At 45.8% G+C, this 72,089-nt stretch overlaps 1 protein-coding gene across 1 annotated transcript; it reads right to left on the reverse strand.

Annotated features, from left to right (window-relative positions):
* Nucleotides 1-17,406: 17,406 nt before the first annotated feature.
* FAM174B (family with sequence similarity 174 member B) lies at nt 17,407-50,310 on the reverse strand. The gene is made up of 3 exons (XM_065411503.1): nt 50,015-50,310; nt 31,350-31,481; nt 17,407-22,205 (listed from the first exon to the last, which is right to left on the reverse strand). Exons 1-3 carry the CDS (start codon nt 50,308-50,310, stop codon nt 22,202-22,204), a joined length of 432 nt encoding a protein of 143 aa, XP_065267575.1. The 3' UTR covers nt 17,407-22,201.
* Between the last annotated feature and the right edge of the window lie 21,779 nt (nt 50,311-72,089).

Genomic DNA, 72,089 nt, shown 5'->3' on the forward strand with positions numbered 1-72,089 from the left:
TCATGAAGTGAAGGGTCTGAAATGAAGGGTAATAGTGGTGAGATGGCCGCAGCTGCCAAGTGCTGATGCCAGGTAGCTTCTACATGGGGTGAAAGATGGAGAAACAATGGTGTGAAAAGGCAAGGAGAGAGCAGGGGCTGACAAGTCTTGTCAGAGACACCTGCTGCTTTCCTAACAAGAGCCTTTTAATTGCTTCCAGCCCCTCATGCTCCCTGGACCAATATGAACCTTTGCTTTGCGTTTCCAACACTAAGTTTTGTTTGCTGCTGTTGACTCAGTCCCCTGACTCCCACGTTTCTGGTGAAACTGTGTCAACAATGGAGCCAGTGATCCAGAACACCCACTGCACCGAGCCCAAGCGGAGCAAAAGAATGGCTGGGACCTGCACAAAGAGAGCAGCGTCTAGGATTTTAAGGTGTGACATGTAGCTCACGGGAGCAAAAGGCTAAAGAAAGTCAAGGCGATTTAAAATATCACTATATGCCATCAATAGGAAACTGTAGATCCGAACGAAAAGAACATTCTCTGATTGCAAAAGAGCCAGGCACTTGGAGTTGATACTCTTATGTAACTGTTCTGTCTTTGCATCCCTTTCCAAAAAATATGAATAAAATGAACCACTGTTCTGACCGCATCAAGGGTCAGATTGAAACTTTCTCCACAACCAGATGTCACCATTCTCTGTGTCATCAGAGCCTCAGTGATTTGAACTAACGACTGGGAAACTCGTTGCCAGTTATTCGACACTGTACGTTGCTGAGCAGTATGCAATACACAATAATAAATAAACCACAAGACCAGAAGGGTTGATGTTTCACAGCATTGCCAAAGTGGACTTGGGCCATTTGTTTTGACAGCCGTCATTTTAATTATTTATTATAATATTTCATAATGCACTGAGAAAAAAAAATCATGAAGTCTTGGACTGGTCTCATCTCATTAATAAGTAGTCTTGGCAGAATTCAATTTTTTTATAATTTCAACATAATATCAATGTTTATTTAAGCATTTTTTTTTCCAATTTTTCTCTTTTCACTGTTGCACAAAATTAAGGTGTTAAAGGGTTGTTGTTGTTTTTCTCAATTGATTTAAATTTTCATAGTTGTGGGAAATTTATGGAGGGGACCAGCAGTGCAGGATAGGGATGAGTCAATAATTATCAAAATATATAAAAGTAAACAGCCTTAAACCAAACTCTCCTAAGTTCTCAAGCAGCATTTCCCTTACTTTGCCTATCTGTACATTTCAATTATGGACAGAAATATGGTTTCACCAGTTTGTGTGTACACAGTGAAATTGATATTTACAAATGCTTGCTGAGAAAAATCAAATCCTTCCAAGCCTACTCGTAAGCCATGGGTGAGGAGCGGGGAGACAGTTTGAGATTCACACAAAAGAATGACAGTCTGCATTAGCAAGCATCTACCACACATGCACTATAAGAAAATCTGTATCCTCCTATGAACCCAGCCAGTAGTCATTAGGTTGCATAGTTTGGCCACTCAGAACTTCAGGGCAACAGTGGAGACCTTACTGCTCAAAGAGCCACTCAAGAGACAGGAGTTGTTAGCAGTACACAGCATGTGAGCGGTTCCAATTCTGCCCAGTAGAGGGCTGTGCAACACCTACTCTGGCCAGTAGAGCTCCTCAAAAATCAGAATTGCCATCCTGCAGGAAAATCTGATATTTCAACATGCGTTTTCAGGACAAAATTGGCTTTTTCATCCAACAGGAAATTCTGCTATCTTAACCTCTCTTTTCATCCTGAATCAGGACAAAAATATCAATTTTTCATACAACAGAAAGTTCCAGAAATGTCAGAATGCTTTATTTTGGCTAGGTTTGACACTAATTTATGTCCCTTTGAGTTGGTGTGATGCCTCATGGGATTAGTAGTTCAGCTGCCTCATGTTCCCATTCTCCTCTATTGGCCAGGTTCCCCAGCTGGACTACATCTCCCAGGATACACTGTGGTCATGTGACTTCCATGATGCACTACTGGGGTTCAACGCCCCAAAAAAGCCAGGCTGCAGCATGGGCACATGGCATCTTGGCTGAACACACCTGAAACAAAACATTTAAATTTGAGTCAACGTGACTTGAAACAAAATATTTTTATTTTCTTGATGGAAAGTTGGAAAATTTTGGCAAAAAAGAAGTTTTCTTGCAGACAATGTCAATTTTGCAAAAACTGCATTTTTCCATAGAAAAAAAATGTGATGGAAAATTCCTGACTACCTCTATTAGCTGTCCTTAAATACACATCATGTAACCTTGGGCAGATAACATCTCAGTGCTGCTGTTCCACTATCTGTTAAATGGGGATAGTGTGATGCTTGTCTATCTTTTTAAAGCACTTGGAACCAATGGCTGGAAAGCACTAAATGAGAGCTAGCTATTATTTTTTTATACATAATTGTCCCAGAATCTTGCAGTTCCTCTTGTGGCATTAAAGATGCACTCTAATTGAGATCTGATTAAATCAGTGCTTATCAAGAAGACTGTACCATAGACACGGTGATAATCACATTAGTATTAATCTGCAGGAATTCATCATTTTAAAACTGATCTTAATCAATGACCATGGAAGCTCCACTTAAAAATGCCGGGAGCTGGGACTTCACCCATGATCAGCAAGAGAGGAGGCATTTGCAAAGTAAATAAATAACCCAGGCAGGGGATAAATCACTTGCAGGTTGTGTTTGTTTCGGTCTGGTGTTTTAACAGAATAGCTGGACTAGATTTCACAAATATTAATACAAACCTGTAGTATAGGAGTCATTAAGGCAGGGGGCCTGGGCTGATGCTTAGTCTAGTAATTATTCTGCCTACGGTGATTGTCCTTTTATAGTTTCAACTGCATGCATTAGTCTTCCCTTCTTTGCCTACAGACACTGGTGTGTAGAATCCAGGCTGAAAAATAGCACCTGAGTTCCACCCCAGAAATGACTGCATTTCAATGGCCAGTAAAGTGATCCCTGTACAGGATGGACTGATTCTCTATTGCCCTTCCCTTGCCTGGTCATTTACATCAGTGCAAAAATGCCAGCCCATCAGAATGGTTGCATTTGACACTGTCAAGGCTGTATCCCTACTTTGAACTTTAGGGTACAAATGTAGGGGCCTGCATGAAGACTTCTAAGCTTAACTACCAGCTTAGTTCTGGTCCGCTGCCACCATCCCAAAGCTAATTCCCTTTCCTGGGTAGCCTTGAGAGACCTTCACCAATTCCCTGGTGAATACAGATCCAAACTCCTTGGATCTTAAACAAGGAGAAATTGACCCTTCCCCCCTCCTTCCTTTCACCAACTCCTGGTGAATACAGATCCAAACCCCCTTTGGATCTTAAAAACAAGGAGAAATCAATCAGGTTCTTAAAAAGAAGGCTTTTAATTAAAGAAAAAGGTAAAAATCATCTCTGTAAAATCAGTATGGAAAATAACTTTACAGGGTAATCAAACTTAAAGAGCTTAGAGGAACCCCCTCTGTCTTAGGTTCAAAGTATAGCAAACAAAGATAAGCACTCTAGTAAAAGGTACATTTACAAGTTGAGAAAACAAAGTAAATCTAAGACGCCTTGCCTGGCTTTTACTTACAATTTTGAAAATAAGAGAGACTTGTTTAGAAAGATGGGGAGAACCTGGATTGATGTCTGGTCCCTCTCAGTCCCAAGAGCGAACAACCCCTTAAACAAAGGACACACACAAAAGCCTTTCCCCCCCCAAGATTTGAAAGTATCTTGTCCCCTTATTGGTCCTTGGGGTCAGGTGTCAGCCAGGTTACCCGAGCTTCTTAACCCTTTACAGGTAAAAGGATTTGGAGTCTCTGGCTAGGAGGGATTTTAGTACTGTACACAGGAGAGCTGTTACCCTTCCCTTTATAGTTATGACAGACACCCATTGTGTTCTTGTGTAAATGACTTCACAAGATGCAGGGCAGAGGGGATTCAGGCCCAAACTCTACAAAGCACTTTACACTAAGACAGGAGTACAAAATGGGATTGAATTATTATTATTACTAGTCACTCAGATAACATCAGTGGAGGCAACTGGAGTTTTTAAACAATGGTTCCCCCTTATAACCTCGGCAACTGCAAACTTTAAAGAGACCCCACAAGAGACTACGCGGTTACCCTGAAGCAGCAGCAGCATCGGCAGCGGTTGGAAATTTTAAATGGATGCTAATTGCACAGGTCTACGACAAAGCAGTACATGTCCTGATATTAAACCTGTGTGCAGCTTGAAAACAGAGAGTTAATAATCTCACCCTGAACTCACTCTCCAAATTGCTGTAAACTTGCCCCATAAAGAGATGCTCACTCTGGGCATTGGCACCTTCAGGAGCAAAGCCTGAACGGGGCCATGTACAGAGCTTCTTGAATTGAGTGGCTGTCCTGCAGCTGCAGACCTAACTCATGGACCTCTGTGTGAATGGCAGAAGCACTGAGCTTAAAGCTAAGTGTAGCAGTCAGCAGAAGCTAGGCAGCACTGCCAGATCTCGCCCTTTTTTTTGTGAGTCTCCTGCTCTTCGATGTTTTTTTCCCTACAGCCCCAGCTACTGGAGTCAAGTGATTATGAGAGAATCTCAGGTTTCTTTGAAGTAGGTGTCTCGCCCTCATGGCTGTAGAGAAGTTTGAAAACGTGAACCCTCCCCCGCCCCCCCATGCATTTTTTTTAAAACCTGTTGATTTTTAAGGCAATCTCATGATCTTCGAATACTTGGGGCTGGCAATGCTGAGGAGGAGGGTTGCTGCAGAGGTGTGCTGTGCAAAGGAATTGCAGTGCGATACTGGCAAGACCCAGGCATGATACTGTCTCCTTTTCAACTCCTCACCCACACAGGACATCCTCCACTACCTCTGTGCATTCACACACAACTGGGGGGGAGGGTAGAGGAGCTACAGAACTGCAGCATGAGAAATTCATCATTTTTCATTAGCCAGTTAAACACATCCCAATATGCCCACTAAGCCATACCTTTAAGACTGATTTCCTCCATTCCCATCCCTGCTTAGGGACATTAGCAGAAGAGTCTCAGAGCACGACAATTGCTACATTAGCCTGCAGTCCCAAACCTGGGAAATGTAGGTCACTGATCTTAGAGGTGGCCTAGTTTCACAGCCCCAAATAGAAACACTTTCCCAGATCGAGGTTTTCTAGGTCCAAAAATAATTTGAAGCACACGCTTGAAAGTTTCAGCTTGCCTTTATATTCAAATAGATGGATGTGACGATCTCCTTAACAAGACACTGTACGGTCCAGACATTTCTATAAAGCGCTGTGTGCTTACACATTACTTTGATAGACACAAACACGAGCTTGATCTATAGATATGAGATACGCACAGGGAGTTTTATTTGCACGTGCATATTTTTTCATAATAAAATAGGGATAGAATTGAAATGCTACAGTTGAAGGATTTTTATAACTAGTGCTGGCCCTTTCTAAAAGTAGCCCAGTCTGAGGGCATGGACAAGGGCAGGGCAGATGGGTGACACCATCACGGCAGCTCGGTAATGCCAATAGCTCGGGTTTCCTGGAGTGCCTTCTTGGCAGCAATGGAGTATTCTGTGAGCTCAGGAATCAGACACACAAACGCAGCTCCCTGGCATGGGGAAAGACCCAGCTCCATGCTTCGGACCAATTGGCAGTCGTGGAAGGGATAGCGATCTGGCTACTGGTGCATCAATCTAGAAGAAGCGTGAGCACGCTGAGGTGCTAGTATAGGAGGCTCCAGGGGTGACATTCTGGTTCCATCAAAGTCAATGGGAGTTTTGCATTGGACTTCAATGGAGTGAGGCTTTCACTTGGCATTGGGGCAGAGGGCGGGCAGGCTGGTTTCCTTGAAGAATGTGAAATGCAGACAGTGCTTGCTATGCCACGCCACTTTGTCCTCCTGCCACCCACGATGCCAGCCACACTGCTCCCTTCAGTCTGTCCTCCACCTCTGGTCTTCACACCTTCCTCCAGGCCACCCCGACTCCCGGAATCGCTTTTTGTTCTTCAGAACGGTTCAAACAGGCAGCCTGGAACCCAATCACAGTCAAACACCTTCGAGAAGAGAGCCCAAGTCTCCAGCCCCTCTCAGAATTAGCAGGGTGTCTGAAATGACACTAGTACATTGATCATAAACATCACTGCCCAGGAGTTAAGCAGAAAGGAGTTGAAGACAAAGAGGAAAAAATATTCTGTACCTTCAAACAGCACGATCAGAGAAGAAATGGAGAAGCCACATCCCTTTGGATTGAATTTTACGCAAATATTCCGAGTGCTCAGATACCATGGTGATGGGCACACAGCAGATCAGAGCAGCCAGATCAGGTCATCCATCTTGTTAAGTTACTCTTCTAGAGCCATGCTATGCTCAAAACCAGGGCTTCTAAAATTCTCCTCTGAGCATTTGGCTGTGTAGCAGGAGATAGCAAAGCCTCAGGGACAGGCTGCTGAAGTCAGTATTATTCCTGCTTGCACAGTTGGGCGAAATCAAAATGACACGAGCTCTGTCCAGACCAGTGATTCAGGACTGAGGATTCAAAAGAGAGAAATCACATCATGGATCAAGCCATGCACGCTTGTTGGGGAGGTCTCCTCCCAACGCAGAGTTCTTTCCTCTTTCTACAAGTTGTAATTAGCTCCATCTTTGTCAGCTGAAGGAAAATGGTTCAATCCAGCTTCAGTTTGCCTTGGTGAAGAATGCTCTTAGTGAACCAGTCTGGCCTAAGAGTCCAGGTCACTCTTTAGGGGTCAGACTTGGACAGACAGAAGTGTCTTGACATGGCAGCTAGCTTGAAATTCTGCACAGCTTCTCCCACGACACAGACCCACTTTTGGTCCCATATTGTCTGTTTATGTAGGTCACTGCAGGAACCATGTCCTAACAGATCGTGAAATATCACTTGAGCCTCTTGTCTGATGTAAAAGAGGGTTTCCTCACCTCCTACAGCTCCAGGCTGCTGCTGCTAGATCTAGTTCTTCTCAGTGAGTCCACTTCCCCCAAAGCAACTGTAAAACAATGACTTTGCAGTGAAAAGCCCATGCTGCAGAACTCTGCAGAAGGTCACAGAACTTTACATGAACCCCTCTTCCTGGTGGGGAAGGAAGTTGATCCATCACTGTCTATGTAGCCCACAAAATAGGTCCATGAGCCTCCTGTCTGATCTGTTCAGGGAAGACCTCATTATGCAGTCCCGTTTTTGGAGGCCTGATGCCAGTTATATATATATATTTTTTTTTTTTTTTAAGTCAGCTGGAGCATGTTGTATAAGCTCTCGGTCTCTAAGGTTCTTATATGGTCCCTATTACAACACTGAGCATCTTCACTACAATTACCTTCACAACATCCCTAGTCAGTAGGCAAGTGCTATCCCTGGTTTACGCATGGGAAACAGAGAGGCTAACTGACTTGCCCAAGGTCCCCCAGGAAATCTGTGACAGAGCTAGGAACTGAGTCTGGAGCCGGAGTGCTCGATTGCTAGACCATCCTTCCTACAGTTACCAGCCTGGTGTCTGTTTATAGTTTCTTGTGTACAGCTGTATGAAAAAAGACTAGATCATGTTTTATCCAGGCATAGAAAATACAGACCCAGGGCCTTGATGTCACAAATCAGTGGAATAACTCCACATTTACACCAGCATAGCAAAGCAGGATCTGGCCCATTGATTTTTATTCCCACTCAGGCAAACAGGGAAAAGCAATTAGCACAGTAAGGATGAAGAACACCTTGTGCATCTTAAGGATTCGTTGGCCAGAAATTAATAGAATGTTAAATCTAACATCCCCACACATCCCATCTGCTCGCTCAGCAGCACCTCAGCTAGACTGACTGTTTCTGGCAAACGTTCCACCAAGAAGCAGACTTATTTCACCCAGGCACAGCTAGTATGCACTGCCTTTCAGACAAATCCAGACCTCACTAGATCTAACTGCTGTGCAAACACCTACGTTTACTCAAACGAAGTGCCCGTTGAAATAACATGTCTTCTGGTCGCCCATATTTGATAACTCGTCAGCAGGGAGTTTAACCAACAGGTGCATGTATCTTCCATAGCTGAGGTTCTCAAACTGGGGGGAATTGCACAGAATATATTCTGCAGGGGGAGTGAGAATCTTTAGGGGAAAAAAACTTACTGTGAACATTTTACCCACAGCAATGAATAACCAGCAAAGCTGATTCCTCCAGACATTTCAGGTCTTCGGATGGTGCTGTGCTTTTGACTCTAGATGGCGCTGTGAATATTGACAGATTCCTGTTAAACTTACATAGCATTATACAAAGTCGTTGGCATCACTGGGCAGGTCTACACTACGGGGTTAAGTCAACCTAAATTATGCAACTCCAGCTACGTGAATAACGTTATTCACGTAGCTGGAGTCGACGTACCTTAGGTCGACTTATTGTGGTGTCTACACCGCACTGAGTCGATGGGAGAAACTCTCCCATCAACTTACCTTACGCTTCTCGTTCCGGTGGAGTATCGGAGTCGACAGAGTGATCGGCAGTCGATTTAGCGGGTCTTCACTAGACCCGCTAAATCGACCCCCTGTGGATCGATTGCTGCAGCATCGATCCACGGGAGGTGGGGATAAGCCCTGTACCTTCATCTGTTTGCTACAATGCAGTGTGCACGTTGGTTTGTAAGCATCAACCACAACCACAGTTTTGTTTTTGCTCTTATTACAATGGATCATTGATTCATTCATGTAACAGAAAATGAAAAACCTCAAGTGAAAAACAAAGAAGCTGAAACGGAGTCTAGTGACACACCACCGCCGGTGGGAGATATTGAGAAGCAAGCTACACAAACAGTGAAGTGTGGTACAGATAAGGCAGTGATGCAGCATAATGTCAAATGGAGGAAATAGCAAGAGGAAGACATACAATATGGCTTCACTATTTGAGGACTGAAAATGTGGAGCAACCACTGAGTTTTATGCTCAGAAAGGCTTGCACAAGATAGCTTAATATATAGTGAGAGTTGCAAGTTGTTTTTTTTTAAATCGGCATAGGTACTTGTGCGGTGGGGAAAGGCATAAACTACTCCAGACACAAAGAAGGGGGGTGCGATCCAAGAAGCTTGAGAACCAGTGTTCTCTTGGTGTAGCTGGTTTAATGTACTGTACTGGTTTATACATATGGTGGCCAGATCTGAACTGATCTTATGTGGAAGGAACTCCTACTACAGCACTGGGCAGCAGGATAAACTCTTACATTCAGATTATTCCCCATATATCCAATGTTTCATCTTGATCCCCGTGAGGATTGCTTGTATCAAAACACAGCATTGCATGCTAGGAACTGTCATCTCAACAGTTTCCCCCTCTATGTTAAAGACAAGGGCCGCTTCCACTTGCTTCCTTCTATTCAAACTTAATAGAGCTCTCTACACCTGGATGAGTGGCCAATGTACTCCTTTGCCGGGCAAAGGTTTGGTGCCCCAGGTTTAAATGCTTTAGTGCAAATACACAGCCTGGCCACTAGAGGGGGGCAAAGGGCCACACTGTGTGAAACAGCGTTACACCCCCACCAAAGTCCCAGGATCAATCTCCTGGGACATTGAGTTCTATAGTTAACTTCTCATGTATTTTTTAAAACATCACATACATCCTTGCAAGAAGCTGTTTCCCCCACCCCCTTTTCCTTTCACACTAATGAGTTATTCTCATTGATTCCTTTGTCACGCCAGCTCTAGTTTCAGACTCTGACATGAATGTTTCATTTTGAAAGGCTGGTATCACGTGGCAGGATTATAAACTTACCCCTGAAATGCTCCATTAATAAATAATAATAGTTTTTATAAATATGCAACATAGACTATTAGTCAATTCCACAAATTCTTAGCTGCGGCAGCATAAAAGTACACCCTGCAGCTTTTATACATATAAGAAGAAATGAAAATAAATTCAGATTGTCTTTATAGCTCACAAATAACGAATGCTGAATAATTTACTTTGGATAGTGGGTATGTTAAGAGCAAACCATTTGTTTCTTTAAACATGAACAAACAATGGGCAGTAAATATGTGATTTAAATATATTACACGTCCATACAGGGACAACATTGTTGACTTGAACAGGTCAGCAAATAGCAGCTGTTTAGTGCCAACCGCGCCAATTCCTTCAGTAGCTTGAGTGTTACTAATTATCATTTTATTTAAACCCAGCAGGGTTTGGGAGTGCTAATCCTACTACAATATATTTGGCTTTCAACTGTAGGAGAGCAGGCTGGAATCCAGAATGAAATTCTGGTTTTCGGGAAACAGTAAGTTTAAAATAAAATGAATTTTTGTAGGGCACCAAAATAAAAAGGAAAACAAAATCAGAAAATGCCAATGTTTTGACATTTTCAAAATAACATTGGAATGTTACGTTTGAGCAAAACTTTTTTTTTTTTATTGCAGCGAGGAAAACACCAAAAATCAATCTTGACCAGAAGTGGATGTTTGTGGGGGGACGGGGAGAATTTAGGATTTTTCTGGGCCACCAAAAAAACATCCCACAATATTTTTTCGGGTTCAGCAAGGAGCCACAAGGCACAGAGCAAACAGGCATGCCCTGGGCAAATGGGTGAGGTACAGATTTGTGCAAAACAGCCTCAATACAGGTCTCAGAATGTGCCATCTTACATCTTGGATCAAGAGAGGGCAGTGCATGCTGGGATATGTAGTCTCAGCATGCCGGACCTCCATATTCAGTAGCAGGACATCTGGAATATACTTTTGATCTAATATTTGGGATAGTTTGAGCTTGGGCAATTGGAAATTTCACCTGTACCATGGGCTGACAATTGCTTCCTGCGATTCCAGGCTAGGCGTTCTGCTCCTGTTGGGATGAGGGATTTGGTTTGATGGGCAGACTCCAGAGGCTAATGGAGCTTGGGCATTCCCCGAAAGCTCTGGTAGCGAATAATGCTTTTCTGACAAGCCCAATCTGTCAATGGTTTAGTAGGACCTTGTAACAATCTTTTGGTTCTCAACTATCAAAGAAATGGGCCCTAGACCTCCTTTGCACCAGCCTTGTCCACACAGCTGAGGCTAGTTCATGGGTGATCCCATAACAACTGGAGGGAAGATAGTGCGAGTGCTGGTGACAGAAGTTTCATCACAAGTTGACTGACGGCATTAGAGAGTCTCTTACACGGTGTCTGGGAGCGGGGCAGGGATGGGGGTGGGCAAGGAAGAGGGACATGCTTCAGGACATGCTGAATGGCCGTCCTCATTGGTAAAGCTTTTCCATCATAACCAACAGGATTGAGTCCTTCATACAGAAGGCTCTGCTTGGGTTGTGTAACCACGGAAGGGACAATAGTGAAAAAAATCATTAAATCCTCTACACACCCTCTATGCCATTCTAATTCACCTGGGAAGCCCTTGGATACTATGGGGAGTGATCCATCTCTTCAATGGTACACAAAACAGTCAAGAGAAATACCAATCATTTCTGACACTGCCCAAAGGGCACCGCTGTGACAGACTCTTGCAGGCACATGCCAGCAGAAAGGAAGTAGGAAGATGTCAAATGTTGTCAACCTGATCTAAACCTTTACAAATCCAGGGCAAATGATGAGAAATGTGGTGTCTTTTTTTTTTTTTTTTAAAGCTTTTCATCAACTAAATGTATCTGTCAGGGAAGCAGACTGCTGGAGAAGAGGCCACATACAATAAAAAATTATTTATTCCAGGAAGCAGGGGCAGCCCATGAACTCAGTGGCAAAGGCTGCAAGGGCACTGACTGAGAAAGCTAAGATGGATGAAGCATTTTCCACTTGTCATCAGCACAGTGATTATTTTAGGTTGATACAAGATTCAGGGTTGATATGAGATACACAAGCAAACGTATGCCCCTTGTCTCCTCCCACAGCCCGAAGAGATGCCTGCTCTTTACATGCAAGTTTCAGCTCAAAGATTTAACGTGATCCAGGCATAAGACTAGGAGCTGAGTGAAAAAGATTCCATTCCTGCCTCGATCACGGACTTCTTATGACCTTAGGCCAGTCACTGTCATCGCTGTGCCATCTATAAAATGGGAATACTGCCATCATTATTATTTCAGCTACAAATTACTGGGCTTGGTGCAGGCATCTAGATGGTCACAATGGCCCTTCTAGCTTTAAAAATCTATGAACAACAACGTGGTTCTGAGTGGAAGGTAGTTGATGAACAATAACTTTAGGACTGTGTAATTGTATAAATTGAAGTTACATAATACAAACCAAGAAGGGTCAGAAAGGTGCTCAGATAGGACAGTGGTGGGGTCCATAGACGTAGAATATGTAGAAGCAAGACTAACAGAGTTTGAAACATGGACTGTTGTAGGTGGAAATGGAGCTCTAACAATAGGTCATCTAGTCTATTTCCCATCCTGTGGTTGAAGTTCTGAGATACACATAACAGGAATTTTGTGGTAGGGTGAGGAGTAAGAATCTGCCGCTTAGATTCTCGGATGCTTTGTGGTGTTTCCTCTAAAAAGGCAGTAACTAGGACAGAACTGGAACATTAACGGTTTGCTTGTGTTCTCCTGTTAGAGTAACACAGTTTAACTCCTTCAGGGTTAGCCTTCCACTACACCAGGAAAGTCATAGAAACATAGGACTGAAGGGATCCTAATAGGTCACCCAGTCCAGTCCCTTGCACTGAGGCAGGACTAAGTGTTATCTAAAGTCACCATCCCTGACAGGTGCTTGTCCTGGCCAAAGTTTGCAGATGATACCAAGCTAGGAGGGGTTCGGCCAATGATGAAGTAGATCCCTGGATTGGGTGAGGGGATCATGAGCCACAGCACTCAACAGAGCCTCATGCGACATATTTAAGTCCTCCAAAGTCGTCCAGCAAACAGGAAAGAGGAGTTAGAGCTCACGTAAACAACTAGAAAACCACACACACACACACACACAAAAGCAGGACAGAAAAAGCCTAGAGACCAACCTAACACATCATAAGCAATAAAGGACCTTATCTATTTTTTACTTTGCCTTTCAGCTTTAAAAACAACTACTTCGGGAAAACTAAGTGGCAAATATAAGCAGCAAAAGCATGTTTATCAGAAACAAGCAACATTATTAAGCACGTTCAGCTCACTTAGTTAGCCGTGAACGAGCAGTCACTGGGAAACTGAGCCCTTATGAAATACAGCCGAACAACTGCAGGGGGAGAACATTCATGCTAGAAATGAGAGGTAGAAGAGACCTCTTGTATCAGGTCATTCAGTCCATCCCCCTGCCAAGTCACTGTTATACTTTTAACTTTACTAATCCGACTGAGCTACCAGTGTTCTAAGCAAATTAGGGTTTCCACTATTTTCCTTGGAAACAGTTTCATACTCTAATAGATCTCACGATCAGGAATGAGTCAGATGTTCAATAGTCAACCCTTTTTAAGAAGGGCATCACAAACCACTGCCATCCAAGTGTTGTACCTATTGCTGTTCCAAGCAATCACTACGATCACCAGCACTGTACGAGAGAAACATTTTTATTTTTATTTTTCAGTTTGTTCACTTTGCAGCTAAGTCAGCTTCGGCAATGCAAGCCCTGTCCCAGGCACTGCACAAGTGTGGTGACCAGCTCCAGCAGCAGAGCTGAAACTGAAAAGGCAGCAGGCAGAGAGACATGCACATTGAGAAAGGGAGAGGGACCTAAGTGTGTTTGACTTTACCCTCAGCACCACGCAAAAGCCTTCTAAACATCAGAGGAGAAAAGTTATTTTTAAAACATCTAAACAAAAAGGCAGGACAAGCTCCGTCAGAAAACTTAGTTTTTAATCATTAATCAAACAAATTGGTAATACCCGTTCACATTTATCCCATTACTCCTGCTTATACACCCTAAATAAGTCGAGCTGCCTCCATGGTTTTGTATTTGTAGAGTTTGTAGAGTTCCATTTGTAGAGTTCAGATATTTGTGGTGTTTGTAGAGTTCCATTTGTAGAGTTCAGATATTTGTGGTGTTATGCCTGCCTTCCCTTCCCACCTACAGCCACAGCCTTGAGAGTCTCTTTGCCCAGCTATATGTTTTAAGCTCTTAGTCTTTCCTCCCACACCACTTTCTCCAGGTCCATGATCATTTTAGCTTCTCTTCTCCAAGCTCCTTCCCATTTCTCCTCATCTTTCTAATGAGAAGTTGCCTGGAAATGAATTCAATATTCACAAGTCTATCCAGAACCAGTATTAGCTGCCTGCTCTCATGACATGGTCCCTTCATGTCTGCAGCCCAAAACTGGGAGAGAGATACTCCCAGCTCTGCACCGTGCTCTCCGGAAAGCTACAAACTGCATGAAAATATTCAAACAACAATTCTGTGTCTTGCTGCTTCTGTCACAAACCTCTAGGCTTCATGCCCTGCTCCACCAGAAGGGAGTTAAATACCTTAGGAAAAGTAAAACAAGATGGCCTTCACTTTGCTGGGGCTTCAAGTCCCCACAAAGAGCTGCACAACAGCTGATCTGTTGTGGTTGGTGGCTGAAGCCTGATCCTATTTTAATAGGCTTATTATGAATCAGGATGTTTATTCACTTTGCAGGCAGCAGGACATGATTTAAGAGACACCAACTGGACAGCAGCTGCCCTTTGACTGCAGCACAGAACTACCTTTAGACTACTACTGCAATTGTTATCAAGTGAGAAATGAAGATGTCAAGACGAAGACAATCTGGTGCAACAGGGAGAGGCAGCGAACTGGCTCATACAAGGGATGATGCATACAATAATTCTTTGGTTGGCAGGCTCTCTCCACCCTGCTCCAGGGTCTAGAAAGGTAAAAGACTATACCTGAAATAAGAGTTGTATGAGAAGAGTACTGGCCCATGAAGAGCCTAGGCAGACTATCGCCTCCATGATAGTAGCATCGAAAGAAAACATATCTGACACAAAACACTTAAGTGGTCTTGAACCACAGCTTTGTTAGCCAGCATAACAAGGATACTTTGCACTGCCAGTAGGGTGACCAGATAGTAAGTATGAAAAATGGGGATGGGGGTGGGGGGTAATAGGCACCTATATAAGACAAAGCCCCAAATATCAGGACTGTCCCTATAAAATCGGGACATCTGGTCACCCTAACTGCCAGAGTGACTTGCACCTGAGCACTTCAAGAACACCCAACCCAGTCGTGTTAAGTAGGCCAGATCCTGGCTTTACATATGGGAAACCTGTGGCATAGAGTTAAGAGAGTACCCTGAAAGCTGCTGGCAATTAGGTTGGTCAGCATCCCTCTCAGGGAAACCACAGGCTGCTGTGCTCCCAGTGGGGGGGGGGGGGGGAAGGCCCAGCTCAAAGGGTTTCAAAGGCACAAAAGCTTGGAAGCTTGGGGTAGCCAGGTATGCAGGTTCCATGGTAGCGAATGTGGGTTCAGTGAGCTGGAAAATGTTCATTGTATTGACTAGGAGCTGAAGAAAACTCAATGACTCTTGTCTGCATGATCCCAGGCTGTTGAGCTGAGTTGTGGTGAGGATCGAGCTGGATTGTGTTGATTCATTTTCCTCCCTGAGACAGCCGGTCACTGCACCATGATGCCTGCGTTGCCCTCCCTGTATCTCAGTCTATTTTGGACCCCCTGGACAAAGGGGCTTGCACATTAGATTCTGGCAGTCATCATTATTGGGGGACAAAGCAAGATTCCCCTTTATATTGACTGAACTTCACCAGTGACACCTTCTCTCTCAAGAACATAATAGTGGCCACACTGGGTCAGACCAAAGGTCCATCTAGCCCAGTATCATGTCTTCTGACACTGGCCAATGCCAAGTGCCCCAGAGGGAATGAACAGAACAGGTAATCATCAAGTGATCCATTCTGTCACCCATTCCCAACTTCTGGCAAACAGAGGCTAGGGACACCATCCCCGCCCATCCTGGCTAATAGCTATTGATGGACCTATCCTCCATGAACTTATCTAGTTCTTTTTTGAACCCTGTTATAGCCTTGGCCTTCACATCCTCTGGCAAGGAGTTCCACAGGTTGACTGTGCGTTGTGTGAAAAAATTATTCCTTTTGTTTATTTTAAACCTGCTGCCTATTAATTTCATTTGGTGGCCCCTAGTTCTTGTGTTATGAGTAAATAACACTTCCTTATTTACGTTCTCCACACCAGTCATGATTTTATAGACCTCTATCATATCCCCCCTTAGTCGTCTCTTTTTCAAGCTGAAAAGTCCCAGTCTTATTATTCTCTCCTCATACAGCAGCTGTTCCATACCCCTAATCATTTTTGTTGCCCTTTTCTGAACCTTTTCCAATTCCAATATATCTTTTTTGAGATGGGGCAACCACATTTGCACGCAGTATTCAAGATGTGGGTGAACCATGGATTTATATAGAGGCAATATATTTTCTGTTTTATTATCTATCCCTTTCTTAATGATTCCCACCATTCTGTTCGCTTTTTTGACTGCCGCTGCACATTGAGTGGATGTTTTCAGAGAAATATCCACAATGACTCCAAGATCTCTCTCGAGTGGTAACAGCTAATTTAGACCCCATCTTTTTACATGTATAGTTGGGATTATGTTTTCCAATGCGCATTACTTTGCATTTATCAACGTTGAATTTCATCTGCCATTTTGTTACCCAGTTTTGAGAGAGCCTTTTGTAGATCTTCAGTCTGCCTGGGACTTATCTATCTTGAATAGTTTTGTATCATCTGCAAATGTTGCCACCTCACTATTTACCCTTTTCCCCCAGGTAATTTATGAATGTTAAATAGGACTGGGCCCAGTACAGACTCCTGGGGGACACCACTATTTACCTCTCCTTTCTGAAAACTGACCATTTATTCCTACTCTTTGTTTCCTATCTTTTAACCAGTTACCAATCCATGAGAGGACCTTCCCTCTTATCCCATGACATCTTACTTTGTTTAAGAGCCTTTGGTGAGGGACCTTGTCCAAGTCTTTCTAAAAATCTAAGTACACTATATCCACTGGATGCCCCTTATTCACATGCTTGTTGACCCCCCTCAAAGAATTCTAGTAGATGGGGGAGACATGATTTCCCTTTACATAAACCACGTTGACTATTCCCCAACAAATTATGTTCATCTATGTGTCTGACAATTTTGTTCTTTACTATCATTTCAACCAGTTTGCCCGGTACTGAAGTCAGGCTTGCCTGTAATTGCCAGGATCACCTCTGGAGCCCTTTTTAAAAATTGTCGTCACATTAGCTATCCTCCAGTCATTTGGTATAGAAGCTGATTTAAATGATAGGTTACAGACTACAGTTAGTAGTCCAGCAATTTCACATTTGAGTTCCTTCAGAACTCTTAGGTGAAAACCATCTGGTCCTGGTGACTTATTACTGTTTAGTTTATCAAGAAAGGCCTATCGCCCCTTCCCAAACAGAACTCTCGGGGGTGGATTTACAAGAACATGTTTAATGGCGACAGTTCCTATTGTAACATGAGATGTCCATCCAAACTTGCATTACCATTTTTTTTTTAATGGACGCTTATAGTCACAAGGGCAAATTCTAAATCAACATTTTCATCAATGGCCTGGTGACTGCACAAACAGGAATGCGTGGTTCTTACAAAATCACAAACGAAAACAGCAGAAGCAGAAACTGAAAAGAGAAATCTTAATTAAGTCCACAATGAAATTACATCATCAACAGTAATTTAGAGGGTACTTACAAAAGTGGCTATCCAAATACACTCCAGCTTGTGTGCTCATTTACTGACATTAAGTCAGTTTGTGCTTGGAATAAAGTCTGATGTATGCAACTTTGTTTATAAGCTAGAAAGGATTATAAAAAGGGTTTGCAATCATTTCAGCCTTTTGCTGAAAAAGTCACATCCAGTTCCAACTTACTCCTTCTGGTGAGACGGACCTCGTCCCCTGATCCGCTTGCTGAGAGGGCCATATAGGCATGTAATTCTACACAAGTGATTCCTCTCTCTCAGAAGAGCAGACATGGCAGACCCAGAGGGAGAAAAGAGCTGGGGATAGCCTTTGATCAGCTGAGCATTGTGGGTTCTCAAATGGAACCTCCCCAAAAAGAATTATGGTCAGCAGAGTAGAGAGACTGTAATTTGTCACAAGTAGGATATTTCTCTGTGTTGTGGCATGTTCCAGTAAAAATGACTTTAGTTTACTTGCTCTCTATTGGTTTGATTAAACTGGTACTTAAATTTAACTTACTACTCAGCAAAATACTTTAACATGAATGTTATACTATAGTGTTTCTCCATTTTCTATAAAATAAAAATGGGCCTTTAAAAAACACTCTCTGCCAAAGCAAGTTTAAGATTATGCAACACAAAGAGCAGCAAACATTGAAACAGGTTACAATCACAACCAGACTGGAACTCTACAGTATAAGACACACAGAACATGTATTACTTCAATATAGTGGTTAATGGCTAGCCATTCTTCAACAGAAACCTAAAATTAGATATTCCAAAATCATTTAAGCTATGTTGTAACTAATTACCACCTATAAAAAAATATTCATATATATATATACACTATAGAGATGAGTTACACCAAGTGCTCTTAAAGTCTTAACTGAAATAAACCTATAGATATATTTAGCTAGACAAACATCTGAAATCACATATAGTGACCTTTAGATAAGAGGTAAATATCGTCCCATGTTTACAATAGCAATTTAACATCAGGCAAGCATTTAGGTTCATTGACATGACCTTGAATGACACTAGTAAAGGTGCCCTGATTGCCTTCATCAGGCACCCCATTTCTCCCCCGGCCTCCAACACCATTAGAGAGAGAGAGAGAGAGAGAGAGAGAGAGTGTGTGTGTGTGTGTGTGTGTGTGTGTATATATAAAATACACACACACACACACACACACCCCACAGATGGGTTTTACCAAAGGAGCCCAAGGGAGTTAGTTGCCCTAATTCCAAAGAGAGTTGGGCATCTACATCCTTGGTGCCTTTGGGGGGCAGGAAGGGGGAGAGAAAAATCACACTGTTCCCCACCAAAAGGTTCACTGGAGGACTACAGAAACAATCTTGGTTGTTAGCCATAGGCATGTCGGGCAGACTGCCTCTGACCTACTTAAACTCAGCAGTGCTCATAGGGCCTGACAAATCCCAGAGACAGACTCCCACTGACTTCAGCAAGAGTTAGCTCAGACCATCTGAAAGACCAGGTAAACTGAAACTGGCCTTATTTCCTCCTCTCTCTACATCTGCAGAACCTTGATCTGGTCTTCAGCAGTAAAAAGTGCCCTCGGTCCCAGAAAAGGTTCAGGATACTCCAGACAAGCCATGTCAGACCAAGGACATGTCCTCTGGAGCTCCAGATGCTCTCCATAAATTCTCCTCTGAAAGGGATGTACAAACACAATGCCATGATGGCTCTTTCACTGAGAGAGTAGCCATGCCACCCTCTTTCCCCCTTCAGCAACAAGGTAATCGATGCTTTAACCCATCCTTCTACCCAGTATTGCCATTTTTCACTTCAGGACTCAACCTGTCCAAGAACTTCCCATAACTCAGCTCTTCTTCGTAGTGCTTCACCAACTCCAAAGGGACATCACATTGCCTATTGAGAGCCATCTAGTCCATTTCTGTAATATGCTGTCTTGAAAGTGTTCCCAAGCCATAGTGTGTCATCCTAGCCTATGGGCCTCTTGCAGTTCCTGCAATCCAGAGCTCAGTGTGCTTGGACCTACCCTAATCAATTTCTCCACCTTTTACCTCTTAGCTGACACATTAAATATTACTCAATAACAGCACCATGGCGTGACTTGAATTTACTCCATGATAAAAGGATAATAACAGTAGATTGATATTGCCTGCATGTCTAATATTAGTTCTGCTGTGGGAACTTTCCCACATGGGTCAGCTGTAAAGCCTTTGCTGAATACTCTCTTGGTAGAGTTCAGATGAAAGCACAATTGCACCAAAGAATTTTCCACCACCACCTTTTATTGACTTCCAATTGCCTTGGCTCCCTCTTTTAATGCACGATACTATTCGCCACATTGCTCTGTACAGAATGGGATTCTCTCCCAAAGTGCATTAACCGTCTGAAAAGTGACAGCAGAAATCCCATCAGGAGGTTCCTTTGCATTCTCTGTGTCTCCCAGAGCAAATGTGCTCCAAGTCAACAGAGGCCAGTTTTGCTAACTGCCAGTGCTGGAAACTCCACCTGGGATCTGAAAACGCAGCTGGGTTCTGCCCATCATGTTGTCACTAGCAATAACAATTCCACCCTTGGAACTCAAGTTTAGCCAAGGATTCATAAAGCAGAATGGAATCCAGTTCCCTCTTCCAGAGCTGTGTAAGCTCTGCGTAGTCAATATGAATACAAATGCACAGGCCAATAAAGCAAGCAGATATGAAATCAGACACACGGGAAGTAGATCTGTTGAGTATGAAGGTGAACATTTTACTCTGTCACTTTTCTGACCATTGCTACACTTTCAAGAGGAAACATGGAGCGGCAAAACACTCTGATTTAGCAGATGGTGAGGGGAAAGGAATTTAGAATGCTGCGGCTACATCAGTCAAGGACTCAGAGGGACACCACCAAACTGCACTGTATGCTCGTTAGAAGACAGCAACAATTTTGCTTGTGTCAATGCAAGCGGCTATTGCAGAACACGGAGGCCTTCTTGCGAAGAGCCAAAGTGGAGTGAAGAGTGCAGTATCTATGCCAGGCTGATTCAGGGTGCAAGCTCCGAACAAGTGAGAGTAGTATAACCTACTGTCATGATAACAAATCAAGAACTTCAGAATGCATTATCATGGGCAGCCTTTGAGCAGTCATTACAGAGAGGCAGCTTTGCAACAGACTCTTAGCAGTCACAACCCACCAAGCAAATGTTGGTACATTCCCAAAACAGGAGGTAATTTTAACATCATAAAGGCAAGAGAGGCTCCAGATGGGTTAAAATCCCAAAATAAAAGGGTATTTGACATAAATATTGGTAGAACGCACAATAACAGAGTCAATATGTCAAGCAAAGCTCATCAGAACTGCAGCTGCTTTTCAGAAACACCATAAAACAGAGCAACTATACTAATAACTTTGAACTCAACAGAGCTTTCAAAGAATGGCACCGAATTTATGCACAGAACTCATAGGCTATGGATCTTAATCAGCCTAGATTACAGATATTCTAGTTTTTTAAAAATAGCCATCCCACAGCTCTACCCTCCACCATGTAAAGCACTGCAGATAGCAAGGGGAAAAACATATCTTAGTGTAATATAGGATTTGGCAGCCAGCCGGGGGTGGCGGGGGGGATTTCCAGTTTGGTGCAGATAGGATTCTTTGCATGAGTGTTTCCAAGCGGGGGCAGGGAGAACCAGTGTTCTCTTCCTGCAATTTAACAACTGTATATCAGATCTTTTGTAAAAAGATTGATTAAAAATGTGATTAGCAGAAGAGTTACAGCAAGGAGAGGACACAAGATAGCAAAAAATGTAGTGTCTTACTTCCTATGAAGGGCGGGGAATTACAAAAATAGATATCTATTTCCTCTAATCCAAGATTCCTGTAGTACAGTATTTGCCTAGTTTTTCTGCTTCCCTATGGTCTCATGTTATTTAAGTAAGTCTGACCAGCGCTCTATTGGAAAATGAGTACATCATTATAGGAGGGTTTAGTGCAATTGTTAAAAATCAGTAGCAAGTCATTACAATTTTTTACAACAGTCACAAAATAAAAAAAAAATAATAAAGAACCCAACACCACACACACTAACATTTCAGCACAGTTTCAGCCACCAGCCTTCATAGAGATGGGCAAGTATTTCTCTAGGCCCAGGATCATACAATTCCAAGTCTTTAAAACACAAGATCTGTTTAACAGAGACCAAAAGTATCGGATTCAGCTTTTAGAGAAGAAAGTCTTTTGGGGTCTGATTTTGGGGGGTTTTCCCTCCTTTTACAAAATGTATTTGGACCAGTGAGTGCTGAAAGTCTATACACAGTGCTGTATTCACCCCATATGCTTTAGCAACCCCACAGCCTCTTCAAGCAACAGAGCAGAGTCTACGAGGAGGATCTCAGGTCATTCTACTGTGGAAGTTTGGAAACTAGGAGTTTAATAGTGATATTTTGGGCAGAGAATCAAACACCCCGCTGCTGTGTGCTGTATAAATAACATCACGGCGGAGGCAATGTTTGTTTTGGTTTCAATATTGCAGAGATGAAAGCTTCTCCTTCACAGTTAAGGCTTCAGCAGGGCTCTCGACAGCTGACTTCTCACAGGGAACCAGCGATCCATGGAACAGCTTTACCTGGCAAGGAAGAGAGACAGGGAAAAGAATTAGTACTGCCAGAGAAACTGTGTTATTAAATAGATCATATGCAACTATGGGAATTTACGTACAAGGGGGAAAACAAAAACCAACGATACTATCCACCACTGGGTTCCTCAAGCAGGGGTTGATTTCTGTGGTGATTTTGGTCACGGACTTGATTTTCTGCATGTGGAAATTAGCCAGAGCAGTCTGAGCAACAGGCAAAGCTCAGGGATAAGAATTAAGTCAATCACAGCCACAGTCCAAAACAGAGAGGGCTGCTCTCCTGGAATGAGCACCCCTCCGAGAAAGGAAGTTTTCCCCGAGCAACCGGTTCACCTGGGGTCCTTCTGCATGCTACCCAGACCGTTTTCTTCTTGGAGCCCTCATTGCCCCTCCCTCCAGCACGCACTCACAAGGTAAAAAAAGGGAAGAGATGCAGCTGCCTCAGCAGGGGTTGTTACAGCAGACAAGAGTCAGGAGAACTTTTAGGTACAACTGCAGCACTTATGCATATTGAGCCAAGGAGCCTCCGTGCTCAGCACTGATTTTTACAGCATATCTAGCCCAATGGGGAAAGAACACAGGCTTCAAAAATGCCTTTTGGCCCCTTGGTGCCGGCAATCCACAGCAGCACCTGGCCAGGAAACCCTTAAGAGCGGCACCAACGCTCCAGGCAATTTGTTGTATTTATAGTAAGCGACTGAATGAGTTACTGTGATTTTCACCCCTTCACATGAGAATAAATGATACCCTCCGTTTATACAGAACCTTTACCCACTTTGCCTCCTGGAAAAAAAAAACCCAACGACATTTAAACAGCCTAGCATTCACCTAGCATCATTCAAAAAAGGCCTCCGGCTTTCACTTGCAAGAAATCTGTTATAGCCACTCTCCGGAGACCAAACACCTTGCTGTAACAAGCACACAGTACAGCGCTCCAGTCTAGGCTGAACATGCAATTTAAGCTCTGGCAGGGATATATTCTGTGGAGAGCGATTAATAGAATATATTCTACATTACTTACTGATAAGGCGGCCCCATACCTCTCAGCCACAGCAAGGCCTCTGGGCCCTAGAATTTTGATGCAGATGTTTTAAATTGCCTCATGAAAGGAACATTTTGCAGAGGGTGGTAAGTCCAGGCTTCCTAATGTGGCACCAACCTTTTTAGCACCAAGTCCTACACGCTCCCCGAGACCAAGGTGCAGGTTGTACTAGACACCTTAACCTATGCTTCACCTATCCAGTGAAGCAGCCTGTGCTTACACTATTGCGCTCTGGTTGAAGCTAGTTATGCTGACAGTTGAACAAAAGCCCCTCTCACTCACTGTAGCACCCCAGATATGTAACTGCAACATTATCACCAAGCAACACTTTGGAAGATACCACATTTCTAAAACGCCTCTCATTTTCACTGCTGCTGTTAAAAGGAAAAATGAGCATCTATACTGAAAAACTGAAGAATATCAGCTAATTTTAGGAGAGGGGTGGAGGGTTTGATCAGACCCAGGAAATGTTTGTAGTTTTAAGTATTTATTTTGGGAATCTCAGATACCTGGCTTCAAAATTCCATCTCTGGCTTTTGCATTCTGCCTCTTCAAGTCCCCTTCCATCCCTCCCATTATTCTATCCTGGGTTCTTATATGGCGCCCATCACTGTGGGATCCAAGCACCTTGCAGTGATGATAGTTCCAGCTGGACAAGTTTCACCAATGGAAGTAATGTATGGCTACAATGCTCTACCCTAGAAGCAGCTGCATTTCAACATGGACCGAAGGATTCACCAAACATCCCAACTCTGAGGTGCTTTGGGATCCTTCAGAACATGAGGTGCAGTATTTGTTCAGTAATTTTTTTTTTTTTTTTTTTTTTAAAGTGTTCTGGTGAAGCTGACATGAAATTCCCCCACTGGATTAGAGGACAATTAATGATCTTAATAACCCAACATTTTTAATTCCCTTTGCAGAAACAATTCTTTTTGTTAGCGTTTTAATTGACTTTTTCTCTAGTTACGCTGCTAGACAAGGAAAGGGAGCTCTGCGCTAGAGTCTGGAAGCGTTTGTACGTTGCCTATCATCTCTACTTCACTGCTCTACTCTTGGCTATGAGGAGTGCACAAAAGTTACTGAACAAAGGGTTTCACAAATGGGGGCCAAATCCTAGTGGAAGACTATGAAAGTTTCCACTCCCTGTGTTGGTGGGAAGTGCTAAATTCGCAAAAAAGAGTGGGAGGTTTAAATGAGAGTATAATTTTTTTTAAAAGGCGGAAAATAGATGGGTCCAGAGATGGTGGGAACCCAGTCTTCCACTCCCACCACTGCAAAGGTGCACCTTAATGCAACCCCAACAATGCCACGGCCCGAGTTTCACTGGTATTACCTGTCCTGGTCACTTAATAGGTTTATCCATTAGTTTTATCATGGTGGCTTACACACACACACACACACACCTGACACCTGTCCACCAGGAAGCAAACCAACAAATTAATTTCACACAGGCCACAGAGCTATTAAATGGTGATAACTTTTGGTCATTAGCAGCATGGGCTGGATTTGAATCAGTGATCATGAAACAAAAGGCTCCATATTCATTATCCATCCTCTCAGACCTGCCAGCCAATTCTTGAATTTTTAGCGTAATATTTTTTTATTAAAAAAAATATACAAAAACACAACTCCAGATTAGTAATTGTTTCCATGAGGCTTTCAAGCATGTGTTATTTCCCAAGTGGTTTTGCATCTCTGCTTTATGGCAGCCTGTGTATTACACTTTTCAGACTATTGTCACACGGAAGCTGTGCTTTCTGGATTAGAGAAGATGTTTACAGAACCACTTCCCCGCTCCTGATACTGAAGGAGAATCTAATCCAATAAATGTACGCTTCTGTCTTTGTCACAGGCAGCCAGTGGCTTTAGCAGGCACAGACAAGACAGCCACAGACCGGATTCTGTTTGGTTAAGGTTTTTAGTGGTCTAATTAGCCAGCTATGCAGCTGAAAGGTGGTTATTGTTCACTGTTGCACAGCCTGATGGAGGTGGATTTTACCAACACATCCGTTGTGGCAAGATGTTAAAGATGCAGGGGAATCCTAAAGTAACTTTCAGACAGCAGCCCAATTTACACCATCTGCCACTTCTCAATGGCATGTGCAGGGCTAGAAACCACTGCCCCTGGGGACAAAGCATAAAAAACGAAGAAAATGAACTGCATGAAAACAATCAGACTTATATGCCACTTCTCCCCTGCTGCTGATTCTACACAGCTAAGCAGCAATTAGCTTGCAGTTAGAATGCTGTTTGCATGGGGGGGAGGGGAGAACAATCTCAATTATGCTCCAAAATATGGAAGCAAGTGAAGAAGAGATGTAAAAACAGATCTTGCCTACATGTTAAATACAGATTTAGTCTATGAACTCAAAATATGAGGCTAGTTATTTAGGGCTTCCGAACATCAGGTAAATCAGAAGAGTAATTTCATATTAACACACAGCACGAATGCCATTAAGGTTGTTAACAAGAAGAGTGCCAGGACTCACTCAGAAAGATATTCCAAGCCAGCTGGAGAGATCTGCCCAGTTGCCATCTTAATGAGACCACCAGATATTTGAAAGTTATGGTCTTGCTTTGGCACATCCCAGTAACATGTAGGGATACCAGCAGTATACCTTGCTGGTACATACAAGCCAATATGCCATTCTGTATTACTGCCTGTTAAACAAGTTCTCTCTCCTTTTGCATTCCGACCCTTTGTGCAGGGATTTCTGTCTATGCGAAGTGCTTTGGACTCCTCCTCAATCACGGGCGGCTCCAGGCACCGGTCATTCTGCCTTCGGCGGCATGCCTGCAGGAGGTCCGCTGGTCCCGCGGTTTCGGCAGCAATTCGGCGGCAGGTACGCTGAAGGCGCGGGACCGGCGGACCTCCCGCAGGCATGTCGCCAAAGGCTGCCTGACTGCCGTGCTTGGGGCAGCAAAATACATAGAGCCGGCCCTGTCCTCAATGGACGTACTAAAGAAAAGCAAGGTCAAATGAATCAGACATTCCTCTCTCCTTTTCCAATGTACACGGTCAGGCCTCTGCAGTTCAACATCCTGGATGTAAGTGTGAATCGAGGAAGCTACCAGACAGATAATTTCATATGCTGCTTTGAAGCCAGAAGGGATTTTTGGAGGTTGTAGGTTTGTGGGCTACCTCTGTGAGAAGGTTACTGGTGACCAGAGAACCTAGTTTTCCATGATAAAAAAACCAAAATTCTCCAATGAAAAAACAAACAAAATTTCGTGTTGTTCCGCAATTAAAATGAAACATTGAACTTTAGTTTCCCGAGGCACAATATATATAGGTATCAGTTGAACACAATGTTTTACTGATATTCAGCAGAACCCCATTTATCCAAGCCTGCATTATCCAGTTCTCCGTATTAAGCAAACCACCAGCTGCCCACCCAAGTCCCAGCCGCTGTCAGCCCCAGGCGGTGGTGGTTCGGTTCATATGGAGATCTGGATAATGGAGGCTCCTTGGATAAACAGGAGTCTACTGTATATGTTATTTTTTTCAAAAAATGTAAAAACTAAAGATTCTCTGTAAAAACACAAATTCTGTGTTTTTCCGTGGCAAATGGATTTCTAGGCTCCCTGGTGATGACAGAACATTACCGGGTTTCTCCTTCCCGCGTGGGATTTCACTATAGCAGAGGGTGACAATATGGCAAGGCCTGCATTAGAGAACCGAACCACTGGCAGTTCAACCAGTAGAACGGCATCAGTGTAAATATCATCCGTGCAGCAGGCACACATTAGCCACCTCTGTGTGCTAGAGACCAGTGCACGGCAGAGCAGTAAATAGCATACCCTTTGCACCACTGAGGCAATTACAGCAGCGATTCCCATCAAGAATGGCACTGCCGCAGTTGAAGACCATATGGTGGCTAGCCTTGCTTGAAGCTATTCTAGTCCAAATGGTGGCATGCTCGCCCACACACTGTTGGGACTGCTTGTGTCTGGATAGGTGGTGTGTCATAGGATGCAAGGGGAAGGCAACCAGTGATCAGTAGGCCAAGAGTCTTTACTGCAGACAAGGCCAACATCTCCCCAGGTGCTAAAGACTGTATGAGAAGGGAGGAAGCTATCCAGAAAAGGAAATGCTTCATGATAAGACAATCAGAGACTAGTGGAGTAAAGCTGTAGCACTGCCATGGCGGATGCTGAAAGGCACTCTCCCGTCAGCACTCAATTTATTTAAAAATATTAGAACAATAATAAAAAGGAGAGGAGCACGTATCTTCCTGCCCATGGAACGCACTTGTCATGTGACGTTATCTGCCAGTCCTCAACCCCGCTCATGGTGGCTCATTATTTCTCGATTCCATTAGCTAATGAGCTGAAACAGCAGTCTCATCCCTTTCCTAGTTCATCAGCCCTGAAGACAAGGCTGCAACTTCACTTAACATGTCAGTGTTATAGCATCTGCAAGATTGTTTTGGAGGTGGGGAGAAAAAATAAAGCCTTGCTAAAGCAGCAGTTAATGAAGCCTCATTACACACCATACATTCTGGCTAAATATTCAGAACAGCCTCTTTATTTGTGTAACAATAGTAATACACAGGAAGCATCAAAGTATAGTTGTCCAATTTGTGCAAGATAAGTAAGTGTCAGATCTCCATTTCAGTCTGTTCCTGGCATGCACGTCAGTTATAGTCTGCACTTTAGGCAGCAAACAGCACAAGGCAACCGTTCACTGAAGGAACAAGGTGCTGGACATGGCACTTGGAATTCCAAGAGTAGCTGCATTAGTGACATCTTCTAACTGGAATCACTGAGGTAGGGCACTCAGCCAGCTCTTTCTGGAGATCCATCCCCATTTCTCCTTCCTTTGCTAATGAAGCATGGTTAACTGGGGAAAGGTTCTTTTCAGACAATGGATCCTGTTGAGGAATCCTTCCCCTTCACGGTGGGACAGGTGCTGAAACACCCAAGATAAACCCAGTGCTTCAAAAAGAAACCTCTTTGTGACTTTAGTGCTGGTGAAAAAGTAGAAACTGTTTTGAGAGGAGATGCAATCTTTGATGAGGGTCTAACACAGATCAGAGCAGTCTGCTAGGCAGAGCACGATCTAAACACGCACAATTCCGAGACCTTGTTACTTTTTATAGTATTCAAATCCTCAGAGAACCTCTCCCCATCTCAATTCTGCTAGGGGACTGATGTTAACTCCCCATAAGGTAGGGCTGTACTGCTGGAGAACCGGACCCACATCCCTGAAGTAGCAAAGCGTTTTGAAAATGCAGAATTTGATATCTGTTGTACTAGAATTTCCACAAGACCAAAGAAAAAGAATGCTGAGGTACAGGATGGTGAACAAAACCTATGGTCGCTGTATCACGTAGGTGGTATTACCGTAAGTACCACACAAAGTGGAGGGGTGTGTGTATGTGTATATGTATTTGACTAGTGAAGGCCCATTTGCACTTGTAAGGGATCCCAAGAAGATTGAGTTCATTTCTGCGAAAGCAGCAGTACAACACGCTCTGGAGAAGAAAAATAATAGTAGAAAACATGGCTACGACTCGCAAGTCAGATTGTTTCCAATGGGCTTGCCTAATGTTTTATTACTGGATGCATTTTCCCACAGCACTACCATTTCCTGAGATTTTTCTCTTCACTGTGCTAGGAAAAAATGTCTCCAACCTTGCCCCAAAATGCCTGCAAAGGACGTTCTCCGGAACTCATCAAGGAGGGTGGAGAAGCAGTAGAAGCGGTCAGAGCAGAAGTAGGTCAAGTTCAGACAGTTCCACTTCCAATTCAGGCTCAAGCAATTCCAATGCATAATCCAACCCTCAAGGCTGCCCAAGAGGCAGAGCAACATGCCGTCTATATTATTTATTAAGCACCAACAGTATGCTCAGTGCTGCAGAATTCACTGGAAAGCTGCAAAACCAGCGCATCTCAGGGGAGATTTGAAGGGTGACAAGGAGGTGGTTTGGCAGAATTACACCCAGGTGTAAAGCCTACCCGCTGACTGGAACAATGCCCTGCACTTCTAAGGCACCCTTTGCCTGATCATTTGAAGCCACTTTTCCAAGCAGTTAGCACTACATGTCCTTGAAGGGTAGGCAATCACCCCCATTTTACATGAAGGTAAATTGAGGCAGAGAGGCGCCCAGGATCACGCAGCAAGTTAGCAGCAGAGCCAGAAACAGAAGTCAAAATTTTCCCCGTGCAAAACTTCACCTAATTCTCTTATATACGAACATTATCCAGGTGTCAATCTAAGGCCTGAATGGTACAAGAGGGGAAAAAAGGCATATCTTCCAGCCTTGAGTAACTCGAACTTGTACACTTATATTAAAGAAGTCCTGAATGCTGCTTTTTTACTTTAATCATCATGGCCTTGCTGTTACCTTGTGCTTCCCTGTCTGTCTGTTGTATCCACCTATTGTCTTTCCTCAGATGGTTAGACTGTAGATTCTGGGGGAGGGACCATCTTTGAGGGGTGTGCATACGCACAGTACCTAGTACAACAGGACTTGATCTCCAACTGGGGTCTTCAGGCACAACTGCAATACAAACATTGTAACAGAGCTCTAACTCTAAGGCACTGGTTTTACCTCCAACAATACTGTATTTCTCATTTTAAGTATCCAAAAACCATTCTACTTCACTGACCCTGCATGCCCCTCAAAGGTTGTGTTAACAGCAAGCAGGTCATTGTTGTCCTGATCTAGTGTCTGTTTGTGCTACACCGCTCACAACTGCATTGGTGAAAGCCCGGTAGGAGTGGCAACAGTAGCTCTCTCCAAGAGACCAGCCAATGATTAATCGGGGATGAGCACCAGTACAGATAGTCTGTATGGAGCTCCGACAGCTGGCCAAGAAAAGAGTCAGGGGAAGAAGAAACTATTCTGGTTTGGGGGCTATTTATTTACAAATCTCAAAACGACTGACTCACCATCATTCTTCGCCAGCTCCCTAACCCCAACGAACTCTTTTAGGGAGAGATGTATTTCGTTATTTTGAAAATTACCAAAGCAAAACACAGCACCATATGCTTAAGTGCCCACTAAGTGCCCCTTGGAATGAACGCGCTGCTTCCCCCATCTTCAGAACTAGGAGTGTGTGGGTGGGCATTTGTGCATGGGGAGGACATGAGCAAGTCTCTGACAAGCTCCTAATTATGTGTTGCCTGGATTCAGATGCAGCCTTATCATTAGCAGAGCTTTTCCTAGCCGAAGCGCCACGGATCTTGGGCTGTCTTTGTTTGGATAAGAAACATGACTCTTGTGCTGTCACCACTCTGAGGCAAATAAAAAGAAGAGATTCAAATACACTGACGTCATAAATCAGAGAGTCCGAGAGCCCGCCTGCACTGAGAGGCTGCTATAAATTCTCCAACAGGACAGGCACTGAAAACTTTGGGCTGTCAAACACTTAAAAAAAAAAAAAAAATTGGTAATGATTTTATGCTACTGAGTGGGGCCTGATTGACAGTGCTGGCGACTGAAGCCCTCTGTTTATCACAGAACAGATTCTGCAAAGCAAGCTTCCCCAACACCAAGTCCCGCCAGCGTGCCTCAGACCCAGAGATGCCCAAATCAAGAGACCATTAGTGAAAGCTTGTCAACTTTCCACAGCCACGTGGGGAAAGAGAAGCAGCTCTAGACTGGTAGGGCCTGACCCTACCCAGATTGTTTATGAAGAGCACCAGATGTGAGCTAAGCGCTTGTACACACAAATACGAGTATAGGAAGAATGCAACTTCCCCAATCAGCTACAACATACAGAGGAAGGATGAGGGATGGGATGCAACAAGCAGCAAAGGATTGAGCAGGGAAGTTCAGCCCATTAACCTTTGTCAGTTCTAGACAGTTTTTTGTTTGGGCACATCTCTTCTGTTGGCACTTCACTGCAGGGAGGACTAGGGCTTTTAGGCTTGTTGGAAATTGCATGCTTTAAGGAGGAGCAGACTGGGTTTCAGGTGCAGGGACCATGGACAAGAGTGGTGGAGCTTTTGTGGATTGAAGGGAAGAACAGAGAAGGAGCTTAGCCTTGACAAGGCATTGTGAGCGTGCAGGAAGGAAGAGCCGTCCACCCAGCTAACAGAACCCAGGAGGCAGCCTTTAACCAAGACCCACCCATGTCAATACCTGTATTTCACATCAAACACTGTCGAGTCTTCATCATCATCCTCATCTTCGTTCAGAGGGGCCATTTCTACTCGCTCAGCCGGGGTCGTGATTATGTCGTACTTCCGTGTCTTCTTAATCCTCTTGCCAGACCTGAAACAAAGAAAAGGGGGGGTTCACTCTGAAAGTGTTCCCTAGAGGAAGGGCTGGGCTGTTACACACCTGTTTTATATACAGCCCAGACTGCTGAGACCTACCCTGACGCAAAGTCTGTGGAGCCAGTCCCTCCTCCTCTCCACCACTTGTACCCATCACTGAAGAGCTCAATTTCCTGTCAGCTGTAATCCAGATCAGTGTCAGTCTTTTAGTTTCTGAGGCACAGCCACTGATCCTTTGGTGTGCAGGGCAAATCGCTGGCACAGCAGCTCAGAGCCCCCTGCTGCCATGCTCAATAAGTCAGACAGAGGCTTAATCAGAGGAGGCAGCCGACAGGTTAACTAACATCTTTAGATGAGAAAAATCACAGCAATCCGGCTGACTCAACGTCTACCAAGCTGACAGGGGTTCAGAGAAGAGTTACAAGAGGACTGGGCATCTGAGGTAATATTTACGAGTGGACAACCTCTTCTACCTTTTTTGGACACCAGAGTGAAGTTTCCAGACACTCCCCAATACAGCCAGTAGTTTCACTTGAGCAATTTTATACTCACTACTGTGCAAGCATCATGAAAAATCACTGGCCATGTTTTAAGATTTAGCTGTAGCCAATGTCCTTCCGCTTAGCATAATGCTCAATTTCTTTTGTAGCAAGGATGCTTATACACCTGTGCGCCCTTTACTCTTGTTAGACTCATTTTCCAGAACCTACTTACACTGAAATAATTTTGACATAAAAAAACAAAATGATACAGAATATGGTACTTAACTTGACACTGTCTCTTTAACTCAAAGCACTTGTATTATACAGGCTCTTTTTATTCCACAGTTTAATATCCATTAACCCAAGGTCTCACACTGCTCAGACATAAGCCTGGGTTTGTGTTGGTTACACTGGTTTGTGCTTCACTTATATTGCATTTAAATAAAGAAGCTGCTTTTGGGGGATATGGGGAAGAAACGAAGAGCTTAGCATAACTGCTTGCACTCTGGAAATGGTTTATCCAACATAATGCAGACTATTTCTCCTATAACCCTTTGTTTAAAAAAAAAAAAAAAAACAGACTGAAAATCTGCAAGATAAAGGACAGCCAAATGTCTGGAGAATTTCCAACTATCAGTCCAGGAGCATTAACAGGTCATGAAAACATGCCTGCTGCCCAGAAGTCTCACCCTGACAAATCACACAAGATGAGTTGGGGTTGCCATCACGTGAAATCTTTAATCCAAGGCTGGATATCTTTCTAAAAGATATGCTATAGCTCAAACAAGAGATATAGGCTTGATGCAGGAATTATTGGGGAACATCCTTTGCCCTATGTTATGCAGGTCAGATAAGATCATCATTGGGTCCCTTCTGGCCTTGAACTCTACGCACGACCAAGAAATATCTGATGTAAAAGCTGTCACCGGCCTCTGAGGATAGCATCATTTTTGGGCATTGGTCCAGGACTAAGTAAAGCAAGCCCCAGACCTTGGGGTAATGCAATTTTCATTTCCTGAGCATTCTAAGGACTAATTTGCATCAAAAATGTCAAGAAACTCTCATGGTCCAAGCTACACTGTAACCATCTGTGCTGTATCTCATCAAGCAGAGCACAGAGTGTTTTGTTCTATTATCCCATCTGTTAAAACAAGTCATTTCAGACCCCACCCAGTAGGGCCTTCCTAACCAAACACCTGATAATCCTCACAAAAACACCTGGCAGTCTCACTCCACTTTTCAGCCAAGACCTAACAGCAAAGTGATGCAGTGAGAAAAGAGATGTGTTGAGATCTCATCTTACAAGGAAAGCTTTGCTTGTACAAGAGAACATTTACTCAGACAATATGAAGTGTCATCACCATTAAAACTAAACTGCACATTCCTCAAGGTGAATGAGGCACATTCTACAATTGAATTTGTTTTGTCATGGCTGTTCACTTACTATCTCCCATGTGTGGACGTGAATTAGCAAGGCTACACTGGATTGCATGTTAAAGGAACAGGTCGTTTTTCTGTCTGCAATCAGACCTACTTTTGCTGCAAGACATCAGTTCTCATCTCCTACAGAGGCAGATACCGCTTATTTCGGGCAACTACTGAAAGAACATTGTATTATTTAAAGACAGTTATTTGCCAATGGCTGAGTCGTCCTAGTTTTCTATTTCTCTATTTAGTTAGCATTTAAAGAGAACTTGCAAAGTCATCGTCACTAACGTGACAATAGTCACTTAACGGTAAAGCTGGATGGGAAATGGAAAACAAGTTTTGTAGAAATGTTCTGATTTAGCTAAGATGTAGGTGCAAATATCTTGTCATGAAGCAGGCAAAGGCTCTTTCATTCTCTCTTCTTTCAATTAATTCCTATTTATTTGGTTAACATCATTATTGTTAACCTGCAGTCCCAACAGCCAGTACACACACACACTTGTTTATGAAACCTAGAGGATTTTTTTGTCTGGACAACAAAAAATGTTGAGACAAACTATCTTTAAATGGAAACCTTTCAAGTTTCCCACCCACATACTAAATGATTTCTTCAGATGGATTTTTGCCCAATCTGTTTCCTATAGCACTGGACATACTTATCCCTCATAGTATCTCGTTAATCATCAGCAATAACGAGACAAAAGAAAAAACACAAACACTACACACTGGGTGGGACAAGATACCACATATCAACTATATGTATGAGCACAGTAGCACAAGACAGGAACTAGGGAATGTTAACATTTCACAACCTTTGGAGACCTGTTCCAATGGGTCAGAACATGTTAAGGGCTCATGGGTGAGAACAGGCCATGGCTTAGTTTAATAAAACAAATGTGTTTGGGGGATTAACAAGAAAGAATGTTAGGGGCAGCAATTAGAGCAGTGGTTCTTAACCTGGGGTGCACGCATCCCCCGGGGGTGCGAGATGTCCTTTCTGAGGGTGTGAGACATGCTAGATTTTTTTAGAAGGTAAATCATTGAAAACACAAATTAAGCACAGGCACGCAAGTACAACTACTTTGTTTCATCAAACCTATGTATTTATTAACATTATACATTTTTTAACAATTACTGTAATATACAAACAAAAAAATGTATCTAGGTTTAAAGAACTGACCTACTTCAACGATTTTTGATAAGGGGTGCAAGAACATTTTTTTTTTGTTTTTTGTTTTTTTGTTTTTTTTAATATGGAGATATACCTATCTCATAGAGCTGGAAGCGACCTTGAAAGGTCATTGAGTCCAGTCCCCTGCCTTCACAGCAGGATCAAGTACTGTCCCTGACAGATTTTTGCCCCAGACTCCTAAATGACCCCCTCAAGGATTGAGCTCACAACCCTGGGTTTAGCAGGCCAATGCTCAAACCACTGAGCTATCCCTCCCCCTTGAGAGCCAAAGAGGTGCAGGCTGCAGTAGAGGTTAAGAACCACTGAATTAGAGCATACTCCTTGCATACTGATAAAATCAAATACCCCTTGCATGAAAGACCCCGTGGTAAAGGGTATTCATGCACAAGACTTTCAGCACAGGAGATCTGACTTCCCATGAAAAGTTAAAAGTGACTAATGCTTTCATGCTTAGTCCCTACACCTCAAACTCCTTCCCCTAAAGTTAGCAGGCCTGATCAGAAGATGCAATGTTCGGGATGGAGATGCACTCACTACAGAGCTGAGCAGGTGCTGGGGGGCATACCAAGGGATAGCAGGTGTTCCGGTTATAACAGGGGTACACCAGCAGAGCCAGGGGGATGTCCAAGGACTACAACAACGGAAGGTGCCACCGCAGATCTAGACTGAAATGCATTGACAGAGCTGTGGAGGGGTGGGCAAAATTCATTGTTCTGTGTTAGGAATGAGGTCAGACTAGATGACCATAATGTTCCCTTCTGGTCTTAACATTTACCAATCTATGAAGCTTGCCTAGCATCTTCACAAGCTTCAAACAGCTGTAGCCAGTACCCTCTCATTTTGGGCCCACTACTGATCCTGTTAAAGCCAACAAGAAACTAAGGGTATGTCTACACTACGAAATTAGGTCGAATTTATAGAAGCCGGTTTTATAGAAATCGGTTGTATACAGCCGATTGTGTGTGTCCCCACATAAAATGCTCTAAGTGCTCTAGTCGGCGGACCGCGTCCACAGTACCGAGGCTAGCGTCGACTTCCGGAGCATTGCACTATGGGTAGCTATCCCACAGTTCCCGCAGTCTCCGCCGCCCATTGGAATTCTGGGTTGAGATCCCAATGCCCGAATGATGCAAAACAGTGTCGCGGGGGGTTCTGGGTACATGTCGTCAGGCCCCTCCCCCTCCGTCAGAGCAACGGCAGACAATAGATTCGCGCCTTTTTACCTGGGTTACCTGTGCAGACAACATACCACGGCAAGCATGGAGCCCGCTCAGCTCAGCTCACCGTCACCATATGTCATCTGGGTGTCGGCAGACGTGGGACTGCATTGCTACACAGCAGCAGCAGCTAACTACCTTTTGGCGGTAGACGGTGCAGCATGACTGGTAGCCGTGGGGCTGGCAGCCGTAGGGCTGCATTGCACCAGCCCCTTGTCTTTTGGTAGAAGATGGTATATTACGACTGGTATCCGTCGTCATCGTACTGCAGTGGCTGTCGATCATGGGCACCTGGGCAGACATGCTCAGTCCTATTGAACTGTCTTGACGATGATAGCTATCAGTCGTAGTATGCTATTTTCTGCCAAGCGCCCAGTATTTTCTGCTAAGCACCCAGAAGAGGCCGAGGACGATCTGGGTGCTGGCAGACGTGGGGCTGGCAGACGTGGGGCTGCATTGCTACACAGCAGCAGCCCCTTGCCTTTTGGTAGAAGATGGTATATTACGACTGGTATCCATCGTCATCATACTGCAGTGGCTATCAGTCATGCTGCACCGTCGGCTGCCAGCTTAAGATGTAAAAAATAGATTTGTTCTGTATTCATTAGCTTCCCCCTCCCTCCGTGAAATCAACGGCCTGCTAAACCCAGGGTTTTGAGTTCAATCTTTGGGGGGGGGGCCATTCTGTGTGACAGTTGTTTGTGTTTCTCCCTGATGCACAGCCACCTTTGTTGATTTTAATTCCCTGTACCTGTACGCCATGTCGTCACTTGCCCCTCCCTCCCTCCCTCCCTCCTTCCCCTGGTCCGTCAGATACTAGTTTCGTGCCTTTTTTCAGACCAGGCGCCATAGCTAGCACTGGGATCATGGAGCCCGCTCAGATCACCGCGGCAATTATGAGCACTATGAACACCACGCGCATTGTCCTGGAGTATATGCAGAGCCAGGACATGCCAAAGCAAAACCAGGACCAGCTGAGGAGGCGATTGCAGCACGGGGACGAGAGTGATGAGGAAATTGACATGGACATAGACCTCTCACAAGGCACAGGCCCCAGCAATGTGGAAATCATGGTGTTCCTGGGGCAGGTTCATGCCGTGGAACGCCGATTCTGAGCCCGGGAAACAAGCACAGACTGGTGGGACCGCATCGTGATGCAGGTGTGGGACGATTCCCAGTGGCTGCGAAACTTTCGCATGCGTAAGGGCACTTTCATGGAACTTTGTGACTTGCTTTCCCCTGCCCTGAAGCGCCAGAATACCAGGATGAGAGCAGCCCTCACAGTTGAGAAGCGAGTGGCGATAGCCCTGTGGAAGCTTGCAACGCCAGACAGCTACCGGTCAGTCGGGAATCAATTTGGAGTGGGCAAATCTACTGTGGGGGCTGCTGTGATCCAAGTTGTCAGGGCAATGAAACACCTGGTGATATCAAGGGTAGTGACTCTGGGAAACGTGCAGGCCATAGTGGATGGCTTTGCTGCAATGGGATTCCCAAACTGTGGTGGGGCCATAGACGGAACCCATATCCCTATCTTGGCACCGGAGCACCAAGCCACCGAGTACATAAACCGCAAGGGGTACTTTTCAATGCTGCTGCAAGCCCTGGTGGATCACAAGGGACGTTTCACCAACATAAACGTGGGATGGCCGGGAAAGGTACATGATGCTCGCGTCTTCAGGCACTCTGCTCTGTTTCGAAAGCTGGAGGAAGGGACTTTCTTCCCGGACCAGAAAATAACCGTTGGGGATGTTGAAATGCCTATCGTAATCCTTGGGGACCCAGCCTACCCCTTAATGCCATGGCTCATGAAGCCGTACACAGGCAGCCTGGACAGGAGTCAGGACCTGTTCAACTACAGGCTGAGCAAGTGCCAAATGGTGGTGGAAAGTGCATTTGGACGTTTAAAAGCACGCTGGCGCAGCTTACTGACTCGCTCAGACCTTAGCGAAAAGAATATCCCCATTGTTATTGCTGCTTGCTGTGCGCTCCACAATATCTGTGAGAGTAAGGGGGAGACATTTATGGCGGGGTGGGAGGTTGAGGCAAATCGCCTGGCCGCTGATTACGCGCAGCCAGACACCAGGGCGGTTAGAGGAGCACAGCAGGGCGCGGTGCGCATCAGAGAAGCTTTGAAAACGAGTTTTGTGACTGGCCAGGCTACGGTGTGAAACTTCTGTTTGTTTCTCCTTGATGAACCCTCCGCCCCCCCCCCCCCGGTTCACTCTACTTCCCTGTAAGCCAACCACCCCCCTCTCCCCTCCGAGCACCGCTTGCAGAGGCAATAAAGTCATTGTTACTTCACATTCATGCTTTCTTTATTAATTCATCACACAACTAGGGGGATAATTGCAAAGGGAGCCCGGGATGGGTGGGGGAGGAGGGAAGGAAAAGGACACACTGCAGTTTAAAACTTTAACTCTTATTGAAGGCCAGCCTTCTGATGCTAGGGCAATCATCTGGGGTGGAGTGACTGGGTGGCCGGAGGCCCCCCCACCGTGTTCTTGGGCGTCTGGGTGAGGAGGCTATGGAACTTGGGGAGGAGGGCTGTTGGTTACACAGGGGCTGTAGCGGCGGTCTCTGCTCCTGCTGCCTTTCCTGCAGCTCAACCATACGCTGGAGCATCTCAGTTTGATGCTCCAGCAGCCGGAGCATCGACTCTTGCCTTCTGTCTGCAAGCTGACGCCACCTATCATCTTCAGCCCGCAACTTGCTCTGTTCATCCCGCGATTCAGCACGCCACCTCTCCTCTCGTTCATATTGTGCTTTTCTGAAATCAGTCATTGACTGCCTCCATGCATTCTGCTGTGCTCTGTCAGCGTGGGAGGACATCTGGAGCTCTCTGAACATGTCATCCCGCGTCCTCCGTTTTCTCTTTCTAATCTTCAGTAGCCTCTGTGAAGGAGAAACATTTGCAGCTGGTGGAGGAGAAGGGAGAGGTGGATAAAAAAGACACATTTTAGAGAACAATGGGTACACTCTTTCACGTTAAATTTTGCTGTTCACATTACACAGCACATGTGCTTTCGTTACAAGGTCGCATTTTTCCTCTTATACTGAGGGCCTGCCGGTTTGGTGTGAGAGATCACTCACGCGGTGCCAGGCCACAGATTTCGGCTTGCAGGCAGCCATGGTAAGACACAGTCTTTTGGCTTTTTTAACCTTGGGTTTGCAATTGGGTTTAACCATGGGTTTGCAATGTAAAAGGAGGGGCTGCGGTTTCAGGGTTAACATGCAGCACAAACCCAACTAACTCCCCTCCCCCCCACACCCAATTCTCTGGGATGATCACTTCACCCCTCCCCCCCACCGCGTGGCTAACAGCGGGGAATATTTCTGTTCAGCAGAGCAGGAACGGGCACCTCTGAATATCCCCTTAATAAAATCGCCCCATTTCAACCAGGTGACCATGAATGATATCACTCTCCTGAGGATAACAAAGAGCGATAAGGAATGGATGTTGTCTGCATGCCAGCAAACACCGGGACCATACGCTGCCATGCTTTGTTATGCAATGATTCCAGACTACGTGCTACTGGCCTGGCGTGGTAAAGTGTCCTACCATGGCGGACGGGATAAGGCAGCCCTCCCCAGAAACCTTTTGCAAAGGCTTTGGGAGTACATCCAGGAGAGTTTTCTGGAGATGTCCCTGGAGGATTTCCGCTCCATCCCCATACACGTTAACAGACTTTTCCAGTAGCTGTACTGGCCGCGATTGCCAGGGCAAATTAATCATTAAACATGCTTGCTTTTAAACCATGTGTAATATTTACAAAGGTACACTCACCAGAGGTCCCCTGTGTGCCCTCAGGGGATGGGAGCACGCCTTGGGTGAGTTCGGGGGTTACTGGTTCCAGGTCCAGGGTGATAAACATATCCTGGCTGTTGGGGAAACCGGTTTCTCCGCTTCCTTGCTGCTGTGAGCTATCTACATTATCTCCATCCTCATCTTCCTCGTACCCCGAACCCGCTTCCCTGTGTGTTTCTCCAGTGAGGGAGTCATAGCACACGGTTGGGGTAGTGGTGGCTGCACCCCCTAGAATGGCATGCAGCTCCGCGTAGAAGCGGCATGTTTGCGGCTCTGCCCCGGACCTTCCATTTGCTTCTCTGGCTTTGTGGTAGGCTTGCCTTAGCTCCTTAATTTTCACGCGGCACTGCTGTGCGTCCCTGTTATGGCCTCTGTCCTTCATGGCCTTGGAGACCTTTTCTAATATTTTGCCATTTCGTTTACTGCTTCGGAGTTCAGCTAGCACTGATTCATCTCCCCATATGGCGAGCAGATCCCGTACCTCCCGTTCTGTCCATGCTGGAGCTCTTTTGCGATCCTGGGACTCCATCACGGTTACCTGTGCTGATGAGCTCTGCGTGGTCACCTGTGCTCTCCACGCTGAGCAAACAGGAAATGAAATTCAAACGTTCGCGGGGCTTTTCCTGTCTACCTGGCCAGTGCATCTGAGTTGAGAGTGCTGTCCAGAGTGGTCACAATGAAGCACTGTGGGATAGCTCCCGGAGGCCAATAACGTCGAATTCCGTCCACACTACCCCAATTCCGACCCGCTAAGGCCGATTTTATCGCTAATCCCCTCGTCGGAGGTGGAGTAAAGAAACCGGTTTAAAGGGCCCTTTAAGTCGAAAGAAAGGGCTTCGTCGTGTGAACGTGTCCAGGCTTAATTCGATTTAACGCTGCTAAAGTCGACCTAAACTCGTAGTGTAGACCAGGCCTCATTAGCTTTAACAAGAGCAGGATTAGAGGACATGAAATGTATTTAAAACAAGGAGAATAATGGCGAGACCAACTGGACCCACTCAGGAGGATCCAGCTCCTAGAGCTCCTAAGTTATTGAACCATCTCAGTCTTATCCCCGTGCAATCATATTTCTTTACAAGTTAAACGCACAAGACATCACCCTCCATGACAGTGCTCTCGACTCCACAAGAACAAGGATGCACTGCCTGCACGTTTCAGTACAGCTCAGGGAAGGGGTGTTCAATATTGAAACATAGCAAATGAAAAGTTGGCTAGGAGAGAGGGAGAAAGTTTATGACTCACGTCAGTCTTTTGACCAGGGGCTGTTTTGGTCAAACACTAGTCATGTGTAGCACTTCATGCTCCTTACTGAAGGATCATGTGGTGGGAGAAATGCATTAGTCAACTCACTAGTTCATTATATACTTTAAGCCTCCAATTTATTTTAGTCAACAACCCTGATGCTCAGAAGTAACACTTCTCTTGACCCCACAGAGAACGGTCTCAGAGCTTTCAATCCAGCATTAACACTTCCTGAAGACAGACATGAGAAGGTAGGAGGGGGGGATTAAATTATCCGTTCCTATAAGCGTGTTTCTCATTCATAATCCCACCAAAAACAATAGATTAAATCCATTCCTGTTGAAGCTCCAATTAAGTTCTACCAGGAATGAATTGGGCCCAACATATTTAGCAATAATTGGCTCCCGCAACATTTACAAGATTCCAGATAATAAACCTAAGAGAACTCCAGACTCATAACAAGTCACTGAATGAGAGCTTCATTAATACCGCTGACATTTTACCATTTTCTATAGAACCAGGCTTCTTTGCTCACATGATCATTTTAAACCCTGAAATTAAACCAGAAGCCATTAAGATGAATCCTCATGCATGCTTTCAGGCAGGCATTCATTTTGCTGTAATGAACTGACACGCCACATTTTTCTAACAGCCAGCTTCTTGAGATGGAACATACTCAACCACAGAGAACAGAAGCTCTTGTTCAACTTAAATCTTGTTCAACTGCACTAACGATTAATAAGAGGTTTGGAGGCTGGGAAGAAGGTTGTGAAAAATTTCAGGAACATCTGAATGAGATCTTGCCATGATTCAATTAAAAGGTAGTACCTGAAAGTAACTAAAATAAGACTGGATTTGCATACTGTATATAGTACTGGGACCAACATGCACTTCCAAATATAGTTGGTCTTATGAGACTAATATTTCTATTATCCCCATTTTACAGACACTGAGGCTTGGAGAATTTAAGTGACTTACCTAAATTCATAAAGCAAGAGAGCAGGGAAGCCAGAAATAGGGCTCCCAGACTCCTGCTTTGACCAATAAAACACACACATCTGAAGAGGGGTTTCCGGTAGGGGTCATACTTGGCTTTTTATTGGTTTTTTTTCTTTTTCATATAATAGTCTATCAAACAGGGTGGACTGATTTTAAATCAAAGCTATTTAAGTCACCGGTTTTCATCATGATTTAAACCTGCAAGCAGGAAGCCTTGATTTAAATTACTGATTTGAATTTTTTGCATTTGTACATCTTAGCTGTTTTCTTAAAGATAGGTTCATTCTCTTTGATTGCTAACCAGTAAAACATGTTGATCTGCAACTAAATATAGCCTTTACTCTAAGTTTGGGACTGCTTCTTGCTAACCAGGAGGATACACCACATCTGTACACATTTAAACTTACATTTATTTAGATTCTTAATGTTTACATTTTTATTATGTTAGAAAATGGTACATTTCTTATTTGATTTTTTTAAAAAACTTGTGATGTGCCAAGCTCTATTTGGATGGAAATTCAAATTCAGTTAAAAATACACAAAAATGACATTTTTAAATCAGATTTTAAAAAGCCTTAAATGTGCTGCCTATGTAAGAAAAAGAGATCAAGAAGTTCATCAAAACATGTTTTGTATTTAGAACTAACTTATTTATTAAACAAAGGCAATATTATCCATAGATAGTGAACTGAACGGATTGTTTCTGGTCACTATTCCCTTTACTGTTTTAGAACTAGTAGATCTCACCTTTTCACACCTAGTTTATATTTAGATTAGCAGAGGAAAAGAAGCTTTCCTGCTTTTTCAATTCCCAATTGGTTTCTTAACTTTGAACTAGTCATTAAACTGAACTGAAGTTGAATAAACTGAAATGAAGAACATATTTTCTCTGCAGAGGAGGCGACTGCTGTCAAAAGCTGGTCTAGCACTTTAAACTCTGGTTCCAGGTGTTTAACCAGTGACTTTCACCATTTCAGTGGTCTGACTTTCTTCAAAGTTCAGCAGCAAATGTGTATTAATTTTACCTATTTAATTGAAATTATTTTAATAGATTATAAGTAGTTTAGGCCTTAACATAGGTTGTCAATTTCAAATTGGGGGTTGGTTATTTTTGTGAAAGAATAAACTTGTATTTAAATAAAAAATGATTTTTTTTTTAAATCCTTGATTTTTAACCGACCTGCTTTCAAAATGATCTATTTCCCTCCAGTAGCTGGCAGCTAGCTGTCCGTGGATTGAAGAAAGGGTTTTTTGGTATTGTACAGTAACCAGTTATAAAACAATTTACACTTAGTCAACTCAGCCTTCTAGTGTAGGTGAGCCTTAGGGGTACAGAGCACCACCCAACAAGGTAGGATAACCAGGTCCTGTAACCTATGACTAGATGATGAGTCAATGTACTTAAATCTCTCTCCTAAAGCATAGCAATGTAGCCAGTTTTGTAGCTATTAAAGAGGTAGGCCCAAGGGAAAGCCATCTAAAAAGAATGGGATTTGGTAGAGAAATCTGAGGCTCAGACAGCAGTGATGTGACCAGAGGTAATTTTGGTCAAAATATTATTGTTCTCTAAGGGCAGGTCTACACTACCCGCCTGAATCGGCGGGTAGAAATCGATCTCTCGGGGATCGAATTAACGCGTCTCGTCGGGACACGACAATCGATCCCCGAATCGACGCCTGTACTCCACCAGCGGAGGTAGGAGTAAGCGCCGTCGACGGGGGAGCCGCGGAGGTCGATTTGCCGCCGTCCTCACAGCGGGGTAAGTCGGCTCCGATACGTCGAATTCAGCTACGCTATTCGCGTAGCTGAATTTGCTAATCTTAAATCGACCCCCACCCCACCCCCGTAGTGAGGACGTAGCCTAAGTGGGTAGCGTGTCTCTCAACAGGCAGACCTGTACCTTGTACAGTGCTCACATCCAGCTTGAGTCTTACTCATTTCCACACTTTACAGAAGTTCACTGCAAACACTACTGACCGTAGCTGATAACACCTATTGCCCCATGGTGACACTGCAGTTGCAGTTTGCTAATTAAAAAAAATAAAATAATAATACTTGATAGATTTATCTAGTGTCCCAGTGGCTTCCGCATCAAGCAACACAGATAACCAAGTTTCTGACCCCTCATTTCCTTTTTGAGTGTGGTTAACCCGGATAGTTTACTTAGTAAGCGAGGGGCCTATTTCACCTCTGGAGCAACTGCACTGACATCAATGGAGAGGAGGGAGAGAGTTTTAAAATATGGATTCAAAAAGGCAGAATCAAAACATGGACAGAAGCACTCGCTGAAGTAGCAAGTATTTGGCAAGTTGTGGAGGATATTTTGGCTTAAGGGTGGGAGAGAAGGAGGTACTCAGCACACACGTGATGCAGAGAAAATACTCCATTCCCCCTGCCATTGGAAGTGGTTGAGTATCCTTTCCAGGCGCATCTCTGAGTCAGCCAGAAAAGGTTGCTATTGCAAACTAGGTGTTGCCTCCTGCTACTGTGGACCATGCTACTTTCACAGCCTGCGCAGTCTTGAGCAGTTCAGGGGAGAGGGAGCTGGAATTCAGATCCCTTATGGCGGTGCCAAGCTCTACTCCACTGGGCCCCCCCAAGTCCACTCAGATCAGAACACTTCTAAGGAGGAAGAAGAACAGGTCATCTTTGAAAGCACCCATAAAAGAAAACAGTGTGTTGGAAAGAAAGCAAGGATGCAAGTATCACAAGCCAGTGCCTGTGATAAAATATCTGCCCGCTAACTCATGTCATCGGAACAATCCGTATCTAAAGGGATAATTTACTTGCAGCAAACCAGTGTAATTTCATAGTGACAGTTTAATAAAATATTGGATTTCAACAAATTCTGCTTAACAGCAATCTACAATACTGGTCTCTGCAAGGTTCTTTGTTTTGGGTTTTTTTAGAAAATAGAGGTGAACAAAGCTCTTATTTTGATCAAGAAAGGCTTTTCATTTGAGTAAATGGGATCTCTCTTCTGCAACAGAAATGAGAACTCCTCTCCAAACTATTTTGCCAGCTGCAAGCTGGAAATGGTACAAACATGCTTGTTGATTTGCTTGTCTTATTTTGTAACTCAGATCAATCTTTGCTTACACACTAGAGGCTGTGTCAGATAAACAACTGCATGGAGAAGTCGAAAGCTCCATTTTCGACAGGAGCCACTGTGTTTATTAAAAGAACAGCAGGAATCTCTCACATACATGAAACGTGCTTTAACTATAAGCAGTCGTGTACAGATGAAATGAGTTTGGCATGTGCTTGCCAGTAAAGATGACTGCAAAGAATTTTCTAAAATAACTGGGCTTGTGTCCCCTTTGGCTTCTGTAGGATGTAGAGCAGGGATGGGCAAACTGTGGCCCTCCAGACATTTTAATATGGCCCTTGAGCTCCGGCCAGGGAACGGGGTCGGGAGCTTGCCCCACTCAGCTCCCAGAAGCAGTGGCATGTCCCCACTCCAGCTCCTACGCGTAGGGGCAGCCAAGGGGCTCCACACGCTGCCCCGCCCCAAGTGCCACCCCCACAACTCCCATTGTCTGGGAACCGCGGCCAATGGGAGCTGCAGGGGCGGCACCTGCAGACAGGGCAGTGCAGAGTCACCTGGCTGTGCCTCTGCGTAGGAGCCGGAGCGGGGACATGCCGCTGCTTCTGGGAGCTGCTTGAGGTACGCACCGCCCGGAGCCTGCACCCCAACCCCCTTCCCCAGCTCCGATCCCCCTCCTGCCCTCTGAACCCCTCAATCTCAGCCCAGAGCACCCTCCTGCACCCCCAACCCCTCATCCCCAGCTCCACCCCAGAACCAGAACCCCCCAGCCAGAGCCCTCACCCCCTCCCTGCACCAGCCCAGAGACCCCTCCTGCATCCTCAACTCATTTCTGGCCCCACCCCAGAGCCTGCACCTCCAGCCAGAGCCCTCACCCCTTCCCTCACGCCAACCCCCAATTTCGTGAGCATTCATGGCCCGCCATACAATTTCCATACCCAGATGTGGCCCTCGGGCCAAAAAGTTTGCCCACCCCTGATGTAGAGAGAAGACTCAAAAGGCTGGGTTTTCTGCTGCTTTGTTTTTTACCTTGGAAAATATCAAGAATGTCAACCCTGCTTTCTCTTTTTACATATGGAGAAACTGAGGCAGGGAGGCTGAACTTGCCCAAGGCCAGTTAGTGAAAGAGCTAGATATAGAATTTAGATCACCTTATACTGATTTTACTAGTAGACTATGCTGCCTTTAGTCTGACCCACCCAAGTGCTTAATATCCGTTCTGATGTATAAACCCACAACAATTTTGCAAGCCTGGATGAGCAGATGATAGTGATGAGAAGAATGATTTTAAAAAGCAATGTTTTATTTGCTTGCCCCTAAACCAAATGACTTACCATGTTAAGTTGAATCTTGCTACACTGTGCTAGTCACTAACACGCATTGACAAATCTTTTGCAGTTTGTTCACTGGGACAGACTTATGAGATGTCTCAGTTTCTAAGGGTTCTCTTATAGAAGGGAACCCTTTAAGAACAGTACTCATGTAGACTCTACTCATCGGCATTAATAAATTAAGATTATTAAGACCTCAGAAACAGGGAAGAACTATAACAGTTAGCTGGAACAGCCACGTAACTGCAGAAGAGCTGTTTGTGAGTAGGTGGAGGAAGAATTCACAAAATACACCTGTTCAACTACCTCTGTTGCCCAACTTCTTCCTTCTACAAGCAACAACCAACCACAGCTTTCCAGAGAGCAAGTTATATGACTAAACCCTGCAGGTTGTTTTCTTTTGCACATACCTGTAAGAAAGAATTCCTGTTAACTATTGAAGGCTTTGTAGTTTTCCACCATGAAGTCAGGAGTGAACAAACCAGAGCTAAACACTCTTAGATGAGACTAGAACTTTTCGTTTATTGTATGTACACAGAGTGCCTAGCACAAATGGACCTGTAGCTGCTACCACCACAGAAACAGTAATTTATTAACACTAATATGAAAGGCTCAGTTTGACACTGGTAAGTTTATTTTCTCCTGCCTCAGCAACAAGCCAACAGAGAGATCAGCTTTCTAATCATACAAAGATTTCAAGTATTACAATGTTACTCAGCACATCCTGGTTCCAACCCACTTTCTACAGGAGAGGACAAGGTTGAATGCAATATATTTGCTGGAGTTACGCTGCAGAGAGAAACAATATGCCAGGATCCCACCAGGCAGATGCAGACTTCTTGCACATTGCAGAGCTGTGTTCTGCCAAGGCTTCCACCAACCCAACATGCTGTGGATTTGGGGGGAGGGAAAGGGCTGGATCCACTAACCAATCCCCCATTCCCTCCAGTCCGTCCAACCACACCATGCAGCAGTGAAGGCTAATCTAGCGCCCCAGCTGCACAAGCAACCACAGAGTGGTTCCACGGCCCGGAAATCCATTTAATCCTAATTCTTGGGGACAAAGACCGAACCCAGCACATTTATTTGGGCTTTATCCTAGGGCTGAACTCTGGCCTCAGCATTAAGCAAAGATTTATCTCATTTGTACACTCCAGTTGGGTATCTGCACACACATGCAAAAGAGACACCCTTTGAAAACTTGACAGAGTGAGCCTACTCCCTGCTGCACCAGAGGAAACCTACTCCCAACCTAAATTACTGCTCTGTAATGTTTGCACATCATTTTTCTGCGCTGAGTTTGTTTTAAAATGGGGGTGGAAAACACACTCAGGGAAGTTTGGGGTTTTTTAATGACACCTCCAGTATCTCTTTCAAAGTTATAGCAGTTTCCTAACAACACAAATGGATAAAAAAATATGTTTTATCCAAAGTACGGTGTTCACAAAGGGATGTCAATAGAGTCAAATGTGAGAGATCAAGTCCGATAAGGGCTGGAGTTTCAAAACCTATAGACAAGAGTCTCCTGTCACTTCTCTGATCATTAAAACTGGACAACACACACACAAATAGGCAGACATGCTATAAATGAAGGGGTTTTATTCCTGATGAACACTGGATGAAATAAGTTACCCTCAGTTAAACAATTGCATACCCTTATATGCTTCCCTGCATTTCCTTCACTCTAGCACTTACAATGACATAACCCTGTGATGTTCAAATAGTCTACCAAAATCACAAAGGAAATCAGGGTGCCAGGTATATACCAGGCAGTGGAAGGCAGGGAGTTTTGCCAGACGTACTGTACCTGGCCCATAAGGCAGCAGTTGACACTTAGAGGTTATTGAGGACTATTGGGAAATCTATTTTCAAGTCAGAACTCGAGTCTTTGCTCCACCCGCCTGGACATTATGCTTTACAGCACATAAACACTCATATTATGGCAATTATTTCAAGAGCGCTTATTCATGGTTTAGCTAAAGAAACAGAACAATACTTCTTCCTTGAGAACAAATATATAGTGCTCTTCAAAGAGCCGGGAACAAACAATTCAAAGGTATAAGCATTCTATTTTCCATTTTAACAACCCCTTTCTGGCCAGCGGATCTAGGACATTTTACAAACTACATACAGTAGGCCGGGCTGGCCAAAACTTGCCTTCTCACCCACTTCCATCCCCTCTGTGCTGGGTGTCTTTACTCCAGAGGAAGATGCACTTCAGCTTTTCTGGCTTTAGGCTATGTCTACATTACCACCTACATTGGCAAAACTTATGTTGCTCAGGAGTGTGACTATTCCACCCCTGAGCAAAATAAGTTACGCCAGTATAAGTGCTCATGGGCACAGCGCTACGGCAGCAGGAGAGCTTCTCCCGCCAACATAGCTTTTGCCATTCACAGGGGTTGGTTTTTTTATGCCAACAGGAGAGCTCTCTCCCAACAGAGTGTCTTCACCAGATGTGATGCAGCGACGCAACTATATCGGTACAGCTGCGCCGCTGTACGGGGTAGTCATGGCCTAAGAGAAAAGGCCATGGGAGCTTTAACTTCTACATGGACTGGTCAGGGACTCACTTTTTCAGGTCACATCCCAGAGATCCTCGCCCACAATCTAGAAAGGTGACAGTGCTACTGTGATCAAAGGCCTCCAGGGCATATGCCAGCCCAGCACTGACTCACCTTACTAGTCACGTGCATATAAGACCCAGGAAACCTCTGGAAACCATCAGCAGAGAGACACTCTGTTAGCGCTACTGGGGAGAGAGAGGAGCCCCCCCACCGGGGGTGTACAGAGAGCAGTGCTCCCCTGGTCTCCATGGGGAGAGAGCCTCCCCCCACCTGGGGGATACAGAGAGAAGTGCCCCCCCTCAGGCTCCATGGGGGGAGAGCCCCCCCTACCTGGGAGGTACAGAGAGCAGTGACCCCCTCGGGCTCCAGGGCGGGAGAGCCCCCCCACCTGGGGGTAAGGAGAGCAGTGCCCCCTCAGGCTCCATGGGGGGAGAGCCCTCCCACCTGGGGGGTACAGAGAGCAGTGCCCTCCTCAGGCTCCATGGGGGGAGAGCCCCCCCACCTGGGGGGTACAGAGAGCAGTGCCCTCCTCAGGCTCCATGGGGGGAGAGCCCCCCCACCTGGGGGGTACAGAGAGCAGTGCCCTCCTCAGGCTCCATGGGGGGAGAGCCCCCCCACCTGGGGGGTACAGAGAGCAGTGCCCTCCTCAGGCTCCATGGGGGGAGAGCCCCCCACCTGGGGGGTAAGGAGAGCAGTGCCCCCTCGGGCTCCATGGGGGGAGAGCCCCCCCACCTGGGGGGTACAGAGAGCAGTGCCCCCCTCAGGCTCCATGGGGGGAGAGCCCCCCCACCTGGGGGGTACAGAGAGCAGTGCCCCCCTCAGGCTCCATGGGGGGAGAGCCCCCCCACCTGGGGGGTACAGAGAGCAGTGCCCCCCTCAGGCTCCATGGGGGGAGAGCCCCCCTACCTGGGGGTAAGAAGAGCAGTGCCCCCCTCATGCTCCATGGGGGGAGAGCCCCCCCACCTGGGGGGTACAGAGAGCAGTGCCCCCTCAGGCTCCATGGGGGGAGAGCCCCCCCACCTGGGGGTAAGGAGAGCAGTGCCCCCTCGGGCTCCATGGGGGGAGAGCCCCCCCATCTGGGGGTAAGGAGAGCAGTGTCCCCCTCAGGCTCCATGGGGGGAGAGCCCCCCCACCTGGGGGTACAGCGGGCAGCGCCCCCCGGCGAGGATCCCCCCTCCCGCGCCTGCCCGGGTAGCGCCCGCCCCCCGCCGGCCGGTACCTGCAGACCCGCAGCAGCAGGCAGCCGATGAGGCCGGCGCTGAGGACGCACGCCCCGATCACTGCGGCCTTGAGCGCGGACAGGTCCCGGAGCAGCGCGGGCAGGAGGCTGACCTGGGCGCCGCTGTGGTTCCCGGGGGCGCCCAGAGGCTCCGGCGGCGGCCGGCTGGCGTTGGCGGGGCCCTGCGCGGCCAGTGGCGGCCCCGGCGCGGGGGGCTCCCGGCGGCCCCGGACGGGGAGCGCGGCTAGCAGCAGCAGCAGGGCCGGCAGCAGGAGCAGCGGGGCGGCGAGGCGCATCCTGCCCGGACTCCGGGCTCTACTCCGCCTGCGACACCGCGCCCGGCCCTAGGCGCAAGGAGCAGCTCCCCGGCGCGGCGCCGCCTCCCGGCCGGGCCCGCCCCACGTGGGACCCGTCTCCACCCCCGCCCTGAGCCGCCCGCCCCCCTCCCAGCACGGCCAGCCCCAGCCCTGCCTCCTGCTGCCGGACCTGCGGGTGGGGCGGGGCCTCCTACACTCACAGGGCCTGGGGGAAAGGGGTCGCGCTATACAGCCCATGGGGTGGGGGAGAACCAGCCTTCCGGGGGACCCCCGTGCGGGCCTACCCCCCCCCCAGCAGAGACACAGCCCTGGGAGGGACCCCTGATCCCCCCCCAGTTCCACAGCTCCCAGCCAAACTGCAGACTGACCCCTCAAACCCACCCCCATGAGCTGTAGCGTGCCCTCAACCCCCAGAGCTGCAGGGAGCCCCACGCTCAGGCCTGCCCCACCACCAGGCTACAGGGGCATTTGGTATAAAGTTAGGGGTGCCAATTTTGGTTGGATGTATTTCTGGAGGTTTCATGACATGACATAATCTTCCATTAAAGATTAATCTTTCATTCCTGGAGATTCCAGCACAATCCTGGAAGGTTGGCAACCCTATATAATGTGCTTGTGTTATCCCAGCACCTTCCAAAGCTAAAACAATAGATACAGGGGCTCCTGACAGAACAAGGAGTAATGGTCTCAAGTTGCAGGAGGTTTAGGTTGGATAGTAGGGAAAACTTTTTCACTAGGAGGGTGGTGAAGCACTGGAATGAGTTACTAGGGAGGTGGTGGAATCTCCTTCCTTAGAGGTTTTTAAGGTCAGGCTTGACAAAGCCCTGGCTGGGATGATTTAGTTGGGGTTGGTCCTGCTTTGAGAAGGGGGTTGGACTAGATGACCTCCTGAGGTCCCTTCCAACCCTAATATTCTATGATTCCATGATTATAAATCAGGCCCCTACTGAGTAACACCTATCACACAGAAGGCAGACTTTCCCTTCTCTCCCAGGGGAAGAGTTTTCCTCTTATTGATGCTAGGTCAGCTCCTGGCATCCTGCCACATGCCAATAGTAACACATCCCAGAGACAGCCACTTTTTTCTAACACTGAACAAGGAATTTAGAGTTAAGAATAGAATTATCCTTAAACTACCCAGCCTCTGCAGAGCTGCTTAGAGTCTCCCCCAGCCCACTTGCTTGGCCTCCTGGTACAGTTTTAAAGAAATAGTACACACTGCCACACAGATCTTTCCTGTCCTGTACACCCCATGCCCCTTTGAGCTCTCTTGTGTACCTCCTTAGCCCCCAAATACCTTTGTCCTCTTGCTGCCCCCCCCCCAGGTTCTCCTTTTCATAGCCTCAATTCCAAGGTTGGCAGGGGGTTCACGGGATATTGTTGCAGAAGCCGCTGGACTGGCTGAGACTCCCTCCCATTTTCTCCTTTCCAGTTGCTCTTCCAATTCCCGCTCTGTCTCTCTCAAAGGGAGAAAAGACTAATGAAGTATAGTTATAGGTGCTGGAATTATGGTGCTGGGGGTGCTGCAGCACCCCCTGACATCAAGTGATTTCCATTATATACAGGATTTACAGTTTGGTTCAGTGGCTCTCAGCACCCCCACTATAAAAATTGTTCCAGCATCCCTGCGTATAGTTGGGGGAAGATACTGTGGGAGTCTGCCCTGTCTACTTGCTTACACCCCTAACAGCCATGGAGAGGAGAACAGCTGCTTGCAGGAAGGAGGTGAAAATGAAAAGGATAATAATTCTAATGGCCTGCCAAGAAATATGAGAGGTGCCTGCTAGGAGCCCAGCAGATGGGCTGGAACCCACCTCAGCAGCCCTTTGACTGACTTCCCTCACCTGAGCTGGCCTATTGAACCATCTAGACCTGCTTATGAGAGTAAAGTTACTCACGTGCTTAATTGTTTAGAGAGTGCCAAAAGCACTTCCTGCCTGGCAAGGTTTAGTGGGTTAAAGGCTGTGATAGTGAGTAATGACTAGTACAAATACATACCTGGGAACCATTACTTGCTAAGTGTGGAGTTCAGAATGCTTGTACTTCCTCAGCAACATGTGCAGTTCATGCCATTGCAAGTAAATGAGGGAGAAGATGATTTTCAAACATCTACCGGTACATGCATGTGTAGGGTTTTTTAAAGTCACATCTTCTCATTCGGAATCATGGGGCTCGATCCTGCAAATGGTTCTGTGCAGACAGACCACAGCACCCATGTACTTCATGGGGCTCTATGTGGGTGCTGGAGCTAGCCCTTGAAATTGTTTCTGTTATCATTATTATTTCAAATGTTTTGTGATTCACCATTCACAGCAGCTGGGCAGATTTCCTAAAAGCTTGGGCCACATCGAAAAACATCCTGTTTAGAAACCATTCTTCATTTTCTGTACATGTCATATGTTTGGGGGGCGGGGCGGTCAATTATCTTGTTTTGCTTTGTTTTCCCTTAGAGTCACTGTCCTGAAAACAGATTGGACTAACTTTATCCCTGTTATGCCCATTTATTCACGAAGTAAAACAGGGTCAGTGTGGCCCATTGTGTTACTTAAAACTCATCTACCCCTTATTTCTCTACTACTTTCTGACAAACAATTGTTTTTAAATACAGCATGCAACAGCTGTCCAAATATAAGATGAGGTACCCAATTTAAATGGGCATTATCATGGTATAAACTTTACTATATACTTTAAAATCTTGTGTTATTAGTATCAACACTTTAGCTCATTAAAACTGGAAGAATTTTAGACCTATACATTTGCTTTTCATTAACCACGCTGTTGTTTACTTAGGGCTTGAACAATTACAATGGGCAGTTGGTTTCACTTTGGTTTATAGTTAGTTTCTAGCATTACTATTTGTTAAGCACTGACATCTATAGATCCAGAGAGTTCCTGCTCCAAGGAGCTTACAGTCTGAGGCCCTGATTCTACAAATAATTGCACATGTGCTTAATTTCAAGCATGTGAGTAGTCCCATTGACTAAACCAGACAGAATAAACAGGATGAACTGAGCAGCTCACAGTCGGGAATGCCTGAGACATGACTAGTCAATTTCACTTTCCGGTTCCTAGATTATAAAATCAAAAGGGACAATTGTGATCATCTAGGCGGTTCGCTACTCCAGGCCAATGGGAGCTGCTGGAAGCGGTGCGGGCCGAGGGACGTACTGTTCGCCACTTCCAGCAGCTCCCATTGGCCTCGAGCAGCGAACCGCGGCCACTGGGAGCCGCGATCGGCGGAACCTGCGGACGTGGCAGGTAAACAAACTGGCCTGGCCCGCCAGGGGCTTTCCGTGCACGAGCGGCGGAACAAGTTTGGGAACCACTGATCTAGGCTGAGCCCCTGCATAACACATGGCATAGTACTTCCCTGAATTAATTCCTGTACCCAACAGACTAACAATTATATTAGCCAAAACAAAAGATACATCAACTCTCCCTCTTCTTATTTAAGCACAAACTGGCAATCAGCTAGTGTTGGGGGGAAGGGGAGAATTCCTCATATTAATGGTACAATATTGCACACTTGGCGAGGGCTTTATGGGGGGCTTTCACCTTCCTCTAATTGTCCTGCACTAGCGTGGGGTCATTTGGATTTTTAACACTGGAGGGTAGTGCCTATATTTGGGAAGGAGGGAGGGAGCTGTCATTGAAATGAAGAAAAGAGACTTTTCCTATTAGGCTTTATGATGCCGTGACAACTGTCTAAGGTTAGTGTGTCAGGGTAGTATTTAAAAGTGGATGTCACAGCACTGTGCCAAACAGAGATACTGATTTTTAGCCCTCTGCAGTATCCCACAGGGGAGAAGCTGAGACACAGCAGTGAAATAATGCCTGTTTTTATAGACCTTTCCAGCCAATCAGGATGCTGTATCAAATGCCACCCACTCTATAATAAAGCCACATTGTGTTTTTATGGGAATTTCTGCAGGATGAGGAAGTACTGACGTATGTAATGGGCAAAAGGCCCCTGAATTGTCTGAAATGGTCATTGTTCCATCTGCTTCTCGCTAGTTGCCTTTGTAACAATTTCTCAGTTTCTGATGTGGGGCCCCGGTTTGTCTCTATGTAGCACACAAAAAACCCAAACAGCTGGACAGGAGGTCAAAATGGTGATGCAGACTTTTCCGAAATGTTTGTGTGAGCAGCCTTTGCAGGATTTATCGTTTGTAAACAGTGACCCCAGGGCTGGCCCCAGCCTGCTCTGTGAAAGCGTGCCAGCTGCTGCCCCACCTCAGATTTCCCTTTGTCTGACACTGTTGTTTTTCACGAAATGCAGTGCTCCTCCACAGGCAGGAGTAAGGGACATGGGGGTTTCCAGTGTGACAGCCTCTAGTTTGTGTCAGGATGCGGAGCACCAAACTGTATCTAATAAAAAAGAAGTGACCCTATCCCCTACTACGTTAGCTGGGTTCTGTCAGAGCAAACTGCCCCATGACATTGTTACATTAACGTTTCAATGCTGTTCACTTAAACTGTCCAGCCACACACCCTGTTCTTTATGCAACAGCTGCCGCTCTACGCCTGGGTTCTGAAAGTACCATGCTCCTCTAGAGGAACAGGAGTATGTCACGTTGTTCTCCTTCAGCTGACTCTTCCTGGTGGACTCTTCAAGAAGCTGTATCCAATGGTTCTCAGCAGAGGGTGGGTCACTGCCACCCTGGGCTTTTGGGGAAGGACAAAGAGGTAAGAGGGGGACTGTCACCATCCCAAACAACAGCATCATTCAATAAAACAAGCCAATAAAAGCATTACCCAGGGGTTAGGTAGTAAAGGCCTTTTAAAAAATCGTTGTTGACTATTTGTATATTATTCATTATACAGCTGAGATCAGAGGCCAGTAGTGCTGGGCACTGGACATACACACAGTAAGAGACAGGCCCTGTCCTGAAGAATCCACGCTAATAGACCTTGTTTATTCACCGCCTAAAATTGTGCTTGGTGTTTTACAAACCTAATTTGACGAGTTCCTGCTCGTAAGTGCTCATAAACTCAGGCCTTGATCCTGTAATGATTCCATAGACGTGGATCCCTGTGCCCAGGCCGAGTCAGGGGCAGGATTGGGGCCTAAGCACACAACACTCAGACAAAGGAGTGGGAGAAATGATGGGACCAGTGGATGCGTCACACTGAACTTATCCCCATTGTTTCTGGCTTATGTGAATAGCTTTGAAGGGAAAGGTTAACCATACTGAACCACAGTCAGTCCTGCTTTTAGGTGGAGTAAGGCAGGGTGGGCCGGGGAAACATCTCTAGACCACAGGGACAGGGTAGCATTGTACATAAATCCTTACTCCATAAGACTCCATTTCAGTCTTCTATTGATACGCTATCCTGGTGCAGGACTTTAAAGGGGCACTGTCCGCGGCAATTTAGGTTTTGTAAAAACAAATTTAATAGAAAACCTAAGATTAAAGAATATAAAAAGTTACAAAATTGCTTACAAACCAATTGCAATTGAAGCAGGTTTATTCCTGAAATATTCTTCTGCAGATTTGCTACAGGATTTGTGCTAGGGCAGCGATCTAGGTTCCTCTGTATCATCCAGTCTTGTGCTGTCACCTCCTGTTTTCTGCTATCTGAGAACGATAAAGCAGCCACCTGGAGATCCAGGATCTGTCCCATGATATTGACAGTGCCTCTGTCACCTGTTCCCCTGTTTGTCTTTTGCTGCTATTGTTTAATTTTCATTTCTTTTACTGTTCCTCTGCCAGATGTTTCCATCTCCTAAAACCTGAGGTTCAAAGCCAGTAGGGCGGATTAACACACAATGTAACCCTTAGTTCCTCTGTTAGGAGGAACTAACTACATTTAATGTGTGCAGTGTTAAATGTATTGCAGGCAGCATGGAAATGATGTAGCTTGAGATTCTCCTTGTTTGCTTTTTGTAGTTTTATGAAGTAATTTTTTGTTGTTGGGACGTGCTGACGTGATTGATGTGGGACTGTGTTGTAGAATGAAGACAATGAAGTTTTTATCCATTTGCGGAATGTAGTTAACTCCATTTTACCTTTGTCCTTCCAATGATCTCGTTCATGTCCCCCTAATAATCAGCTTCCTTATCTAAGGGAAATGAGCTGATGGTCCTTTGCTGGGAAAGCACTTGCCTTTTTATACCCTTTCCCTTTCCCCTCCTACAGATCAGCAACTGGGGGGAAAGTGCTTTTATTTCAAAAGGCCTTTTATTGATTATTTCATGTTCTGAATGTAATAACTCTTTTAAAACTGTATTGTATTATAAACTGCCTCGCAAATCTTTATAGATCGGTGCCATATAAACAAACTGAAAATACGGTACCGGAATTTTGAATTGGCTCTGCAATCCTAGCTCTTTATTTGCGGGATGCTGGGCAATTTGGGGGTAAGTGCATTTGAAATGAAGAATCATTAATACAGGACAGCTTTGGAAAGCTCCCTCATTTATTTTATGCGGTTTCCAAGGTTTTTTTCTCATGGCTGATTTGCTGCTATTTCAAATACCATTCGCCTAATTTGGAAAGTGTTCCTGGTTCCTGTTCTGGAATTTGTGATTTCGCAATTGCCATCAATGACGTCACATGGTCTGTTCTGAGGGGAACAGAAATAAATAAGAGCCAGTGGGAGTCTGAGCCCTTCTGAAATAAACATCTTGTCTGAAGAATCTGTCTACAGCTCAGTAGTGCTTCTGGGCTCAGCTCATCAAAGAGGAGAATAGGCAAATTGTTTCTTCTTTTGAATTTTAACTAATACATGGCTTTCCCTGTTCTAACAGGGCACAGGACCCCTACCTTGTCTTCAGTGAACAAGGGGTTAATCCCAGTTTAATTTCACCCTTACAGGTGCTGAGGGGAAGGGTTATAAACTGGCTGCTTTGAAGACAGAAGGGAAAAATGCTATTAGGAAGGGAGGTCTCTATACTCATCAGACCATATGGAAAGTTCCTGGTTTCCTTTCTGAGGATAGCTTACTTTACTTTCTTGTTATAAACACTAACCTGTGAGGAAAAGGCCTTGCTGATTATAGGGGGGTTTTCCCCTCCCTGCTGAGCTGTTCTACCAGCTTACACCTGTTCCGCATCATTTGAAAACCTAGCTCTCATGCCTTCTGTAAAGCACCACACACACTCTGAGGCTATTGAAAGAAGTTAAATAATGATAACATAATTACATATGGGATCACTTCTGAGAACGGGAGATTTCCATATTGATGGAAAGTTGGCACATCCTGTACAGAAAAAGCAACGTTGTTTGAGATACACAGAGCTAATCCTGCCCACTGCTCTAGGCCCTCCGATGGCTCCCTGGCAGCACCACTGCGACAATGCTGCTGCCCAGAGGGGGCAGGATTTGGAGGGGGCTCTGTAGAGAAGGGACAGAGGATCCACAGCTGGCTGAATCCCAGAGTCATGGCAGGGTGGATCCCCACAGTGCTACTTCAGCCGTGGAGCACCATGTTCTGTGGGTAGACTTCTCCCTCTCAGCCCTCCTCCTGCACACCAGCCCAGTGCCCTGAACAGCTAGTTGAGATGGAGGCTGGTTGGAGGATTTGGTTCTTGTGGGGTGGAAGCACTTTTCACGTTCAAAAGGCTTTGCAGACCTTAACTAATCAATCCTCAGAAGCCCATTGTGAACTAGGGCACCATTATCATCCCCCTTCTCAAAGTGGGGAAAACAAGTCCACTGTTGTTCAACAAGTACTTATTTCTGTGCGGCAAACGGAAATCAATGCAGAAGTGCAGTGAAGCCCTTACAAAAGAAGACATCTGTTCAAAGACCGGTCTTCCAGTGCACCAGGCAGTAAAATGCAATAGAGCTATGGGAAGACCAGCTTTGTTAAATGAGGACCTGATCAAACTCCACATTGCTAGCAGAGGTACAAATCCAAGGAATGAGCATATCAAAGATGGTAAAATTGTCAGGACACTAAGTTCACAGGCCAGATCAGAGACCATATTGCAAATTTAGAGATTAATCCTCTTTCCAATTACATACAGCACGATCTTCAACTAAGAGTCAAGTATCAGAAGGGTAGCCGTGTTAGTCTGAATCTGTAAAAAGCAACAGCGGGTCCTGTGGCACCTTTAAGACTAACAGAAGTATTGGGAGCATAAGCTTTCGTGGGTAAGAACCTCACTTCTTCAGATGCAAGTAATGGAAATCTCCAGAGACAGGTATAAATCAGTATGGAGATAACGAGGTTAGTTCAATCAGGGAGGGTGAGGTGCTCTGCTAGCAGTTGAGGTGTGAACATCAAGGGAGGAGAAACTGCTTCTGTAGTTGGATAGCCATTCACAGTCTTTGTTTAATCCTGATCTGATGGTGTCAAATTTGCAAATGAACTGGAGCTCAGCAGTTTCTCTTTGGAGTCTGGTCCTGAAGTTTTTTTGCTGTAAGATGGCTACCTTTACATCTGTTATTGTGTGGCCAGGGAGGTTGAAGTGTTCTCCTACAGGTTTTTGTATATTGCCATTCCTGATATCTGACTTGTGTCCATTTATCCTCTTGCGTATGACTGTCCAGTTTGGCCAATGTACATAGCAGAGGGGCATTGCTGGCACATGATGGCATATATAACATTGGTGGACGTGCAGGTGAATGAGCCGGTGATGTTGTAGCTGATCTGGTTAGGTCCTGTGATGGTGTTGCTGGTGTAGATATGTGGGCAGAGTTGGCATCGAGGTTTGTTGCATGGGTTGGTTCCTGAGTTAGAGTTGTTATGGTGCGGTGCGTGGTTGCTGGTGAGAATATGCTTAAGGTTGGCGGGTTGTCTGTGGGCGAGGACTGGCCTGCCTCCCAAGGTCTGTGAAAGTGCGGGATCATTGTCCAGGATGGGTTGTAGATCACTGATGATGCGTTGGAGAGGTTTAACCTGAGGACTGTAGGTGATGGCCAGTGGAGTTCTGTTGGTTTCTTTTTTGGGCCTGTCTTGTAGCAGGAGGCTTCTGGGTACACGTCTGGCTCTGTTGATTTGTTTCTTTATTTCCTTGTGTGGGTATCGTAGTTTTGAGAATGCTTGGTGAAAATCTTGTAGGTGTTGGTCTCTGTCTGAGGGGTTGGAGCAGATGCGGTTGTACCTCAGTGCTTGGCTGTAGACGATGGATCGTGTGGTGTGTCCGGGGTGGAAGCTGGAGGCATGAAGGTAGGCATAGCAGTCGGTGGGTTTTCGGTATAGGGTGGTGTTAACGTGGCCATCGCTTATTTGTACTGTGGTGTCTAGGAAGTGGACCTCCCGTGTAGATTGGTCCAGGCTAAGGTTGATGGTGGGGTGGAAGCTGTTGAAATCATGGTGGAATTCTTCCAGGGTCTCCTTCTCATGGGTCCAGATGATGAAGATGTCATCAATGTAGCGTAGGTAGAGAAGGGGCGTGAGTGGACAAGAGCTGAGGAAGCGTTGTTCCAGGTCAGCCATAAAAATGTTGGCATATTGTGGGGCCATGCGGGTGCCCATAGCGGTGCCACTGGTCTGGAGGTATATATTGTCACCGAATTTGAAATAATTGTGCGTGAGGATAAAGTCACAGAGCTCAGCAATAAGTTGTGCTGTGTCATCATCAGGGATACTGTTCCTGACAGCTTGTATTCCATCTGTGTGTGGGATGTTTGTGTAGAGAGCCTCTACATCCATGGTGGCTAGGATGGTGTTTTCTGGGAGGTCACCAATGCATTGTAGTTTTCTCAGGAAATCTGTGGTGTCACGGAGATAGCTGGGAGTGCTGGTGGCGTAGGGTCTGAGTAGGGAGTCCACATATCCAGACAGTCCTTCAGTGAGAGTGCCAATGCCCGAGATGATGGGGCGTCCAGGATTTCCAGGTTTGTGGATCTTGGGTAGTAGATAGAATAACCCCGGTCGGGGCTCTAAGAGTATGTTGATTTGTTCCTGTGTTAGTGTAGGGAGTGTCCTGAGTAGATGGTGCAGTTTCTTAGTGTATTCCTCAGTGGGATCTGAGGAAAGTGGCCTGTAGAATTTGGTATTGGAGAGTTGTCTGGTAGCCTCCTTCTGGTAGTCAGACCTGTTCATGATGACAACAGCACCTCCTTTATCAGCCTCTTTGATGATAATGTCAGGGTGGTTTCTGAGGCTGTGGATGGCATTGCGTTCTGCACGACTTAGGTTATGAGGCAAGCGATGTTGTTTTTCCACAATTTCTGCCTGTGCACGTCGGCGGAAGCATTCTATGTATAGGTCCAGACTGTCATTTCGACCCTCAGGAGGAGTCCATGTAGAGTTCTTCTTCCTGTGTTGTTGGTGGGAGGGTATCTGTGTATCAGTGCGCTTATCTTGAAAGTATTCTTTGAGTCGGAAGCGGCGAAAGTAGGCTTCCAGATCACCGCAGAACTGTATCATGTTCGTGGGGGTGCTGGGGCAAAAAGAGAGTCCCCGAGATAGGACAGACTCTTCTGCTGGGTTGAGTGTGTAGCTGGATAGATTGACGATATTGCTGGGTGAGTTAGGGGTACCCCTGTTGTGGCTCCATGTGGCAGGTCAAGTAGGAGTCCAACCAGCCAAAGTGACTGATAGCTTAGATGTGACCTGAGGTCCATTGTGAGATCTTGTTGCTAACCTGGAGTGAATGGCCCAGATCCTCAAAGGTATTTAGACTCCTAACTTCCTAACTGGAATGTAAGCTAGGAGCCTAGATACCTTTGAGGATCTAGGCCAATGTCCTTGCCAATGAAATAGTGCAATCTGCAACTCCAGCTAGATTTGGAAGAGTTTGATCCTTCATACATTCCAAGTTAACATAGTATTTTGTTATTATGGTTTTTATATAACCCCATAAGCGTGCCTGGCTCTTTACAGCCAGTGTTGCAGCCCCCAAAAGTCTTGCAACCTAAGTCTATAATAAAATAGAATGGCAGGTTTCTCTTAAATAAAGGTCAGGAGGAGCATTAAAATTTAGGTGCAAAGAGATTCTCTCTTTGACAGGTTCCTACAATATTGCTCTGTGGAGACAACGTCACAGTGTAATAGTCAAGGATAAAATGCAGGCAAAGGGAGGACACCAATAAAAGCACAAATCTTTGTTTAGTCTGGATAACAATAATCTAAGAACACAAAAGCCGATTATGACTTTCCTTCTCACTGCTTCTCTGGCTGTTCATGCAGTAAGTACAGTCTGGCCTGGTTAAGTGCCACCTGACTGAAACTGACAAATAATTCATGTCATGTTTTAGATAATTTGCAGATCGTGTCCTTAGACTGTTTTTCTTCATCTCAGCTGCATAGAATAAACTCACCGGCACCGTAGCTGCTAATCTTGCATTCTCAGATGGCTTGAGGGCTTATTGATGATGGTCTAGTGACTGCCAAGTAGCAGGACTCTATCCAGAATTACGAGTGACCTGGATATGAAGAACAGAATTGCATTTTAACCCTTTTTTTGTACTGACTCTTGGATTAGCTGAACTGGTTATACTTGATCTGCTGCCAAGTCATCTTGTTCTGCCGTCCCATGAGCTAAACAAGGTCAGGGCAAAGCAGTGTTTTGAACAGGAACATAGTGGAACAGCTATGCGCTGCAGGCAGTGGTGCTTCTGACACAATAGGTGGCGCTCTTCCCTCTGAGACTGTACCTGCCCAGGATATGTTAGTTAGAGGGTGTTGTTTTTTTGTCTGAGAATTATCAGACACCCAGATAAACATGATATGCTAGGGAAGAGTCAACACGGCTTTTGTAAGCAAAAACCATGCCTCACGAATCTACTAGAATTATTTGAGGGAGTCAACAAACATGTCAACAAGGGTGATCCACTGGATATAGTGTACTTGGACTTTCAGAAAGCCTTTGACAAGGTCCCGCACCAAAGGCTCTTAAGCAAAGTAAGCTGTCATGGGATAAGAGGGAAGGTCCTCTCATGGTTCTACAATTGGCTAAAACAGTGTTTCCCAAACTTGGGACGCTGCTTGTGTAGGGAAAGCCCCTGGCGGGCCGGGCCAGTTTGTTTACCTGCCGCGTCCGCAGGTCCGGCTGATCGCAGCTCCCAGTGGCCGCAGTTTGCCGCTCCAGGCCAATGGGAGCTGCTGGAAGCGGCGCGGGCCGAGGAATAGGAAAGATAGGCTAAAAGATAGGAAACGGTAGAAATAAACAGTCCGTTTTCATGGTTGAGAGAAGTAAATAGCGGGATTCCCCCAAGGATTTCTACTTAGACTAGTGCTGTTCTACATATTCATAAATGGTTTAGAAAAAGGGGTAAACAGTGAGGTGGCAAAATTTTCAGACGATACAAAATTACTCAAGATAGTTTAGTCCAAAGCTAATGCCACTATATAAATGTATGGTACGCCCACACTTTGAATACTGCATGCAATTCTGGTTGCCCCATCTCAAAAGAGATAGAATTGGAAAAAGTACAGAGAAGGCCAACAAAAATAATTAGGAGTATGGAACAGCTTTCATATGAGGAGAGATTAAAAAGACTGGGATTGTTCAGCTTGGAAAAGAGACAACTAAGAAGGCATATGATAGAGGTCTATAAAATCATGAATGGTGTGGAGAAAGTGACTAATGAAGTGTTATTTACCCCTTCACATGAACCGTGGGTCACCCAATTAAATTAATAGGCAGCAGGTTTAAAATAAACCTAAGGAAGCGCCTCTTCATACAATGCACAGTCGACCTGTGGAATTCATTGTCAGGGGATGTTGTGAAGGCCAAAAGTATAACTGGGTTCACAAAATCATTAGATACGTTCATAGAGGTCCATCAGTGGCTATAAACTAAGATGGTCAGGGACACAACCCCATGATCTGAGTGCCCCCACACCTCTGGCTGCTAGAAATTGGAACTGGATGATAGGGGATGGCTCACTTGATAAATTGCCCTGTTCTGTTCACTCTCTGAAGCATGTGGCACCAGCCCACTGTTGGAAGACAGATACTGGGCTAGAAGGACTATTGGTCTGATCCAGTATGGCCGTTCTTATGTTCTTAAGTGCTATGTACGAGGTAGGTATTATTATGATAAACGGGAACCTGCCAGCACCTCATCCCACACAGCTAGCAGGACCCCCAGTACCAGACTAACTGGTGAGACAGGGAGACCTGTGACAGGCACTGGGCCATCAGGGTTCTCCCCTTTAACAGTAGTGGCATACTGTTTAACCCTTTATTAATTGAACAATATGTACAGATGCCACACAAGCAATGACATTGGCATCACTATGATGTGCTGACATTTCACTGGAGTGGCAGGGCCTCTAAACCACCTGGCACAGCACTCCAGGTGCATTTCCCCCCCACCCCATTCAGGACCTGGTGACACTTAGGAGCTTAAACCCTTAAGCTAATGGGCTCTGAGGACTTGTCTACAGATTTGTCCCAATGTCAGCCATTGTTGGATAGACACCAACATAGTTGCACAAGTGCCCACTCCTACGATAGTGCTATGAGCCACAATTTGCACCTGTGGCCAGCCACCAATAGCTGAAATCCCCAGGGTGGACAAGGCCTAATATTACCTCATTGCTGCAAAGAGAGGCCTGCACTGTGGTTTGTTGTTGATTTTTTGTTTTAAAGTGGGGAGAGGGATTTGTCTGCTTTGATATTAGAAATACCAAGTCTTGCTCAATCTGCTTATTGCAGGACATCTCTGTGGATCAATGGAGAGCTAGTGGTATTATGACATCACCAGAATCAAGGGAATAAAAAGTGAGCCACTGGGAAAGGATTTTTAGTTAGACTGCTTAAAACTCATTGTTAGCTTCTATTTAACTCAAACAACTGGCAAGTGCTTGGGAGAAAAACTTTCTTTGTGAAAGATTCAAGGCTTCCACCAACCCTCACTTACGCTCTAAGAAAGCTTCCACTTCAATTCTAAAGCTTTGCAGCAAAAATAAGGGAAACCAGTCTTGATAGTCCTAATATAACAGACAGACTTTCTTTTCTTACTAAACTTTCAGGCTTCCTTTAACCACTCTAAAAATGAGGGGCACAAACATGTCTTTCTATTCTGTAGGTCACCTTTAAATCAGCTACATAAATGTAGCTTTTCACTACACAAATTGCCACTTACGCCATCCTCGGGTAGCTGCAGTTTCTGCCTACCCCTTATTTTTGTTGTCTGAAATGCCATTTAAAATATTTTCAGCATCAAACCCAATACAGCCGACAATTTCCAGAAGGCAGCACGTCAAATAAGGTTTGTTCTAAAGAGCTTGCCTGCCTGGCGCTAAACACCTGCTGTCACCGCAGCTCGCATCCCACAGGTGCTGCACTGATAACAGATTGATTGCAGCCAGAGCATTTGAGATGAAAGACGTCTAGTCCATAAGACTTTACTGGTCTTTTCCCTTCCTCCCTCCAAAATATGTTTGAGGGTGATTTTAATGCTCATGAAAGCAAAGAACTAATGGTTCTTCTTAGAGCCAAGCATAAAGCAAGCTTCCTCCCCACAGCTTTGCTACTGCACCTCAGTCCCAACCTTTAGCATCCTGCCCAGATCTGCCCATACTTCTCAGTCCTGACCTTCAGTATCCCTTGCTGTTCCTATCCTGAGCCCCTCAGACGATTAAGCAATATTCCTCAAAGCTGATCCCCTAATATCCTGTCCCGAGTTCAGCATGCAGCTTTGTCCAGTACACCCCAATTCCGTCGGCATCCCTTGCTATTCAAGTCACTCAGCATCAACCCACTCCCCTGTAGCTGTCTATGGAGTGGCAAGCACCGGCTCCAGAGGAAATCTATCCAACATTCCATCTCCTCTGAATTCAGCTCATACTATTTTGCACTTTATATATAGCACCTGGGGAACTCAAAGCTCTTTACTGGCCTCAGTGGAGTAAGCCATGGCATAGCCCCCAAAGATGATTAATAATAATACTGAGCACTGCACTGCGACATCACAGTGCTTCTTAAAAACTATCGCTCTCTGATTAAAACCATAATCAGTCCCATTTGATGGAAGGGAAAATCCCCTGATAGGGAGTAAAGTGGCCCCGGCTGAGTCAGGTGCAATGGGTGGAGGGGTTTTGCTTAGAGATCTGTGTGTATCGTATTGGATTAGCAGACTGAGAGGTAAATCTGAAAGGAAATTAAGCAGGAAATAAACAGCCCCCAGGCGAAAGAACCAGGTGGACTCTATTCAGGGGGGCTGCAGTGTGACTATCCTGTAGGCCCAGACTGTGCTCCTTGCAGGTGTCCTGGGAAGAAGAAACTGCACCTTTTCCCCAAAGCTATCCACATGTGCTAGGTTGTGCTATCATGGAAGGTGCCACCCTTTGCTTCTGCTCTGCGTGAATCTCTGGAGATTCCCTGAGAAGCCATCACGAGCTCACCTCTGCACCGGCTCACAGGCCTCCTGCCCCCACCTCCATCCACCTGCTCCATTGTACCATTCTCCCAGGGCTTCCTTCACTGGTGGCTGCCCCTTGATCCACCCAGGAAGGGAATTTCACAGCACGGGGGGAAGGAGAGCATGGAATGAAACAGATACTCAGGCTGTATCAACTTTTCCAAGTATTCCCCATGGGGCTTGGAGGGGGATGATGAATGTCCAGCTGGCTCTGCACCAAGCCCTCCCCCTTCTGCCCTAGCTCACCCTCTCTCTAGCAGCAGATCCCAACCTCTGCAGAGTGCTGCTCTCAGTAGGACTTGGGCAGAGGGGTGCAAGTTGGGGATGGGGTGGGGTTTTGTACTTGAACCCCTTTGAGGAAGACTCAGGAAGCTTTCTAGATACAACAGCAGTGTTTCAGAAGCCACTGACCTACACAGCTCTGGAAGCAAAGGGTGAAATTGCACAGTGAAGTGCAGGGTTTCTCAAACAGGGGTCGCCACTTGTGCAGGGAAAGCCCCTGGCGGGCCAGGCGGGTTTGTTTACCTGCCGCATCCACAGGTCCAGCCGATCGCGGCTCCCACTGGCCGCGGATCGCTGCTCCGGGCCAATGGGAGCTGCTGGAAGTGGCGGCCATTACGTCCCTCGGCCTGCGCTGCTTCCAGCAGCTCCCGTTGGCCCGGAGCAGCGATCCGCGGCCAGTGGGAGCCGCGATCGGCCGGACCTGCGGACGCGGCAGGTAAACAAACCGGCCAGGCCCGCCAGGGGCTTTCCCTGCACAAGCGGCGTCCCCTGTTTGAGAAACCCTGGTCAAGTGGATCTGTAGGTTGAAATCCAGCCCCAAGTGTTTAAAAAAGGCAGCCAGCATTCACTTGTTAATTTCTTCCACCACCAGAGGGAGCCTGTGCAGACTTCAAAGAAGTGATGTTTATTGAGCTATATACAGTACTTCCTTCCTTCAATAACCTGCTCATATTAACAGAGGAGGCTAATGAGAGCTCTGCAGGGGCCATCAGATGGAGATTAACTCAGTGAAGAGCCAGAACATGTGTAGTTTGCAGAAGTGACAATAGCTTGGCGAATGTAAATGATACACAGTGTTTTATAATGCCAGAATCTCAGTTAGATGTGGGGTTTGTTTGTTTATGTATTTATTTATATATTTATTAGCTGGATGGGCCCAGCCCAAGTGCTACTATTCTATTCTTTCTGGATGGCTATAGTGCATATCTCTTCTAGTTCAGAATGAGCACCTACCTATGCACCCCGCTTTCTGAGGATTATCCCCCACCCTCGGGTTCGTAACCAGCATCACATTCAAAGCCTATCGGCAGCAGGGGATATGGGACTTTCCATCTGCCTTTTTCTGAGATGAATCTCATTGAGTTATTTTCGGCCTATGCTTCCCGTCTACTTAGGTTCCTTTGTATTATCTTCTGTTCTCCCTGGTGTTTGCAATTCCTTTCAATTTAGTGTCACTGTTGTGAGTGTTGTCAACCCTTCTTTAGAGTCATTAATAAAAATGTTAATCAAGATCAGATCTAATCCAGATCCCTGCAATTCCCCCTACTAGACACTTCCCTGAAACTCAGTACTTAACTGTTTAGCATTGTTTTTTGTTTGCAGTCCTTCAGCTATGTTTCAAAGTCCCTGTGACTATCATATCCAGGTCATCTGGAGAGCTAGATTTCGGGACATTGTATCAAATGCTTTACCATAACCCAAATATGTCCATAGATTTTTAAGATCAGAAGGGACTGCTAGATCATCTAGTCTGATGCTTCTATAACACAGGCTATAGAATTTCTTCCAGTTCCTTTCTACTGGGTCCAATAACTTGTGTTTGGCTAAAGCAAATCTTCCAGAAAGGCATCCAGTCTTGACTCGAAGACCTCCAGAGATGGAGAATACACCACTTCCCTTGGTAGTTTGTTTCAATGGTTAATCACCCTCACTGTTAAAAAAAATTGTGCCTTGTTTCTAATTTGAATCTGTCTGGTTTTAACTTCCACCCCTTGGTTTTTTATGTGCCTTTCTTTGCTAGATTAAAGAGTCCTTTAGTATCCGGTATTTTCTCCCTATAAAGGTCCTTATACACTTGAATATGTTCCATCTAGTGCTTTCCCCGACCCCACACTGCCTTAGCCCTGCTACAGCCATGTGCACACTTCAGTGTATGGACAGAGATTTACTTACCTGGAGCAGCTTGTAGCATCAGGACCTAGTGTTATCATTCTATCCAAAACCGGCAGTCAGGTTTGTCTGGTGAGATTCATTCCCTCCAAACCATGGATGTGCCTACTGTTCACAGATTCCCAGACACTTGGTGATGTTTGATCTCTTCATGTTTGGTCCGTTATTGATCAATTAAAGGCTCGGTATTGTTTTCACACCAAAAGGCGTGATTCTCTACTCACTACACAATGGAGTGTAAATCCAGAGTAACCCTGCTGCAGTCAATGGAGATACACAGATGGAAAATGGGTATAAGCAACAGGGGAATTGGGCCCAATCTCTTTTTAATATCTCTTGAGCAGGTCAGGCAAAAATAGTATCATAAGCAATATCTATAATCAGCTGTTTGTCATGTGCCTCCAGTCATTCCCTACTCCACTCAGATCCCATCTCCCAGCTGACAAGAAACCCAACTAATAAAAAAAAATGCCATTACCTAATTCTGTTCTCCACTACGTGAGGCCCAGAATAAATGACAAATGACAAATGACCTGCTAGAGCAGCATTGAAACTGAAGATGCTGATTGGCTAACAGCTCTTAGTTTACTACATCTAATGTCCAATTGCAGAGGATGAGCCAAACACTCAGGTCCCTGCTCAAAACATTCCCAATAACACCAACAGGAATTTTCGTGAGTAGAAAACATCTCTGGATTTGGCAATAAAGGCCAGATCCGGTGACTCGACAGTGCTTCATCGAGCTACACTGTACTTCCTCACCCATAGATTGCCTTACATCTCCAGTCATGACCAGGACATTCTAGGCTGGTATAGCCCTTAAATTCCAATCAGCAAGAGCTGTGCTCTTGTAAACTATATTAATCTTGTAAATCTCACACACACCCTGAGAAGGAAACCCAAGTACCAAGCAAGTTCTATGAGACCAGGCTTCATTATATGGCCCGCTTGGAGTTGGAGTAACTTCCACTTGGAGCTTATTGAGCCTGGATCCTGCAGAACAAAGAGAAACCAAAGAGCCAGTGTCACAAGAACTGGGTTCCTAAATGCCCACATCACAAGAAGGACAATCAGTAGATCTAACACCAATTCTCGTCCCAGGTTACAGAACTAGATGAATATGTCTAGCAGCTCCCTGTGATACTGTGTAATGCAGAGGATACATCTGGTCTCCTGGCATCAAGGTTGCCAAGGAATCAGAGCCACAGGATCTCCTCAACCACTGCCTAGATCGTTTCATAATGCATCCAGTACGTCAACTGTACTCCTCCCTTGGGGCCTTGAACCAGCCGCTTTCTGTGCCTGTGTTTGTCTCGCTTGGTGGAGACATGTCTGGCGTAAGTTAAACAAATGATTATAAAAGCAGAGAAGACTGAAAGCACTTTGATGAAAGCTCAATGTCAGAGCTGGGAGAAATCATTTTGCCTTGGGTTTCAGGCTCCACAAGGGCCCACACTTGCAGACTTAGTGTCTGAAGTTAAGCATCTGAATCTGTATTCCAGTATTTCATATCAGACACCCTTGCTTGACCATTCCTGCCACAGTGTGTTGTTTGCTGGTAACTGTGTCAGCCTGTCTGATGGGTTGTGTCTCACAGTATAAACGCCTGTGTGATGGGGTGTATGGGAACTTGCCAGGGTTTGGCAGGCAGAAGGTTAAGCTGAGACAGGTGTCTGGTCCACATTGCAGAGGCTGGAAACACAGGATCTCCCCATGGGAAATGGAGCTGTTTATCTGCACATACAGAGACAGAGATGAAAGGAAAGCAGCTACTAACAGCACAGGGAACGGAGTGCGGAACGGAGCAGATGAGTCAAGCAGGAGCGCTGACGTCAGCCCGGCACCGGGCAGCTGCTGTTCAGTGCCATGGTGGGGGCCTTAGAGGAAGTCCGGACCTAGCCTAAGCTGCCACTAACCAAGTAGCTTCCATCATGGCTGGGGAGTGATTTGTATAGTAAATGTGCTATAATGGTGGGGAGAGAGTTGCTAGAGAATTCCTTACGCTCCACATAGATCAGATAATTCTCTACCATACTCCTCCTCTCCTCTCTCTGCAGGGCACAAGGCCCAAAGTCCACTCTCCAAAGGGCCGCAGGCTTCATTCAGGGTAGCTGCCTCCTCCCCATGGTGGGGGTGGGGTAGGGTTGGGGGGGGTTGGTCTCCAGCACTCTGCAGAGGGGCTAGCTCCTGTGGAAGGATGAATGGTTCCAGAGAGCTAACCTGCCTGCCTGGGTGAGGATGATGATGTTAGGTGGTAGGACAAGATGGCCACCCTGTGATGATCCCTTGCTGGACAGCCGGGAGTTTCAGGCAGCTCCAGCATAGTTCCCTTCTTGGGAGGCTGAGTTTCAGAGTGCTTTGCTATCACTGTCTGGACTAGCCATGATGACAAAACCACAGGCTGAAACCAGGGGAGCCCCATACTGGTCTGATGGATCATCCTGGGCAGATGTGTGCCCCCATCCCACAGCTAGAGCAGGGGTTGATGGCGCCAAACTGCAGTGACTTTGTGACTCCGGAGTGCAGCTACACCACTGGGGCTAAATAATGAAACTCCTGGCAGGTAAAGCTGAGGGATTTTCCTTGTTTCCTGGTGCAGGTTGTCCATGCTGGAAGCTGCTGTTTGCAATAAAATGGACCCTCCATGGGCAATAGTTGAGGGTAGGAACATTAGAGAATTCTGCATGAGGACTTGGTAAGGTGCTCAGGGTTGCCAGGTGTCCGGTTTTCGACCAGAATGCCCGGTTGAAAAGGAACCCTGGCGGCTCTGATCAGCACTGCTGACCAGGCCGTTAAAAGTCTGGTCGGCGGCGCAGTGGGGCTAAGGCAGGCTCCCTGCTTGCCGTTGTTCCGCGCGGCTCCCGGAAGCAGCGGCATGTGCCCCCTTCTTCTCCTATGCGTAGGGGCAGCCTGGGGGCTACACACGCTGCCCCCACCCCAAGCGCCGGCTCCGCAGCTCCCATTGTCTGGGAACGATGGCCAATCAGAGCTGTGGGGGCTGCGCCTGCGGATGGGGGCAGTGTGCAGAGCCGCCTGGCCGCGCCTCCGCATAGGATCCAGAAGGGGGACATGCTGCTGCTTCTGGGAGCTGCTTGAGGTAAGCGCCACCCAGAGCCTGCACCCCTGAGCCCCTCCCGCGCCCCAGTCCCCTGCCCCAGCCCTGATCCCCCTCCCACCCTCTCAAACCCTCGGTCCCAGCCTAGAGCACCCTCCTACACCCCAAATCCCTCATCCCCAGCCCCACACCAGAGTCTGCACCCCCAACCGGAGCCCTCACACCCCAACCCCGTGCCCCAGCTGTCACATTTCACTTCAGAGGGGGATGCATTGAAGTGACAGGTAAAGTGAACTCTGTATATCAGGAGCTTGTATATCAGTGTGTTACATTGATAAAGTGCTTTGGAGCATCCTTCAGGATGAAAGGCACTATATAAATGTAAGTTATTAATATAAAATGGGGTCATAACAATGCCACTCTCTTCTGCTATGGCACTGTATAAATCCAAAAACCCCAGTGTGCTTTACGTGCATGTATTGAGTCCCTGTAATGTAAGTAAATATTACCCCCATTTTATGGATGGGCAAACTGAGACAGAGATGGATTCTGATTTTGGCCATAGAGTCAAAAGCGGAACTAAGTGTTGTGACTCCCAGTCCCCCGTGCTAATCACTAGTCCACAGTGCTCGGCTGGACACAAAATGAGGTTCCCTAATGCAATATGCATAGGAAAGTTGTGGGGGGCGAGGGGCGAGAAAGTCAAGGAACTGGATGGGGATTTTTTTAAAGTCCAGAGCTTCTTCCTGTGCCAATTAAATAAAGAGCCAAAGAAAATTTGCCACATACACAAATGTAGGAGGCTGCTGCCCTACACAAGGCTGCTGGGAAGCTGTTTGTGGCTCAATAGGCCTTTTCCCCTTCCTGACTTCACAGGCAGCTTTGGTTGCATGTGCACATTGACCCTAGGGCTTTGTTGAGATTCCGCCTCGTCAGCAGGCCGTCAATTTCCTCCCAGTGCTTCAGTTTAGGAGAAAACTGGCCATGACCTGCGTTGCGGGAAGGGGTCAGAGCCGGGAGATCTGGGTCCTTCTAGTTGTTTCTTTCAGCTGCTTTCAGGCCCCCAACACCTTGACTGTATCTTTAGTCGTGTCTACACAGCCGTCGGGAGGTGTGATTACAGCACGTGTAGCTTTGATCCAGGACGTGCCGCAACGACGCCTCCCGATTACAGAGCAGACATACCTGCGTGATACTTTCAACATTACCTTTCTCAGCGCCGGCTAATAAAAAAGCCAGTGTCTTTGTCTGCTCCAGCTGGTA

Source organism: Emys orbicularis, chromosome 10 (genome assembly GCF_028017835.1).
Source record: "Emys orbicularis isolate rEmyOrb1 chromosome 10, rEmyOrb1.hap1, whole genome shotgun sequence".
NCBI classification, from domain to species: Eukaryota; Metazoa; Chordata; order Testudines; family Emydidae; genus Emys; species Emys orbicularis.

Excerpts from the sequence above, each read along its gene's own strand:
- FAM174B (XM_065411503.1), bottom strand. The coding sequence starts at position 50,310 with ATGCGCCTCGCCGCCCCGCTGCTCCTGCTGCCGGCCCTGCTGCTGCTG. Across the intron at positions 31,482-50,014 it reads CTGCTGCTGCGGGTCTGCAG|GTCTGGCAAGAGGATTAAGA; the intron begins GTACCGGCCGGC and ends TCTTTGTTTCAG.